Below are 53998 nucleotides of genomic sequence, written 5' to 3'. Positions count from 1 at the left end.
GGTATCCTCAATTTCTTTTATAATGAGAATTGAAGAAACATGGGAGGTATGGATATTGACGCGCGTGCAGCTTCAACCAATGGCGTGAAGGCTTTTTGATTCCTTCTCATTCTCCTACACAAATTTTTCTACATCCCAATTGAGTGTAAGAGGAAATACAACAGAAATGAATTATGTAATGGGTGTGCGTCGCTACCAGGCAATGCTTTATGCATCATCTCTTCTACGTGATACACATGGTGGGAAGGGCCAACTTTTGTCTTAGTTTGTTTTCTTTTATCCACACTTCTCATCATTTATTGTAGAAGTGTTGAACTGTTTGTTTTGTGCTTTGAAATAAGGGGTGTCAATTGTATTGGATTTGGTCTAATTCAATCCAATCCAATGTGAGTCCATTATAAATGGATCAGGTCCACTCCAATTCAATGAATGTTCGGTTCAATTCAATGTTTGGACCGTTCAATCTGTTCAAATTCATTTTGATTTAAATTGGTTTCAATCTAAACCTGGTCCATTGATACATATATTCTTATCTTATATCAATAGATCAGATATTGGCTTAATCCAACCCAATCCAAAATAAATTTATTACGGATGGATCAGATCCAATCCAATCTAATAAATATTTTGGACCAGATTGGTCCAATTCAATATGTCTTGTCGGTCCATCCAATCAGTCCAAAATATATTTTGGATTGGATGGGGTCCAATCCAAAACCGGTCCATTGACACCCTTACTTTGAATTCTTATATGCGGTTGCAGCCCAACCCGACTTTTATGGAGTGAGGTCTCTTGTGGATGTAAAGAGGGTTGGGGCTGTTGAGGTGTCTTGCCTGCTAAGGTTTGTGTGAGGCTAAACAGTGTCTCTTGTGTGTAATAAGATTAATCTGAAGGAGGATAAAATAGTAAATGTAAGAGTTAGAGGATTTATTGACCGAGACATATTTGAAACAGTCTTTAAGTAGGATTTCGCCTCATCTAGATCTAATTTAGTATAGTATAATATAGAAAACTGGTATGTGTTAGTCAATACCAGACATACCAGTTTTTGAAACACTATCTTGATGCATATTACAAGTTTTCTATATTATACCATTTTAGCCATAAAAATCCATTATAAAAAATGGTATTTTTGTCCCATTCAAGTAGTGGCAACTTTCCCTCTAGGTGGGAAAGTTATTTACCAACCTAGGAGATGGTTATCACTTACCGGAAATAAACTTTCCCTACTCCCCATATAAACCTGAAAAAAGAACATGTGATTCTTGGTCAATGGGAACCAAAATTCCATTGACCAACTTTTTTTCCTCTCAAAATCTAAAAAAAAGAACGCCCCCTAAAATTAAAATGAAAAGTCACCTTTAAATGAAAAATTATAAAAAGTTGAATTTAAAATGGAATGGTTATAAAAAAAAATATGCGGATAATCCACCAATGCCCCAACCTGATCCGGATTGGCGCACACATGTGATAAATCACTCCTAAGCCTGTGATAAAGCATCCCTAACTAACCACCATTCAAACCAAGAGAATCTATATATTAAAACTGGTCCTGCCATGTCAGCAGCTCTCTCCTTGCTTCAAACCCCCTTCTTAATTTTCTGTTTTTTGAATTTTTTATTTTTTAATTCTACATAATTACCCATTAAACCAATAAGGAAATCACATATACCTAAGTATTTCTAACAACCATTAAGCTTTTCTAATGTTTAGCTAAATGACACCACTTTCCCCCACTTCCTCCTAAATTGTCTCTAATTCCTATTTTTCTCCTAAATTATCTCTAATTCCTATTTATCTCTAATTTAGTAGAGAGATTCTCTCCTAAACTATATCTAATTCCTATTTATCCTCTCCCCCACTTTTTATCTATATGTATCTAAAGAAAGTTTTAATTAAAAAAAATCAGAACTATTTAAATGTTATAACGAAATTATATACTAAATTTAAAATATTTATTCAAAACACAAAAAACTAATAGATTTAATAATATTCATATTATTAATGATTCAATGTTTTTACAAAATTCATCTTCAAAATATGTAATAATAATATAAATTATAATTTTATGAATTATTCAAATTAAATGTTATTCAAATAATAAAAAATTATTTAAATATTTCAATAACTAAAATCTTAAAAAACATTAAAAATAGATAAATAATATAAAAAATTAATATTACGTAATAACATTAAAATAAATAAAAATCAAATATTGAATATATTTTAATATTTAAATAACAAAATATTTATCATGAAAAGTTTTTAAATAGTTAAAAATAATGAAATTATGTAATAAATTAAAAAAAATCTTAAAAGTAGAAAAATAATTATAATATAATTCATAATATTCATATTAATAATAATTTAGTATTTTACAAAATTAATAACGAACTATGTAATAATAGTACAATTACAATTTTATTATTAAATTCAATAAATAATTAATATTTTAAGAATTTAAATAACAATATTATTTCAAGAACTAAATAATATTGCAAATAACCAATTTCACTTATATCAATTAATAATTATCGAAAATAACTATCAAAAAATTATATTTATTAGTAATAATTTTACAATAATAGTGTATATTCATTATATATTTATATATACTATAATTAATATTTACTTTATTTTCAGTAATTATTTATTGTTTTTTATAAATATGTTACCATTAATTATTTATAAATATTTTTTTATTTAATATAAAATTATCAATAATTATTGGAGATTAAACAACTATTATTTAACTTTTGAAATTTAATTTATATATTTTTTATAATTTATAGATTAATACTTATTAGAGATTAAACTATTATTTAAGATTTCACTATTTATTGACTAATTTAGTATATTTTCATTATTTATTATACTTTTATTATATATCTATTATATTTTCATTTTAAACTTATTTTCAATAATTATTGGAGATTAAACTATTGTTATTTATGAGATAATAGACTATAAATTTAGTTGAAATTTAGAGTGTTCAATGATTGGTCCAGTTCAATTGCAGGTTGTTTCTCCAATCAAATCGATCCGGTCAAGTCCATAGTTTGTCACTTGAAACCGATTGACCATTTGCGAAAACCCACCAACTCAGGTTGTATTGATTTGGGATTTTCCGCTTTGTTTATTTGTTCAAAAGATTTAAACTAAAAATTTGACTTTAAATTTCATAAATTACAATGAAATAATAAAAAAATAAATTACAAAAATTAAATCTATGCTATAAAATATTTTAGACTAACAAATATGGGAATTATCCTACTTTCCCATATTAAAAAAATTAAATATAAAATATAAAATATTAATATATATTTATTAAACCAAAGTCGATCTGAAATACTAGAAAGCCGATCAACTCATGTTGAGTTTGAACAAATTGTTTATTAAAAAGTTAAAATATAAAACAATTATGTACTCTTATATATTTCTATTGTTTAACTTCCTCTTACAAAGCACGGGTCCTCGTCACCATGCTTCTCCTTGCTCCATTATCCCCATTCCCCACCCTGCATTCTCTTTGACTTTCTCCCCTCTCCCCTTCCCACCACTCCCATTAAGCCATGTCACCCAATTACCTAAAAATATTCCTATAATCTCTCTCCTAAGGTATCTCATTTAAACTAATAGGAAAGTATCATGTTGCCCCACTCCCTAATCAATTCCTAAAATGCATCAACTACTCTCTCTCATTTAAAATATTCATATGATTTAATAAATAGTTAAATACGATTAATATTTAATCCCACCCATATTCAATGAGTATTAAATAGTGTTATTACCAAAAGTTAATAAATATAGTTAGTAAATTACCAAAAATTAAATATTCTTATTAGTAGGTTAGTAAATTACCAAAAAATAATAAAGAAAAATGACAATGGGAAATAGAAAACTATAATTTCAACAAATAATTACATAAATTATTAAGATAAATTAGTATAATATTGGAGAAAGAAAATTATTGGTTAGTTTATATTAGAAATTATAAGTTAAATTAACATACTTCTGTAAATAAACCATTTAAAAAGAAAATAAATTATTTAATAAAAATTTAAATAAATTTGAATTGATTTTCAAAATTACGCAAGTACAACAAATTTTCCAAAATTTTCATAAAAGTACATTTTTGAATATTAAAGACAATTTAGTGTACTCTTAGAAATTTACCATGTGGTTGATACTCAATATATCCTTATGATCATTTCTATCATCAAATTGAATATTGGGTTGATGGGGACAATATTTTCAAAACTGGATCAAACCAGATGGTTAGACCGGAAAAATTTGGAACTGGACACCGTTTTACCTCAAAACCACTATTTTTTTCCCAAAACCATATATTTGGTTAGCGAATCGCTGACCTAGGCGATCGAACCGTCAACTCGAACAATAATTTTTGGCTTTTTTTTTGTTTTTCTTTTTTTTTTTTTTTGTCAGAGTGGGTCGTTCGTTCGTACCGAATAATCAAACCTATCTGATCCAATTTTAAAAACCTTGGATGGGGAGTGGGTGCCTTGCCTTGAGCTTGGCTTGGTGTGCGGCATGGCCTGGCCCAAGGCCCAACCCATGGACCAGCTTGACCCACGGCATGGCACCAACCCGTGCAGGCTCGAGCTGTGGGTCGTGCCGAACCGACCCCCCAAATTATCCTAGAGGAGAGAGAGGCACGGCCCAGGATGCCTCGTGGGCCAGCACGTCACAACTCACACTTTGTGCAGGCCACATGCGGTCGTGTCGCGCCGACCCAGCATGACCCAATTTACACCTCTACTTGAACCCGCCCAATATTGGGGACGGGGCAGGAAAATTCGAGGATTCTTCATCCTTGATGAGGAGTAGGGGTGCCTTGCTCCTGAACTCGCCCAACATTGAGGAGTGGTTACCTTGCCCTAACCCCGCGTGACACTAGGGACGGGGCAAGGATGGGGTAGAGTGTCTTAACTATGGGGCAGGAAAAGGGATGGGGTGCCTTGCCCTGAACCCACCCCGTTGTCATTCCTATATTATTGTTGATTATTAGTGGAATTAATAAAAATGTTAGCTTTTATAATTATTTTTATTTATTTAAAATTAATCAAATTTTCATTTAAAAATAAAAATTATTAAAATTATAACAAATTGTTAATAAAACTAAATTTTTAAAAAATATTTATTCATATTCAATTAACAATAATTATTTTTTATAAATCAACATTAAATAAAAAATAAAATTATTAAATCTTTTAGATTTTCGTGTGCATCGCACTGGTTAGTGTATGTATATATACACACACCCCATTTGGGTTCCTATAAAAGTAAAGGCGAACTCCTAATAATAAATTGAAAAACTTCTTGTTATTATCTCACGCGGAATTCAAGCAAAACATTAGATAAAAGTACTTTGGGTAAAGGAAAAAATTAAAATTTAATTAAAAGTACTTTGAGTGGTGGACGTTTGGTACATTAACTGGGTAGTCTTAGTGGATTCGAATCCCACTATTACCACTTATCTCCAAGTGTTATTAAAATGTTGTGTTAAATACCAAAAAAAAAAAAAAGAAAAGAAAATGTGTGTACATAAAACATATAAATGTGGATAAGTTTTTTAAAATTGACCTGGAAAATGAACCGTCAGGGGTTCAGTTCCTGGGTTGAACTGTTTGACGGTTCGGACTGAATGACCGGCCTGTTTTGACAAAAATAAATAAAAACAGTCAAAACCGTTGAGCAGTTCGAATGCCCGGGTCAATAGTTTGCTGACCAAATTAACATTTTTTTTTTTGTAAATATCTAGTTTTGGGGAAAAACGGAACCAATCACCTAACCAGTTCCTGGTTTTTCCGGTCCGATTGTCCGATCCGGCCTGATTTTAAAAACCATGAATGTGGATATAAAAGACGGAAACAGTTAAAATAATAAAAATACCCTTACTAAACTTTTGAATGACAGTTAATGTTAACTAATCAAAATACCACATCCTTATATTCCAATGAATTTTGGTTTAAGTTGTGTTCGCTTTTTTGGATTTTGAGAGGGGAAAGTTGATTAATGTGATTTTGGTTCTTATTGACTAAGAAATTCATTTTTTTTTTCTTAGATTTATGTGGGAATGAGAAAAAATTTATTTATTTTTGGATAAATTTATTTACCTAAATAAATAAATTACCAAAAAACAAACGAAACCTGAATAGAATTGTTTTTTTAGGCCAATAACCTTAAATGGAATTCTGCTTTTCCTTTTCTATTGCCCGTGTACATATATACCAAAGGCCGAACTACACTAAATTTCTGTGTGCTCTTAATTTGCTATGTTTTTCATTCATTTCTCTCCGTTTTTTCTATTTGCCAAACGTTTTAGATTTTGAGTTTGTCGTTACATAAACTTATGCCATAAAAGGATTATTCGGGACCAACCACGTATACGTAAATATTGAATTAAATATCTATTAAAAACCACGTAGATAATTAAATATCCATTTCCTTCACATATAAGGACCCAAAAATCAATTATCACCATCTCTGATGGACCCATTCTGTTTCAAACCCAGTTATATATATATATATATATTGCATGTCACATGATCCCCCACCAATTCTCTTCTTTCAGAACTCTTAACGCATTGCAATCACTTGTCAATTAATTTGTCATCCAGGCGAAGGATGGATTATTGCTTTGTTTGTATATATTGAATAATTATAGCCGCAAGGGTTCACGATATATTGGGTGGTACTGTTATCACCGTGTACAAGGAAATTCTGTCTGAATTTGGAAAACGACAAGCGGGTAAAATGGTAATTTAAAATACAGGGGTAATTTTATAATTTTAGAGCGGAATTTCATAGATGCTTACGAAGAAGGGGAAGAGGAAAGCTCGTGAAGTGGCGTACTGGAGTGTAGTGGAGCCACAGCCACGGGCCACCTCACAGGTCACAATTCACAAGGCAAGAAGAGGAAATGAAAGCTCTGCAGCCTCTGCTTTTCATAAAAGCAGAAAGAAAGATAGAGAGGGGTGCTTCGCGGCCGTGTGCCGTGTGCCGTGTGGGTCAATTTTGTATGTTGAATCAGACTCAGACTTTCCTTTTTTTTTCTTTTTTAAATTCTTTCTTTCCTTTTTCCCTCTCTAACCTAATCTAATAATTTCGTTTACATTTCTTTCACTTTAATCAGACTACAAAAATGCCCCTGGATTTCTATAAAACGGCTAACAATTAACAAATCAAACGCCCATGGTTTTCACTTTTCGGTGTCTCTGTCCCGTTACGTTTTCACCAATGTTTCTGCAACGCCCCCGCCGCGTTGGAGATTCATTCAATGACTAGCGAGTTGCTCACCAGAGGCAGTCACCAGTCTCCACACGCTGAATTCAAAACGAAAGAAAAATACCGTACTTCACCCTTACTCAACAAAAATTAATTTATCATATCCACACAGTGTAGCGATAAGAATCTGACCAACAAACTTCTTAATAAGTCTTAAGTAAGCAATGAGTTTGATGGTAACTCCCTATCTAAATGAACTGTTAAACCTACAAGTTTAAGTTATTAGATGTGATTTCTAAATAGGTTTTTATTCTTTAACATATTCTTCATATGAAAGCTCAATAACATGAACAAATATACGTTGAAACTTAATTAATATTATAATGGGTAAGAAGGATCAAACAGGCTTGCTTTGGCACCATTTCAAGGAACTGTTTCATCTAAAAACTTAAATTGCTAGGTGAGATCCTGGTTTTTATTCTCTAACACTGTCAAAAGAATGTAAACCAATAGCAGCTTAGGTGGATCTATTGAGAGTCTCCATGTATTTTATTCATCATATCACCTTCTACTATATTCTTGATTATGGGCCAAACTTCAACCCCATTACATAGGTGGATCTATTGTCCTCTTTCTTTCTCTCTGCCTCTCATTTGCTAGATCAAATATGGAGAGGTCATTAATTATAAGAATGTGATCGTAACTGAGCTGGAAATAATCTGTGTGAGGAATTGTATCAGTTGGACAAAGCATTCAATTCTACTAAAGCTGGGGAAGAAACTCTCCAACTACCAAGTGCCATGGGTGAGTAGGTGATTCAAATGAGCCCCAACCAACCCACATATACAGCCTTAGTTATAAGCTCAATTAAGCCCGGATTCAATGCTCTACGGATGTAGTAAATGGATCTGAATCCAGTAGTTTATAAGCTGTATGTACAGAAGGGCGTGCCTTCTACACATAGCTCCTGTAAAACTGACCTCGAATCTAGAATGAAAGAATTTCTTTTTTTTTGTTTTTTTTCTTCTTTCGGATGGAAGAATCTAAGCCCTTGGATTAGCCAATAACGATCTCATACACACTCATCATGATGTCAACTCCCCACGACCCCCCACCCACAATTCCACAGAGCTAATGACTTCAATCCTAGTCCAACATGTAAAGAAGACAAGGGCTGTAGTTAGCTGTGGTTGAGGGTGGACGGAGAGGTTATCAATTCTATTTATATTTGCTTTAAATAAAGAACAAAACCCCATGTTCTTCACAGAAGGAAAATCAGGATAGTTTTAAAGTAACTTGTTTATTTATTTATCTATTTTGCAGAGTAGTTAGTTTGGTTGTTTCAAAAGTCTGAATCTCTTTCTCTGTTTCCTTGGGTTGAGAGAGGTCTAAAATTTGACCACACGCTGTTGAAAAAAGGGTCTTTTTGGTAATTACAAAAAAGGCAGGTGATATTAGAATCTTCTACTAAATGACAGGGACAGAAATGTAGTTTTGGATAAAATATAGGGGCACTTGTTAATCATGGCTTGTTAAAGTTGTTATAAAACTACTGCTGCAGTTACTCTGTCTTCTTGGAAGCCTTGGAACTCTAAACTCTTTTCTTTAGAGATCTTGGTGAAGGTGAAGCTACTAAATACACCAAAAACCTGAGGATCCTCAAACAGGTATGTCCAACTACCAAATGATTTGATACTGAAACCCATATAATTGCTTGAAGGAAGTTTCAATTTTGTTTTTCTGCTTTTTTCCTTCCTTGATGAAGTTTGATTTTGTTTGAGCTGAAAATACAGGGTTTCTGTGGTAGTTTTGGTTCTTAAGTTGTTTTGGTAGGAGTCTGAAGGCTTAAGTTTCTGATTTCTTAGAGAAATCATGACTTGTAGAAATAGGTTGGCTGGGATTGTTTGAAAGGTGGAGTTTTGCTTCGGAAGCGGAAATTCCAGCTGATTTTTTATTTTTTTTCTTTCTTCCTCTTTCTTTTTGAATTTTCTTCCTTGTGACATCTTTCACCAGAGTTTGGTGGTCAGGCTGATGACTCCGGCTGTAGTCTTCAGCTTTCGTAAAAGTAGAACTTTTAACGTTTTTGTTTATTTATATTTTTATTTAGTTCTTGAATTTTCTTAAGTCCGAGGTTCAATTCTGGGGATTTTCAGAGCTTTATTTTTTTGTTAAATGGGCTTTTTTTGTTTGTCCAGGTACTTGTTGATTTCAAATTGGAAGCCTTTTATACTCTACTCTTCCGGAATTGCTGTGTTCCCAGTCCTGAAGTGGTTTTAATTAACAAATGAATTTTATCTGTTTATGTTGAAACTTGAAAGTGATCTCTTCTTGTGCATATATCGTGCTAGGGGAGGGGATGGTTTAATCTTTCACAGAAGAATTGGCTTCTTGTCATTTCTGAGTCATGGTGCTTGAGGAGATTCTCCTTCCAGAATGACCTTGATTTTCTTTTCTTCTTTTTTGGGTTTCTTTGGAATTTATAGTGCTCTCTGGGTTGTTGTCCCTTCTAACTTGTTTAATTTTTCCGTATGAAAACGAAGAGTATGGACACTGCCTAAGCCATTGCTGTAAATTACTCTGTTTTTTTATTGGTATAAATCACCAGTTTTGTTCACTAAATCACTTTCAAGAAAGTGTTGTCTCATAAGCAATGATGACAGATTACGAGTATTTTGGAAATATCTTGTTCATATTTGAATTAGAGCTAAAAAGATTCTACTATTTCGTTCATAAAGAAGTGAATCATGGTGACAGTTTGGGTTAATTTTTTAGCATCCTGTTGAGTGTTTACAGTGAGTTTTTCTTTCACCCCTAATTGAGAGACTCACTTCAGGGAAGAAAGCTGTTAAACTCTACCTGCCTTGTACTTGTCATACACGCAGGTGCTTTAGAATTATTTGGTGGGCCCCGACCTCAAAGGTTCTTCAATCTCATAGAAGGACTTAATGAGATGATTGTTTGATAATTAAAAAGAACATGCCAGACTGCATGGCTAGGATCAGTTGATGAGGTCAGTAGTTTTTTGCTTGAGAGAGATCTTGCCACTCCCAGTATCACCAAGTGAGCCAGCCAACACAAGACAGTGTTCCTCTGATTTGTCCCCTCTAGATATTGAACTACAAAGGAAACTGAGCTCTGCACTTGTGTCGAGAATGCAGGAGAATGGAAATGATAATGAGAACTCCAAATCTTGTAGTTATCAAGTATGGTTGCAGTGTCAAATATAGTCTATTTAATGAATGTCTTATAATACTGAATTCCTACTTATTGTCAGTAAACCTACTGCTAATATATCATACTCTGACTTTGCATTTATCTTCATTCTCTCATGTTCTGACCATTTTCAATATCAAAGTTGGTCTGATCTTGTTTATCTTTCCTGCAGATTACACTGAGCCATTAATTTTTCATTTCAAGAAGCAGAAATGATCTGGGAGTAGGAGATTCGCTGTTGAGTTGTTGGGCTCAGTTTAATTGCGGTCCAGTGTTGTTAGTAAGCTCATTTGGCTTTTCATGAAGGAAAACCTTTTGCTCCTTATGTGACATGCATGAGTACTGAATTCAACCAATAGTACGTGACATTTTAACAAATGAGTTCTCAGTTAAGGGCTGAGAACGTTTCTTCCCAAAAAAATTACCAATATTATTCTGGATTTCCGGTGGCTGGGATGAGTCCATTAGTAGGCTACTCTTCAATGCAAGCCTCTCAGAAATATGGGAATTCAAATGGGTCCCATAGACCGTATTATCAGCCTGTGCAAGAGGTTGAATCCTATTGTTTGTCTCAGGGCTTCCAAAATTTGGACCAGCAATGCTCCAAAGATAGCAACCAAGAGAGCAACTTCCACGTTCAAACCTCTCATGAAGAGTACTGCACCCTGGAGTCATCCTCGGCAACTGGCAGTTACACAGTCTACAGTTCCCCATCCAGCCTTAGTTTCTCTCCTAATGGGAGTCCCATATCACAGCAAGATTCTCTCTCCTACCCATCAGATCCACATCATTCCCCTGATTATGCCCATGGATCTCCAATAAGTAGTTCTTGCATAACAGATGAGGTTAATGATCTAAGACACAAGCTGAGAGAACTTGAAACTGCAATGTTGGAGCCAGATTCATATGTTGTGGACAGCTTCCATGTAACCTTTGATGGTGGAGCTGACCAAACCTCATTGGAGACAGATAAATTGAGTCAAGTGTTGGAGATGATCTCCAGAGGAGATTTGAAACAGTTGCTTATTGTTTGTGCACAAACTGTAGCAGATAACAATCTAACAACAGCAGATTGGTTGATGACTGAGTTAAGGCAACTGGTGTCAGTCTCAGGGGAACCAATCCAGCGTTTGGGTGCCTACATGTTGGAAGGTCTCGTTGCAAGGCTGGCATCTTCCGGAAGTTCAATCTACAAAGCACTAAGGTGCAAAGAACCTGCGAGTGCTGAGCTCCTATCATACATGCACATCCTCTATGAGGTCTGCCCATACTTCAAGTTTGGATACATGTCTGCCAATGGTGCCATTGCAGAAGCTTTGAAGGGTGAAAACAAAGTCCACATCATTGACTTTCAGATTGCACAAGGCAGTCAGTGGATCACTCTCATCCAGGCTCTTGCAGCCCGCCATGGTGGGCCCCCACACATCCGCATCACGGGTATCGATGATGCCACCTCAGCTTATGCCCGAGGAGGAGGACTCGATATCGTGGGGCAGAGGCTATCAAGGCTTGCTGAGTCATGCCATGTGCCCTTCGAGTTTCATGCAGCAGCCATGTCTGGTTGTGAGGTTGAGCTTGAAGATCTCCGTATCCGACCTGGGGAGGCACTTGCAGTGAACTTTGCATTCATGCTGCACCATATGCCAGATGAAAGTGTGAGCACTCAGAACCACAGGGACCGGCTACTGAGATTGGTTAAGAGCTTGTCGCCAAAGGTGGTGACCCTTGTAGAGCAAGAGTCGAACACCAACACTGCACCTTTTGTCCCACGATTTATCGAGACACTGAACTATTATACAGCCATGTTCGAGTCAATTGATTTGGCACTACCGAGAGACGACAAGGAAAGGATTAATGTGGAGCAGCACTGCCTAGCACGGGATGTGGTCAACATCATAGCATGTGAGGGTGCTGAAAGAGTTGAACGGCATGAGCTTTTTGGCAAGTGGAGGTCACGATTCACTATGGCTGGGTTCACTTCATACCCATTGAGCTCCTTGGTAAATGCCACCATCAAAACTCTATTGGAGAAGTACTCTCCTAACTACAGACTCGAGGAGAGAGATGGTGCTCTATATCTCGGCTGGATGAACAGATCTTTAGTCACCACTTGCGCTTGGAAGTAAATATTTAGCATTTCATAGGCTCCTCCTCTCCCGTGTCCCGTCCTTTTGTAGCACACTGAGATTAAAAAAAAAAAAAACATGTAATCTTTTACAGCTAGCTGAAAGCCTGAACTGAAAGTGTTGTTGACTTGTTATTAGTTTCCAACTTAGGTATGGTAGCACTCAACTCTGTTATTGGTTGCAATGCAAATTTATTTGTACTGATGCAAAGCATTGTAGTGCAAATGATTTCAATGCAAATTATGATGTATTTTTATTTTAAAATTTAAGATTGTAGTACAAATAAAATAAAATAAGACCTGAAATAAAATATGGTAAAACCCAAAACAAAATTAACCCAGAATTTACATTATTTTCATTTGCACATCCTAGCATTTTTAACCAAACACGGCATAGCAACTATATCTATATGTTCAGCTTTTAAAATAAGCTCATTTGTTAATCATCTGTAAACGGAGATTAAGTTTGTTGAATGGAACTCACCTTGAAGGTCCGTTCACATGATATGTATCGACTTATACGATATGTATTGGTATTTTGAAACTTGGTCCTGTGTAGTTACTCGGGTCTTAGGAGTGCAAATTCTTTTATCAAGTCAGAAATCTGATAAACACGCACCAAGAGCTAAAGACTACTGCCAGATATGATATGATTTCAAACTTTCTGGGCGAGAATGGTTCGATTTCTGTTGGATTCTGAATCAAAATTTTTGGAGCAAAAGCAAGGTAAAAAGAAATGGTTTGAAACATTTAGGTGGTGTTTGGCATGGCTTTCATTTATTTGATAAATGGTGCCATGTTATCCCATCATGCCACTTGTATGCATAGGTATTGATAAAAGTTGATCTTGATTTATGTGTGTACCAACAGTTGGAGGAAGTTTCATTTTAATGCTTCTCCCAATAATTAAGCATTTATTCATTGTTCTTCTGATGTAATGCCTATTTGTCAATAAATAGTTTATCAAGTACATTTCTCGGTTTTAAAGACAAATCAAGTACTAGCGTTTATTTAATAAGCGAAAGCTTTACAAAATACATAGTTAATTCAAGTAGAACTTGGTTTTCATCTGTTGTCCCCTACATACATATTTCATACCATTACATCAAAGCAGAGCCCTCACTATCTCCTCTTGGATTCATTAAAAAAAAACAAACCAAACCCTCAGACTACAGTGTCACCCCTTGAAACACATAGCTAGCCTCCAACTCGGAATTAGGGTGAAATAAATTTTTAAATTAACTCATCCTAGTACCAAACCAAATCTAATTTAGCCTTCCAACTCATTAAAAAACCCAACAGAGGCTTTTCAATGCATTGGTGTGGGTCACATTCTTTTATATTACTAATTACAAATCAAACCTAAGTTTCCTAAATCAAATATAAAACCCAACTTAAATTTAACATGTACATAGTGGGTCCCAAACAGTATAGTTGGCCCATATTCAGTACAGGGTGGACAAGTCGGCTTCCCCTTCAATAGAATGGCAAACCCTTCACTCAAAAAAAAAGGAATAAATAAATTTTAATTCAAAATAAAATGTTGAAGTGGTTTTGAACCGCTTTAGCTCTAAAACTATGTTCTTTCGCTTAAGCTGTTGCAAAACTAACCCAACTTTGCAATTTATATGAACCGATTTACACTACATATTTGCATTCACACTTATTTGCATCGCTTCCAAACGCAGCCTTAATAACAATTCAAAGGCCCAGCACAAAGGCATTCAAGATGTTAAATTTGTATAGATCCCATCAATCTAGATGAAGTGCATTGTTTGTTACAAACCAAACCTAATTTAGTCCCCTAAATCAAATAAATAAAAAAAAAAAAAACTCAGCCTAAATACATCAACACTTTAATAGTAGGTCTCAAGTTACCCGAGTATGGTCATTAACTAGTTTCTCAAAAGAAAGGTAGGCATGGAAAACTCAATCTCACCAACTTACTAATTTTTAAAAGTTTATATTAGAATACAGAGCAGACAGCTTCAACTGCCACTTCCATTTACCACCTAAGGCGCATGGATGCAAAGCATATTCCCTTCCCACTTATTAAAACCATAAATTACAGTATTTGCACTCTGCAATTTTAGGAACAGAAACTAAGAATTTTTTTAGCTGCAAATAAGAGCTTGTTAAAAAGAACTAATAGATACTTTTTTTTCTAAAATCCCCTAGAATAAACAAATTTTTAGTTGTAAACTTTTTTCCTGTATTGGTTTCATATTTGTACACATTCAGTTTACAAAGGTTAATGACATATACAACAAGAGGCAGTACTCTGGGGGAAAACAAAGTTTCAAGAAACAGTTGATGAAATACAGGAATAGAGGATTAGTGAGTCAATATATATATTTTAACAAGACATTTGCCTTTTCGCGTGAAGTAGCCACAGTTTTATTGTTGTTGGATACATTGCAATAATCTTTTATGGGCCCATTAGTAATCTTCCTGTGTTCTGCTGGTAGGGGTTAGAGGAATGACTTGAAGGATAAGTCTCAAAACTAAAGCTTTCACCTCCATTTTCTCTTGATCCATACCGATCCACACCATCATTTATGCCAACATAATATGAAACTGGGGTTGCCTCAATTACCTTATTACAACCAAGAGCAGTAACATTGGTTTCAATTTGTGCAGGTTTAGCATCCAGTCTTTGCTGCTTCTCGTTTGATCTATTTTCAGGACTTGAGCTGATGCCAACCCCAAGATCAAGGCTAACTGTATCATTTTCTTCCAACCTAGAACTTAACATACCATTTAATGCTGTACTATAATCAATATTTCCTGTTGTGTCATGAGCACTAGTCCTTGCAGCAGGTACATCATGGTTGTGTTTTCCTTCGTATGTTGTAATAACTGCTTTTGGATCATGCGATGCCCTCTCCACATGTTTTCTGACTGGGCATCCAGCATTTGTGCACTTGTAATAACTCCTAGACAACATGAGCAGGAAATTACCATTATTGATCTAAAATACTTGAATGAATGCATGCCCACCCAAAATGTGGTATATTTCTATCTTACAAGATATATACCGTCTTCAACTATAAGCCATAATTTCTGTAAACCGAAATATCATTAGTGAAGCACATACAGGGTGCTTTACAATATATCATACATATCAAAGTGGCTTCAAAAAGGACTAGGTAAGGAGAAACAAATTATCCTATGTTCATTAACTTCTTTTTGGATTTAGAAATGGAAAGTCAGACCAATTACTTGATACGAGAACAAAGTTCCCACAGGTCTTGATATCACTGGAAAATCAAAAATATGGTAGAGATGTCCTATAGCAAGCTAGGGTCTTCATTGAACTATTAAAAGGAACATGGAACCAATCAAAATGGGATAGAACTGTTTGAAGGAATAATATTATTACCCAAGCAAGAGAGCAGATTAATGCTGCAAACACCACCAAAAAAGCAGGCTCAAATGGTTTTATCTTGACTATTAAATCAAGATCAATAATTGAATAGAGGAAATGAACAGCTAAGATGGAATAAGATTCTGACATGGATGAGGAATCAGGAATTGAGGCAACCTTCTCATTCAAGAAAACAAAAGGGAAAATCTTATAAGACAGTAATAACCATGCTTCATAAGATAAATTATTTTGACTTTAAGACATTTGCATCCATGGAATAGCGTAGTTAAAATGAAGATGTTGAGGTGGAAGAAAGGTAAGAAAACATAAAATTAGAAACAAAGTCACTCTCATTGACATCTAGTGCATATCAAAGACCACAAATCCACAATGGAAATAGCTATAAGCTTTTGTGTTGAAACAGTGAGGAAAAGCTAAAAGAATTTATGATTTAACAAAAGTTAGGCCCTAGATAGAGTAGATGGAGCACCAGAATTCATATAACCAACTAAAAATAGTTGGAATTAGGCTCATTTTAGCTGACTAGACTATCTTAGCATCTGAAGCAAACTATTAAAGCTCACAAAAACCAATCTTCTTTCCCACTGTACACCTGTTTCTCCAAAATCATATTCATGACAATTCCAGTGATGATTGTAGAGTTCAATTTTTTCATCTGTTTTGGTAATTATTTAATGCATGGAGACTAGTACATATTTGAAAAGAAAAAAGCAAAGATAAAAATGTAAAATGTTGAATATAATTTTGGCTCTTGCTCAAAATGTTTGTGTGTGTGAGAGAGAGAGAGAAAGAGTGAGAGAGAGAGAGAGAGAGAGAGAGAGAGAGAGAGAGAGAGTTTTCTCTAAGACATTTAAAATGGCTGTTTGGTTAGCCTAAGAAAGTCGGTGGGCTTACTATGGAATTTTCTCGATTCCAATATCTTTTTGAAAAATCTTGATTCCAATAATTTTCTTATAAGTGGTGATTATATTTTCCTTACAAAGCTATAGTGGAATGTTAAGTCCAAAATAGCCGAGTGGGACCAACTACCTCCAGCTAATGTTTTGAAAATTGTTCTCTTTTCTTTCCCACCAAACATGTTTAAGAAAAAAATCCTTTCATTTTCTTTGCTTCTTTTTCTTGGCAACCACACAGAACCATTATGACAGAATATTCAAATGCTATGAGGCATATATACCAGAAGTATCAATTAATCAATTCCATGCATATGATAACAAACTCAGTCACCCAATTTCATATATATGACTTGCAAAAAAAAGAAAAAAAAAATGGAAGTCCATACATATGGTAGCAAACTCAACTAGCTTCTCTTTAATTAAAATGAAAATATAACGAAGGTTAAGGAGGTGATTAGGAAAGAAGTGGCTGATGACAAGTCACAGTTGTTGTTAGGAACTGCCTAACTCAGGGTTCTGATAAGAAACCACCTCCTTGAATGAGACGAGAAGGAGAGAGTTAAGAGAGGGAGAGAGAGAGAGAGATTCGAGGTTTGTCCTGAGTAATCTTGCTGTCTTCTTTATTTGCTCTGTTTGCATTTATTGATGAGGTTTGTTACATTCTTGGAAGTCATATCCCAGTTCTTGTTACATTTGGTATTGTGGTTATGCCACTCTGTTATCAGTTGCATCTGAGAGCTGACGTGGACTTCTTCTTTTGAAAGTCTTTAGTTTCAGCTGGCTACTTCCATACACAGGTCTGGGTTCAGTATAACTTGTTCTAACATTACCCCCCCCCCCCCCCGTGTTAAGCTGGACCTTGGCCTCAAGGTCAAGATTCGGGAAATTGGTGGTGGAGCTGGATATAAGACTCCCATGTTGCATCTTCCTTGGGTAATTGAGACCATACTACCAGAGCTTCCGGTTCCACATGATGTCCTTTCTTCACCCAACGAAAATCAATGATGGACTGTGTTCCGTGACTAATGCCATGTGGCCCATGTCTTCAGTAAACTTGGGTAGAGCGGGCTGGCTTACCACATCTGACTTGAGGCATTTCTTCAGAACTGAAATGTGGAAGACAGGATGAATACTAGTGTTCAGGTAGCTCCAAGCGGTAGGCAAGCTTGCCAATCTTCTCAATGATCTTGAAAGGCCCAAAGTAGCGTGGAGCCAGCTTGTTCCAGCATTGCTGCCTTACTGATAGGGAGCGGTAGGGAAGTAGTTCAAGTATACGAAGTCACCCACTTGATACTCCACTTCCTGCTGGTGCTTGTCATATGAGTGTTCATCCACTGCTATGCTTGGTTCAAGTTATGTTTGAGCTCTTGTAGAGTAGCATCCCGTTGTGTCAGGCTTCTTCTTGCAATGATGCAACTGGAGAGAAACCCTTTTCATAGGGTAGTAGATTAGGAGGGTTTCAACCATATATGGTACGGAAGGGTGTCATCCCAGCAGCCACATGATAGGTGGTATTGTACTACCACTCAGCCCAGTAGAGCCATTGGGCCCAAAATTTGGGTTTGGAGCCGGAAAAACAACACAGGCATGTCTCCAAGCACCTGTTGACTACCTCTGTTTGCCCATCCGACTGTGGATGGTAGCTAGTGGACTGGACTTCCTTAGCTGAACTCCCTGCACCTGAAATAGTTCTCTCCAAAAGGTACTGAGGAAGATATGGTCTCTATCAAACAGAATTGATCTGGGAAATCCATGGAGAAGGGCTACTTGGTGAGGTGGTCTACCACGACTAAGATCACTGATTTACCTGCTGATAGCAGAAGCCCAGTAATGAAATCCATAGAATTGTCTTCCCAAATTTGGGTGGGGACTGGAAGTGGCTGGAGCAGGTCTGCTGGAGATTGGGCCTTGTATTTACACTGTTGACAAGTCTTGCAGTTGGCAATGTAGTTCCGAATAGTTTCCATCATTCCCTTCCAATAGAACTAAGATGCAACATGCTTGTATGTGTGGAGCACCAATGACCCCCTATGGGTGAAGCATGAAAGTAATCTAACAATGGGCCAATATGGGCCAAGATGGTTGGTAGCGCTAACCTGTGTTTATGGTAGAGTAAGGGCCCCTTGAGCAAGTAATTGTTTCTAGAACCAGATTGCCATGAAAGACAGTCTTTTGTCTGCTATAGTTCTGGACTTGTAGCTGCCTCCTCTCGAATTTGGTCCCAAAGTTTTGTTGTGGGCTGAGAGAAACCTGCAGCCGCTGCAGTTCTAGGTGTCTCGACAGTGCATCAGCCACTTTGTTGGTTGCCCCGGGCTGATATTCAATTCAATAATCAAAACCCATGAATTTTGAGACCCAGCATTGCTGATCTGGGAAGAGAGTCCACTGTCCTAGTAAGAATCTAAGACTTTGGTGATCAGTTCTGATTATGAATTTGCACCCAAGTAGATAGGAGCGCCAATGTAAGACAGACAAGACTAATACCAGCTCCATTGTGTAAACCGAGTTAGATCCTCGTTGTACTGAAAATGCCTTACTAAAGAAGGCAAGGGGTTTCCCTTCCTGCATCAATATGGCTCTGATCCCTTGACCAGATGCATTGCATTCTACAACAAATGTTTTGTTGAAGTTAGGTAATGTCAATGCTGGTGGTGAGGACAAAGCTGCTTTGAGATTTTCAAAGGCCTGTTGGGCTTCTAGAGTCCATGTGAAGGCATCTTTTCTTAGTAAATTTGTCAATGGGCCAGCAATGAGGCCATAGCCTCTAATGAAGCAACGGTAGTATCCTGTCAAGCCCAGGAAGGCTCAAAGTTCCTTCACATTTGTAGGCACAAGCCATTGTTGAATGCGCCCTTCTACTATGTGGCCCAGGTAGTGTACTTGGGATTGGCCAAAAGCACACTTAGATTCTTTAGCATATAACTGATTGTACAAGATAATCTTCTAAGTAACTCCTAACTCCTCCAAGTGTTGGGACCATGTGGGGCTGTAGACTAAGATATCATAAAAAAAAACAGTATAAACCGGTGTAAGGATGGAATAGATGATTCATGAGAGCTTGGAAGGTTGCCGGGGCATTTGTGATCCCAAATGGCATGGCCCGGAACTCACAATGTCCATCGTGAGTGTGAAATGCTGTTTTGGGTATGTCATCTATGTGCACTCTAATTTGATGATAACCCACGCGTAAATCCAGCTTATGTCTCCTGATACAAGATGGAGCTCTACTTCAACTTGGTGGACTCAGGCATCCATTGAAGTTGCTCATGTGTTCAGCATCTTAGCTCTGATACCAAATTGTTAGGAACTGCCTAACTCAGGGTTCTGATGAGGAACCACCTCCTTGAATCAGACAAGGAGAGAGAGACAGAGAGAGAGAGATTCGAGGTTTGTCTGAGTAATCTTGCTATCTTCTTTATTTGCTCTATTTGTTATTGATGAGGTTCGTTACATTCTGTTACATTCTTAGAAGTCATATCCCAGTTCTTGTTACATTCGATTATGTCACTCTGTTATCAGTTGCATCTGAGAGCTGACGTGGATTTCTTCTTTTGTAAGTCTTTAGTTTTGGCTGGCTACTTCCATACACAAGTCTGGGTTCAGTATAACTTGTTCTAACAGTTGTCAATGAAGAGGAGAGTTTAGGATGTCTCTCATTACGCTTACTTTTCTTGGAAAACATGTTTTGTCCATCAATGAATTTTGTATGCAATTGGAGGGATAGGATGTTCATTTTTGTAGAGTCACACAGTATATGGATTTTATGATGCTTTCTTTAGATCCTGAATCTTGATCAATCCCTTTCAGATTTAATACAAGCAATACATTACTTTTTTTTTTCAAAAAGGAAAGAGTTGGTGTCAGTAAGGAAAAGAGGAAAAATCATGTGGAGATGCATTAGAGCAGCTGTTGTTTGAACAATTTGGGAAGAGAGGATGCTTTCAAAGAGCAAGAAGTAAGGAAGCCTCAATCAAATGCATTGCAGTAAGGATAGCATATTGCAAAAAATCATTGGACGTATTCTCATCATTTTTTTACCTTAATGACATCATGAGGAAGTGGGGGAAAGTGGTTGTCATCTACTAAAAAGGTAGATAATTAATAAACAGTCGAACTTAAAATCTGCAGTTTGATGAGCATAATGGATTGGATCCATGTCTTATCTTCTTTGTACTGTTGAGGGCAAAGGAGTGAGATGACTTGACTGGAAGTGGCGGTTCCGGTGACGGCGGCGGATTGCGGTGACGGAGAAACACGCAAAGGTAACCAAGTGGAGACGAGTGTTGCATATTGAAGCTAAAAAAATTGTCTTAGAAGAACAAAGAATCAAAGGACAATGGTCTCTGAAGACAAGGGAGGAGAGAAGGGCTACGGTTTTCCTGGTTGGAGAAGCCTTGCAATGGCTACAAGGTTTTGTTGATGGAGCTATACTATCAGTGAAGAAACAAGGATGGAGAAGTTCGATGTCATCCTTGGACCGGAAATATGAAGCAGTCCTCAAATGGAACCAGAAGGGGTGGTTCGTTACAGTTATAGAAGAGTTTTAAGGAGGGAGAATAGCAGGGGGTGGAAGTTGTTCACAAAGTCCCTACAAAACTTTTTGATGCTCATCGCAGAGGGTGTTAAGGATGGTGGTAAAGTGGAGACAGTGGAAGAAGAACAAGGCCAAACCATCGAAACTTGGATCCCAGACCCCTTCGAAAAAGAGAATATTTCTCCGGTAGTCGCGAACTCACAGTCTGCAACCAAACTTGCGATGGAGGTAGAGAAAGGAATATGGGCCAACAAATATGTTATTAATCTTCAGAAAAAGGTGAACGACTGGCAAGGGGTTCTAGAGTCAGTGAAGAAAGAGGTTCACATTAAAGCAACTGCTGTGCTACTTCCTTTCTACGAAAACAGGGCTATACTAGACGTCGGAGAAGAGAAGATGGAACTGACAACGGTTAAGAAAGTTTTGATGGCTGACAAAAAGGAAGAAGACAGGATAGAAAGTATTGTGGAGAAGTTGGGCTGTAAGGTGAAGAATCCCAATGACCTAAAAACCTACTTAAGGAGCAAGGTGAACGACTGGCAGGGGGTTCTAGAGTCAGTGAAGAAAGAGCTTCACATTAAAGCAATGGTTGTGTTACTTCCTTTCTGCGAAAACAAAGCTATACTAGACGTCGGAGAAGAGAAGATGGAACTGGTAGTAAATTTGTTTTTGGGTAATAAAGTGGATTCGCTGTCTCGTGCCAATTCTCCAGGTTTCCAGCCTCTCTTTTTGCCGCCGGCCGTGGATGCAAAAAAGATTAACACTGAAATTGGGGGTGAGATTGTAGTTGTTGAAGAGATGGGAGAAAGAATTTGGGGTTTAATTGAACAACATTTGGAAGAAATGACGAGAAAGGAGATAGAGGAAAATAAACACACAGAGAGTAAGGAAGATATGAACAGGGGGGAAGTTTTGATGGCTAACAAAAAGGAAGAAGACAGGACAGAAAGTATTGTGGAGAAGTTGGGTTGTAAGGTGAAGAATCCCAATGACCTAAAAACCTACTTAAGGACCAAGAAAACTGAGGTGAAGGTGAGAAAAAGGAAGATGAGTGAGGTGGAGAGGTTAAAGCTTGATGTGGAGGGAGATAGAGAGTTTAGTGAGAGGAAGGGTAGGAGAAGAGGGGGCAAGTAATTCAAGGGGCTGAGGTAAGGGATATAAAATCAAAGTGACTTTATGAAAACGATCAGTTGGAATGTTCGAGGTTTAGGGAGCGCATGGAAGAGAACTTTAATAAAGGAATTGCTGAAAAAGGAGAAGCCGGATGTTGTTTTGTTGCAAGAGACTAAGCTTTCGACATTTGATGACAGATGGGCCAGAAGTATATGGAGGTCTAGGGGCATAGGTTGAGCAATGTCACCGTCATGGGGTTCCTCAGGTCGTATGGTGGTACTATGGAAGAACATGTTGCTGGAAAAGTGGAATTGATGGGGAAGTTTACAGTGTCTCTTAAATTTCAAAATGAAGAGGATGGTTTTGAATGGGTGTTAACATGCATTTATAGACCTAATGGGTATAGGGAGAGGAATGAAATGTGGGAAGGGCTTGAAGATATACGGGGATTGTGGTATGGACCATGTTATATTGGAGGGGACTTCAATGTGATAAGATTTGTTGAGGAGTCTAATAAGATGAGACAAAGGGAAACCACAAGTATGAAGAAGTTTAATGAATTCATAAACAATTGTGAATTGAAGGAGTTGCCCCTTGTGAGTAGTAACTTCACTTGGTCTAATATGCAATCAAACCCAATTTGCTCTAAACTTGATAAATTCTTATTTACAGTGGATTGGGAAGCCCACTAGGGAGGGTTGGTCTCTACGGCTTTACCTAGGTTAACCTCTGATCACTGGCCTATCTCTTTACCCAAGGTTGAGCTAAGAGGAAATGGCCCAGCCCCTTTTCGGTTTGAGAACATGCAAATTAGTCACCAAGGGTTTAGAGAAAAGGTAAAGGACTAGTGGATGGAGATTAATACTAGTGATAAGTGGGAGGGTATGAAATTTCAGCATAAGCTTAAAGAGTTGAAAGCAAGGATCAGGATTTGGAATGCTCAACAATTTGGCAGATTAGAAAAGAAAAAACAAGAGGTAATTAACAATATTGAGATATTGGATAATAAAGAAAAAGATGAAATTTTTGGAGAAAGAGAAAAGCAAGAGAGAGGGAGGCTGAGAAAGGAATTGGAGGATATTATTTTTAAAGAGGAGATCTCGTGGAGGCAGAAATCTAGGCAAACCTGGTTAAAGGAAGGGGATAGAAACACAAAATTCTTCCTCAACTTAGCCAATGACAGGAGGGAAATTTTCATATCCAAATTGGAAGTTGAAAGGGAGACAACTGATCAACAATTTGAAATTGCTAGTGCCATTGTTAACCATTTCAAGTCGATATTCAGAAAACCTCTCTCTAGAAGACTTGGTGTGGAAGGGTTGGAGTGGCCAAGAATTGAGGATGATCAAAAAAGATGGTTAGAAAGAAGGTTTGATTTGGAGGAAATAAAGGAAGCAGTTTTTTGAATAGATATATCTAAAGCACCATGTCCAAATGGCTTTACTATGGCTTTCTACCAAGACTGTTGGGACATTTTGAAGGAGGATATCCAAAAGGTGTTTGATGAATTTTTTAACGGAGGAGTAATTAATCCAAGCTTAAATTCTACCTTCATTGCTTTGATCCCAAAGAAAGCAGGAGCATTACAACCTAAGGACTTTAGGCCCATTAGTCTTGTTCATAGTCTTTATAAAATCATTGCCAAGGTGCTATCAAGAAGAATTGGATCAGTGCTACCTTCTATTATTTCCTTAAATCAAGGGGCCTTTGTAAAGGATAGGCAGATCTTGGACCAAATCCTTATTGCCAATGAGTGTGGAGGAGCTAAAGAGATCTAGAAAGAAAGGCTTGATTTGCAAGCTTGATTTAGAGAAATCTTATGATTTGGTAGACTAGGATTTCTTAGTGGAAGTAATGAGGAATTTTGGTTTTGGAGATAGGTGGTGTAAGTGGATTAAAGGTTGCATTAGTACCTGTCATTACTCACTCTTGGTTAATGGCATAGTGGTTGACCACTTTCCAGCCATCAGAGGCATTCGACAGGGGGACCCTCTTTCTCCTTTCTTGTTCACTCTAGTAGCAGAAGTGCTAGGTATTCTTTTTCAAAGAGCAGATTTGAGGGGTTTGGTGAGAGGTTGGAGAGTGGGAAGAGAAAGAGTACCTATCACTCATTTGCAATCTGCTGATGATACTGTTCTATTATGTGAGGGAGGTGATCTAAGTTGGGTGAGGAATATGAAGGAGGTGATACAAGTATTTGAGAAAATGACAAATCTAAAAGTCAACTTCAATAAGACTTGTGTAGCAGGTATCAACATGGAAGATGAAGAAGTATTGGAATGTGCAACAATATTGGGGTGTGAGGTATGTCAGTGGCCTGTGACTTATTTGGACCTTTGGGAGGCAACCCTAGAAGCGTGAATTTTTGGAACCCAGTGGTGAATAGATTCTCAAAAAGGCTTGCCTCCTAGAAAAGGAATTACATATCGATGGGTGGAAGAATTACTTTGATCAAATCGACACTAGCAAATCTGCCAGTTTATTTCCTTTCGGTATTTAGGATGCCTGTGGGGATTTATAGAAGGCTAGAGAAGGTAATGAAGGATTTTTTATGGGAACCAGGTGAGGAGAGGAGGGATCATAAGGTGAGATGGGAAATGGTGATTAGAAGTAAGAAGTTAGGGGGTCTAGAAATTGGGAACATTTAGAAGAGGAATACAGCCTTGCTGGGTAGGTGGTTATGGAGATTTCTGGTGGACCAAGACACTATGGACAAAAGCGATCAAGAGCATTCACGGGCTGATGGCAGATGGTTGGGATAACAGAATTTCGGCTAGAGCTTCAACAATAGCACCTTGGAAAGCCATCCATGCCATTCTTCCTCGTTTTCTACCCTTTGTTAGGTACAATTTGTGTTCTGGAAATATTGTAAGGTTCTGGGAGCATGTGTGGATGGGGGAGACACCACTTAAAAATCAATTCCCTTCCCTTTTCTCCCTTTCTAGGTACAAAAACTTAACTGCCTCATCTTTAGTTTCTTCTGTTGGCCCAAGACTTCAAATTAATTGGGATTTGGGATTCAAACGAGGTCTCAGAGATTCTGAGATGGAATTGGTGTGGTCCCTAATTCAGGTACTTCAAAAGGTTTTTTTAGATCCGACAAAGGGGGATTCCCGACCCTTTCTTCTTCTGGCTCTTTCAGCTGTGTCTCCTTTTTCAATGCCCTAGCCCACTCTTCTGTTACTCCTGCCTTTCCCTTCCCTTCTAAAGAAGTGTGGGGAAGACCGGTCCCACCTAGGGTCGGAGCACTTTGTTGGGAAATAGCTTTGGAAAGAATTAATACCTGCGATCACCTTCAAAAAAAAAAAGCCTTTTTGGTGCTTGTCCCCGCACTGGTGTACCCTTTGTAAAGCTGATGGTGAGTCTTGCTCTCATTTACTTATATCCTACCCTTTTATTTCTTCTATTTGGGAGTGGTTTCTCTCTTTATTTGGTTGCAGGTGGACTCCTCCATCAAGCATTCATAGCCTCTTCACCTATGTAGTTGGTAGCCGGATCAAAAAGAGGGGAAAAATCTTGTGGAGATGCACTAAGGCAGAAGTTTATTGGACGATTTCGGAGGAAAGGAACCAAAGGATATTTGCTGAAAAGGAAAGTAGGGACTCAATTATAGAAGTAATCTCATTGAGGGTAGCACAATGGGTAAAAGCAATGAATCTTTTTGAGGATGCTTCAATAGAGACCATCATGAATAATTGGCAGGAAATAGCAGTCTCAGCTACTAGCAGAATTAATGTCCATCCAATGTGGCTACCTCCGATGGAAGGCTTTATCAAACTCAACTTTGATGGGAGTAGTGAAGGAAACCCTGGGCCATCAGGAGTTGGTGGTGTGTTCAAAACAGAGACAGGTTCAGTTATAGCTCTTTTTTTCAGGACCAATTGGACTTGGAGATTCTTTGAGAGCAGAAGTTCAGGCCCTCCTAGAGGGGGTAAAAAGGGCTAAGGAGTTGAATATAAATAAGTTGATTACTAAAGGAGATTCGCAAGTGGTAATTGGCTGGATAGAGAAGGCAAACGATGGGTTATGGGCATACATTAATGAAAAAATGCATTTCAAGTGGCTAACCCAAGGAATGGATGTGCATGTCCGGTGGGTTAAAAGATGTGCTAATTCATTTGCAGATGCTTTGACCAAACAGGGGGTGGGAAGAAGCCATTTGCTTTGGGCTACTATGTAATTCTATTGTATTTTAACCTTCTTTATAATTTAATGAAAGTTTTCTGTTACTGATAAAAAAAAAAAAAAAAGAGTGGGTGTCAATAGTCTAGCTGATAGACAGGTTGAAATTGGGAAAGTCTCTTGGATTGTTCTTTGGGGGGGGGGGGGGGGGAGAAGTGGTTAGGAAAGCAATTGAACGAAACAAAGGGAAGAGGCAAACTAACTGAAAGTCTGGGAGGATTGATGGGGGGGGGGGGGGAACGGAGGAAGGAATAGTGGATGAAGAATGACAGAGGAGCTGCAAAGCAGTGGTTGGTAAGAGAGGAAGCTTTTGAGGAGTTGCAGAAGTCTTGGTTTTGACAGGGGGAGTTCTGTTTCTGCTGCCTTCAAGGTTGCACTACATGCCAGCATTTTTCCCGGTTCTGTAAGTTTATGAAAGAAAAGATCAGAAGAGGTTCAGATGTCAAATGTTGGAATCTGATCAAAATGGTGGTAGCCGTTAGTATCTTGGTTACAGTTTGTGATGGAGGTAGATTTGGCCCGACCCCTCGGCTGTGCGACACGTGGAAAAAAACGAGATGACCTGGCAGGAACGCCAACTCGGCACGATGACATAGCACGGCCGTCCCAAAGAGAGGCCCGAGCTCCCCAAGAAGAGGCCCCAGCTTCCCAAAAGGGACCCACGCTTCCTGGGAGGAAAAACCCGAACTCTCCCTAAAGAATCCCGAGGCTAACGGCGAAGCCCACGAAGGGCAAGGCCGAAACTAGCCCACCTCGGGTCAGTTCGGACCATATGCCAGCACTATGGGACAAGACCAACTCATCCGAACTCAAGACTTCATCTCGCGCACCACTCCGGCACCTCGGCTCCAGGTCGCGCGACTGTGAAACCATATCTGACAGATCCGTACTCTGGGGCAGCACGCCTGACTGGTCTGGGTCTGACAGACGGCAATCATGCCGTAACGGTCACCTGCCACCGCCATCTCAATTGTGGCAGAGACGGCCCTGGCAGAAAGGACAGTGGTGGTTGTGCCTGCCCCCCACAGAGGCGGTTATACCTGACTTGGCAAAAATTTGGGAGTAAGTGTACGAGGTGGTTATAAAAGGCCTCCCTCCCCCAGAGAAAGAGGTATGTGATGTTTTGTGCTTTCTGGTCTTGAAATCCATCATTTTCCCTTGCCTTCTCAAGAGCATTAACTTGAGTCAGAGTGTTCCTACCGGGTTCCTCCCCGAAAGTCTCCATTTTCTTCCTTGTTTCAGGCATCTTCAGCTCAGTCAAAGGCAAGGTAACCGGCAGCTAAAGACCGACCGGATCGCGCATCATCAGTTTGGTTTTTGGTCTCTCCAGCTTTTTCCTAGTCTTAAGAGAGGATTGGGATGTCAGATTAGGGGATATTTTGGAGTTTAAACTTTGTAACTTGGATGGTTTTTAGTTTTGTTTTTTCTATCAGTTTTTTGAGGTTGGGTGTATACGGGTGATTCTTTATCACCTATCAGGATGTAATCTTTTTCTTCTTTTAATGAATTTTCATTTTATCTTCAAAAAAAACATTTGTTAAACAGATATTATTGCCCAAATATTTAATATAAATGGCCAAAATTTTCTATCCTAACATGATTCTGGCAAGGAGTACAAGAGCATCTCCTTGGAAAGTTATTCAAGCTATTCTACCTTTGTTCTCTCCATGGATCAAGTATAACTTGCACTCAGGCAATCTCATTAATTTTTGGGAACATGTTTGGATTGGGGACTCCTCCCTAAAAGACAATTCCCAAGCCTTTTTGCCCTTTCCACTTTTAAAAATGAACCGGTGTCTTCATTCATTGTTCCTTCTAATTCTATTTCTGGGGTCGGTTGGAACTTGGGCCTGCGAAGAGATATCGGGGACACAGAGCTTGATGGTATCTCATCACTGCTATCCATTCTTGAAGGGGTGTTCCTAGAGCCAACAAAGGCAGATAGTAGAATTTGGACTCTCACCCCCTCTGGTTCTTTCACTTGTGCCTCTTTCTTTAGCGCTCTCACACATTCTTCTTCTACGGGCTTGCCTTTCCCTGTTAAAGAGGTGTGGTGTCATCCTATACCTCCTAAGGTTGGGAGCTTCTGTTGGGAAGCCTTTCTAGAAAGAGTTAACACAGTAGATTTACTTCAAAGAAAAAGACCCAATAGTTGTTTTTGTCCTCACTGGTGTGTCCTCTGTAAAGCTGATGGTGAGTCTGGATATCACTTACTAATCTCCTGTCAGTTCACTAACATCATTTGGGAGTGGTGCACATATTTGTTTGGGTGCAGGTGGACCCCCCCTTCAAATGTGTGAAACCTATTCACATGTATGTCGTTTCGGCCAACAAAAAGGGCCAAGTTTATGTGGAGGTGTATGAGGGCTGCAGTTTGTTGGACTATTTGGGAGGAGAGAAATTCACGAATATTTACAGATAAGGAGAGAAGTTTGGAAGCAATGCTGGAGGTCATCCACATTAGGGTTATACACTGGCTGAAAACCTTGGCTCTGTTCGTAGAATTCTCAGTTGATGAACTGCAAAGAAAGTGGAAGGTGATAGCAGAACTTGTTCCAATGAGGAAGGCCTCAAATGTTTGTTGGATCCCCCCACCCCATGACTTTGTTAAACTGAACTTTGATGGCAGCAGCTTAGGCAATCCAGGGCCATCCGGGATAGGAGGAGTAATAAGAGATGAACAAGGGAAGCTGTTACCTATGTATTCTAGACCAGTTGGGGTGGGAGATTCTTTGAGAGCTGAGATTCTTGCAGCTCTTGAAGGGGTACAAAGAATCAAAGATATGCATATTAACAAGTTGATCATAGAAGGAGATTCCGAAGTGGTGGTAAACTAGCTGAAAGAGGATAGTCTTAGACTTTGGAATTACAGTAATGAAAAGAGGAAATTCAAGTCGTTGACTAAGGACATGGAAATCCAATACAAATGGGTAAAAAGAAGTGCGAACTCTTTGGCAGATGGTCTAGCTAGACAAGGGATGAATAGACATTCTATTTTTTGGGCTGCCTTGTAATTTTTGTTCTTTTGATGCTTAATGGTTGTTCTTGGGAGCTAAGATTGTTTAGCCCCCTTGCCCTGTAATTTTCTCATATTTTTAATATTAATTCAATCCACAGTTATTGATAAAAAAAAAATTCTATCCTAACATTACAAAATCTGGAAATATAGTAGAAAATTACCAAGGAAACAACCCAAAAATTTTAAGTTTCGGACACTTTTCTGGTTGAAGGTATATTCTGGAGTAGGAATGCAACTACACATTTTCAGTGGATAATGTTACAAAGTATTTAACATAAATAGACAACAGAAATATGTATTGAAAGATCTGGAAAAAAGAAAAAAGAAAAAACCCAAAATACAAAAGGAAAAAGCCCAAAACTTTGAAAGTAAGAACTTTTGGGTTGAAGGTAGGAATGCTACTTAATCAATTATGAGATATTTCCTTTGGGAAACAAAAGAAACAAGAAAAGACCACTTAATCAATTGGGGTATTGTGTGCAAAAGTAAGGAAGAGGGTGGAGGTCTTGGGAATTTGAGAAAGAAAAACACACCTCTTTTAGGAAAATGGTTATGGAGGTGGTCACTTGAGCAAGAAAATTTGTGGGCTGAAGTAGTGGATAGTATTCATGGGAGATTGGAGAGTGGCTGGGATGCTGGTGTATCACGTCTAGCTACTTTGACAACACCTTGGAAAGCAATCCACAACGTGCTTCCTCAGTTCCTCTGTTTTATCGGGTATGATACTTGTTCAAGGAACCTAATCCATTTTTGAGAAGATATTTGGCTTGATGACCAACCCCTAAAGGACTTGTTTCCTTCCTTGTACTCCATTTTCTTATACAAAAATAAGGTGATTCCGAGATTTTTAGTCCTTTCTACTTCACCTTTGAATCTTAATTGGGATTTTGGGTTTCAAAGGGAGATGAGGGATGAAGAAGCCTCCTATTTGAAAGAGCTTCTCTTACATTTGGATAAAGTTTGCCTAGAACCTGTTATGGGCCCGAGAATAGGATCTCGTCACGGGTCGGTCCACGGGGAAAACCTCATGTTTTCCCTTGTTCCTCCCTGCTCTTGATGAACCTATCTTAGCGCCCTAATGATGATTTGTCCAAGAGATCACCTAACTCTCCTTTCTCTTTCTTGACTAAAATTTTCGATGCCTTTATTCAATATTCTCAGCTCCTTAAATAGGAGATTACAAGAGATAAGAGTCCTACTTTTAGGAAGACTCCTTGCTAATTAGGAAGACTCCCTACTAATCTATCCTACTAAACTAATAAGATAAGATAAGATAAGACTCCCTTAATCTATCCTACTAAACTGATAAGATAAGATAAGACTCCCTACAAATCCATACTACTAAACTGATAAGATAAGAACACTGAATAGATAAGACTCCTACTAATCCCTGCTACTGAAAGCAGATAAGGTAAGAATACTGAATAGATAAGATAGGATGAGAACACTAAATTGTTGATGCTGAGAACACTAAATTACTGCTGCTGCCGCACTAAATTACTACTGCTACTGACGGCGCCCACATCATTACTCCCCTCCTGGACAACGAGCTTGTCCTCAAGCTCGAATTCAGGATGGGTGTCTTGAAACACAGTCAAAGGAATCCCGAATAGGTGGAATGATTTTGCCCTCCTGGATCAGGTTCCAATGAAGAGGGTTCATCCTCAGATAGCTGTAGTGAGATACCAAGATTTGACCATGCGTAGCTGCATTCTTTGTCGCGGCCAACTGCAGCCTTAAGGTACTTCTGAGATGTCTTGAACTGTAGAGTACAAAGATTGTGAAGGCCAAGCTAGTGCCACTGAACCGCATCATATGGATCCTCTTCTATTGCCTGCTTTAGTGTGTACAGAGCTCGCTCTTCCACTTCCGTCAAATCATTATGTCCAGTTCCAAACGTTGCTACAATTTCATGCTGAGCCTTATGAACCATGGCAAGTCCTGCCCATGCTATCCGAAGCTCAATTGTTGCAGAGTCCCCTTCTCTGAGTATTGAAGCCATTTCATTCGCAGCCCATGAAAGTTGTTCCCTAGGATCTTGAGACCTTTCTGCATCCTTGATACGATGAAGCGCAACAGTATATCGAGTTGACATGCAATTAGGCTACAGTTTTGCTGCCTTCTCCAAGCACCTTCCAGCACTTCTATGATCACCAGCCAAAATAGTATGCATTAGCAAGATTCACCCAGATATGTGCAGCCCTACGATCTGATCTGACTGTAGCTAACAAACACTCTTTTGCAACATTTGCAGCCGCAACATGAGGCATACAAGCTCCTTCACCAGCACTTGCCCCAGCACCTGCAACCACTTGAAGAAATGCAATCCCAAGATTCTGCGACACCTCGGCGACACCGGATTCCTGTTTAATCGGGACATTCTGGGTGTTGCTAACCTGTGCTAGTGCAACGACCTGCTGCTCACCCGACGATTCTGCCACGTCTGGTCGGCGGCCAGTTGTGGTTGCAGCCCCTTCCGGGTTCCTTTCCTTGCTGGAAAAGTACAACTCCATCAAGCGCCTTAATTCTCGGATGTTGTCCTTGATCTCGCGCACCTCCGTGCTGTTTTCCACGATCTTGAGCTCCAGATCCTAAACCCTAGTCTTCTACTACTCAAGGTCACCCATGACGCCTTGCTCTGATACCAAGTTGTTATAGGCCTAGGAATAGGATCTCGTCACGGGGTCGGTCCACGGGGAAAACCTCATGTTTTCCCTTGTTCCTCCCTACTCTTGATGAACTTATCTTGGCGCCCTAATGGTTATTTGTCCAAGAGATCACCTAACTCTCCTTGCTCTCTTTCTTGACTGAAATTTTCAATGCCTTTATTCAATATTCTCAACTCCTTAAATAGGAGATTACAAGAGATAAGAGTCCTACTTTTAGGAAGACTCCTTGCTAATTAGGAAGACTCCCTACTAATCTATCCTACTGAACTGATAAGATAAGATAAGATAAGACTCCCTTAATCTATCCTACTGAACTAATAAGATAAGATAAGACTCCCTACTAATCCATACTACTGAACTGATAAGATAAGAACACTGAATAGATAAGACTCCTACTAATCCCTGCTACTGAAAGCAGATAAGGTAAGAATACTGAATAGATAAGATAGGATGAGAACACTAAATTGTTGCTGCTGAGAACACTAAATTACTGCTTGCTGCCGCACAAAATTCTGCTGCTGCTGCCGGCGCCCACATCAGAACCCTCTAAACTAGACAGGAGAGTTTGGTTACCAAATCCTAAAGGTTTCTTCTGTTGTGCCTCTTTCTTTAAAGCTCTTTGCCAGTCCTCTTCCTCTCCATTGTTTCCTTGGAAGGAAGTTTGGTTTCAGCCAATCCCCCCTAAAATCAAGGCTTTCTGTTGGGAAGTAGTATATGGGAAAATTAACACTTTGGACTATTTGCAAAAGAAGAGGCCTTTTTTTGAGTATTTCCCCAAATTGGTGCACTCTGCGTCAGTCCGATGGTGAATCTTGTTTTCATTTATTTATTTCCTGTTCTTTAAATGTAGAAATTTGGTGTGGAATTTCTCTTTATTTGGGTGCAGGTGGAATATGCCATTGGAGATTAAACTGCTATTTGATCCATCTACATTTACTTGGTCGAAGAAAGGGGAAGAACGATGTGGAGATGTGCTAGAGCAGCAGTGGTTTGGACTTTGTGGGAAGGAAGAAATGCCAGAACCTTCCAAGAGAAGGAGAGAAGCAAGCAGAAAATTATGGATTGTGTTTTGGCTAGAACTATACATTGGCTACAAACTGTGGAACTGTTCAAAAGTTTCTCCTTCGATGACATTTGGAGGAATTGATTTTCAGTAGCTTCTAGTTCAATACAAAAGGCTAAAACACGATTGATTTGGACACCACCCATGGAAGGCTTCATGAAACTAAAGTTTGATGGGGGTAGTCAAGGCAACCCAGGACTATCTGGGATTGGAGGAACTATCAGAGATAAGGATGGGAATCTGAGAGCACTACTCAAGACCAATGGGGGATGGGGACTCTTTAAGGGCTGAACTGTATGCAGTCCTACAAGGTGTACAGATTGCGAGAGATAGGGGTGGAGTGCTTCGTGATAGAAGGGGACTCCAAGGTGGAGGTGGGTTGGCTTAGAGATACAGATTCAGTGATATGGTGCTACAAAAATGAATTGAAGAAATTCAAATGGGCAACACAACATATGAATTTAATCATACAATGGGTGGGGAGGGAGGCTAATTCATTTGTTGATTTCTTAGCCAAACAAGGAGTAACTAGGGTTCAGTTGTATTGGGACCAATTGTGATTTTTGTGCTGTTTCTTTTCTTTTAAAGGGTGAGGCTGCACCTCGCGCCTCCCGTTGGGATGCTTGTAACAGTTTATTTTGTTGATAATGAATTCTTAATGAAATTTTATTTATCAAAAAAAAAAGAAGGTAGGAATGCTACTATGTTGAATAACACATTACTTTTTGGTTGAAATGTATGATGTATCACACAGTACATGTTAAAAAATCACTAACGGTTGAATTAAAAAACAAATAAAAAATCCTCAAAAGGAACTTGTCCAGAAATTGGAGCTTGCTTGATAAGCTAAGTCACTAGGCTTTGCATGATCTGGGTTTGAGAGCAAGTATAATGCTTAAGTACTAAAGGGCTGTTTGATAATAGTTGAATTGACTGAAGTGAATGACTTATTGCTTTGTATTTTACTGGACAAAATAGTCATATAAATAAAATATTTGGGTATAGTGATCAACCCAACATGCAATTCAGTGGTTGAGCTTACAACCTACTTGATGACTTATTAAAAGACAAAACAATGTCATTCAGTTCAGCCACCTTCGCCATTATCAAACAGCCCCTAGCACATGTACCACGATGCATCTAAAGAAATCACAAAGGACCAAAAATTGAGCCAAAAAGACAATGTTGATGTGCCTAAAAGCATTGAATGGGAATAGAAGACCAAATCTACCTTCACCAATTAATGTAAGGGTGCTAAAAGAGCTAAGGAAGGCCTAAAAGGGCACAGATTAAGGTGGTAAAAATGACCTGAAGACCCAGAATTTAATGCTGGATGTGGCCCTTAACAAAGCAGAATGGTAATAGTATCCAAGATGCATCTAAAGGAGTGTTTTAAAAGGCGTACGCCTGGAGGCGCGCCTCCGAGTGAGGCACTCCCAAAACGCCCTGAGGCGTATGCCAGCAGCGCTGACACCTCTGAGGTGAACGCCTCTTGCGCTTTTTTCATGAGGCGTGCTAGAGGTGTACGCCTCATGCACATCTGATATAAAAAGACAGAAAAAAAAAAGAAAAAAAAAAAGGAAAGGAAAAGAAAGGGAAGGGAAAGAAAAAGAAAGATAAGAAAAAAAGAGAAAAGGAAAGGGGAGGGAAGGGAAGAAAAGATAAGGGGAAAGAAAGTGGTTTGCCCCTTTCCCCTTCGGCTGGGGGGGCAAGCTGCCCCCTTTTCGGTGCAGCCCTTTTTTTTTTTTTGAGTTAGTGGGGTCTTACTCCGCTTCGACAAGACCCCCCCCCCTTTGAACTAATGTTATGCATCTTTATTCTTCTTAATATAAAAGACTTTTATCAAAAATAAAGAAAAAATGAGATCCCCCTTTGAACTAACCCCCCTCCTCTTAAGGAGCCTTGTGTTCGGGACACTTACACCTCACGCCTCTAGGTAGTGGAATGCCTCGCGTCACGCCTCCACGTTTTAAAACATTGATCTAAAGAAGCCTATTAAAATGACCAAAAAATTGAAGCAAGGTAACATTATTGATGAAATTAAAAGCATCGAATGTTCCTAAATAACAACCTCCATCTCCTGACCAGTAAGAATGATTTTATGAAAGTTGGCGGTACTAAAAGAGCTATGTAAGACCCAAATGGACATGGATTGAAGTAGTGGGCAAGACTAGAAAACTCAGATTTAATGCTGGACATGATCCTTGATAAAATAGGGCTGCAACAGGATCCATGTACTGCACCTCAAATAGTTGGAAAAAGGCTTTAAAGAGTTGAGTTAAATGCATTGAATCAAGAATATTTTCTGTGCAATATGCAATGTACCCCACATATTTTCACTTCCATAGTAATAGATAATTCATATATTGAGATTTTTCTATGTTCTTTCCCAATAAAAGCTACTTTTGGGTCCATTATTTACTTTATTGACTTGTTTACAAAACAATAATGCAATGTAGGACTGCATCTTGCAGATTTCCTCAAGGTTAAAGTTGAAAAGGGACTTGACAGCACTGATTTAACTCAAAGTTTCTGACCATGATCACTGTAAATTTTAGATACCCTGGATTACTTGCATCAAAACTACAAGAGAAGACCAGAAAGCAGGAAGATAGATGTTAATCGATATGCATGGCTAGTGGTTGCAACTTTAAGAACCAGTCTCTGGAGTGAGAAAAGAAAGAACAAAACAAAAGTGGTTTTCTAAATTTCATAAGATGAATTGGCAGATCATATAGAGAATAAAAGTGGGAACAGGTTAACCTATCACTCTTATCAGGTAGATCATTTCTCCCCAGTATGTCTGACAGATAGGAACTGTACCTTGGATTAGGATTTCCTTTCACCACTTTCTGTCCATATTTGCGCCAGCGATACCCATCATCCAGTATATCTACCTCACTCAAAGTTTGCACTACCACACGTGGTTCCCGGATTGGTTTACCCATTGGAGTAACATCTACACAATCAATTTCCTTCTTCCTGCATGAAATATTTTGTTGGTTCACTGATGGGTAGAATATGGATCATAGTCTTATAAGAAAACTCAAAAAGCCTCTACATTGAACTAAAGGCACCTGCGCTTTGACTCTGGATCCTCATCATCATTAACATCATCTCCAATTCTATTAGAATATCCAACCGCACCTTCTATATCATCATCACTTGCTGTAACAGGAGAAAGCTCAGGAGTACCATTTGGCTCAATATGATGAGTTGTCTGGCCATGCACATTGGACAGCTTGTCTTCAATCATGACCATGTAAATAAAGGTAAACTATCAAACACTTGATTAATAAAAAGTATCAGAATTTCAAATTATCAGTAAAGATTTTGGGTTACCTTCCAATTTGGTTAAGGAAGAAAACCTATCAGATTTTTCTTCTTGGATGGACAAAATTGTACCAGCTGCTAACCGACGGCTAGGTTGAGGCTTAGGATGATCATGGCTACCTTTGTATATAATCTCCGTAATTTGCCCATCATGAGAGCGTTCCAATTGCTTTTTTACTTGGCAATTAGGATGTGTGCATTTGTAATAACTTCGTGGATATTCGCTTCCTTTCACATGTTTCTGCCCATATTTTCGCCAGTTATACCCATCATCTGCAGTTTTCTCAGCTACAATAGAAGGATTACTTCCTTTCTGATCAGATTGTGATGGCTGGAACCCACTATCAGAACCTTGTCTCTGATGCAATTCATCAGAAGAAATTTCAGGAGGTACACCATCCCCTGGAGTAACCAACTGTACTGGAGGGTCCGGTGCAGTTACAGATAGTGTCAATTCATGGGAGGAAGCTGCAATATTTTCACTTTTAGCTGAGGATGAGACTGCAAATGAGTGAGACTGGTATTGACCTTGGAGTTGCACAAGTGGATCAGGCTGCTTATAGTTCAAACCTGTGGAAGCCTTTAAAGCAAAAACAGAGTTAGGCATACACAAGAACATGCAGAAATTTAAATAAAGAAGAAGAAGCTTCTGGGGGACCAAAAGAAAAAATATTAAATTCAATAGGAAAGCTATATTATTTCCACCCAATTGCATCCTTTAGCATTTAACTGTAAATAACTTTACAGTGAAAGTAAAATTACCAACTTTTGCCAAGTCACTGTATGGCTCAAATAATCACATTTTTCATCAGCAATCACAATTTATCAATGACGAAGGGGACAGAAAACAAAGATAACGAACAAAACCGTTGAAGGGCAATGCCTAAAACTGGCTCCACTAAGGCCAGAATGAAAGGAGAGTACACCATCTGGTCATAACCAAAAGGCTAGCCCAGTAGAGTTAGGCCCAGAAACAGCTCACTCCTCCAGACATTCCCTGACATCTCTTCATGTTTCTACTTTCACATTGATTCCACTTAGCTTTATCAATTAGAACTATATTATTGTTAGGGACATATAAAGTAGAATATCATTATTAAATTCAATAATCAATTCATCCAAAACCAATGGAAAAAAATGGCAAGTAATCAAACGATTTTATTAAAAAAGAAAATGGCTCAACATTGCCCCTGGTGTAGACCTACAGTGATGAATCATCATTTACCTCAACATTTCACACTTTTAGGCTATCTCCCATATATCATGTCAAAATATCTACTTGAATCATGCATCTCTCTCAAAATCATATTAGTTTTTCTTTTATGGATCTTATGTTTGATTTGAATATGTTATCTTAGATAAATTTGTGGATGGGTATTGTAGTTAAGACCCAACCATTATCTGGATTTAGGTTTCTGAGCTCTTTTTGCCAATTACATAAGAAACTTTCGCAACTAAAATTGGTTACCCAGTTTCAGCATTTTAATTCTTTAGGCCCAAGGAGTAAGTAACCAAGTCATCCAAAACCAATGGAAAAAATGGACCAGATTATGCTGCAAACCTGTAACCACCTCTCCCATAAGGTCTCTAAATGCATCTTCAATGCCCAATGCCCCTGGGCTTCCAAGAGAGAAAGCCACCAATGTTGAACTTTTCTCAACCTCAAAGCTGGGACCGGTTCCCTTTATACTAATTGCCTTGACAGAACAAATGATGGCACTGCAGGCAATGTTGTTTGATTTTTTTTAGCAGCATATAACTTTTATTAGTCATTACAAACTAAAGGGCAGATGATAAGAAACAGTATAATAGAACCCAGAAATTATATTACCTGGATTCAGCAAAGACAGCTGGAGCTGCTGGACATGGTACTGAATGTGAAGTTTATACTAAAAATTGAAGTATCTGACACAATGCAGCATCCTTGTACAGGTATCCAGTATCATAGCCCAGAAAATTGTCCCAAAACCCATTCTTCATTGAAGATTATCCTAAATTAAGCTGTCCAATAAAAAATTATTTTCTAAGGAAAAGAGACTCACCGGTAAAGTTATCTCCTTTTTCATCCATAATCTTACTACACCATTAGCGAAACTGAAATCATTACCCAACTGCCTGACCTATGTGAATGAAATGTTCACCCTGGATGCAAGAGCTTTAGCTTCTCTAATGAAATGCCACATCTACCAAGGTCCCTCCTCCTAGCTTTTTTAACCATCCAATAACCACTGTAGAATCTCCTTCCATTTCCAATCTTTAGATGTCCAATGAACACATTAGTCTTAAACCTTGCTCTAAGGCAAAGATTTTAGCTCCAATCACTGTTCACCTGCCAGGCCTGAACATACATCAAGTCTCTCTCCATTTTAGTTCTTAAAGACACCCTCAACTCCTGAATTCCCTAAATTTCCCAAGTAGCAGTCGTTGAAATTTAGTTTGATGTCTTCCATGGGAATGAAGGGACCAAATCTCCACACAATCCTGTCTTCTAGTGGAGTAATACCTAGAGACCCCATTCCATCCTATCATAAATCATAACATCATCCATCAAAAAATCTGCAAGTTCTTCTCTTGTAAGAAGCCAATGTGCCACAGTTGACTACATTCAATAGTTGATCCTCACATAGCTTCAGCAACATCTTGACACCCATTATCAAGTGCTTCATCTGATCTACTCAATTTCACATAAGATGAAGATAATACCATCTGCTGTAGACAATACCTACAATCTACCTTAATAAGAAGTTGAAGCAAATCCAAAGAGTAAATTTTCATGGGCAATGACGAAGTTCAAAACTAGTATACTGTGTTGCCAATTTATGTGCAACTTACCACTACAACAAAGTATCAAATGCTTGAAATATTGTCCCAATTTAATTAGGTGTACTACAATCCCAGGATGGTAATGTTTATCTATGTATTATATTAGTTTGACCCTCCTTGTTGAGTAGGATTTTAGGTCAGATCCTGCCTTTACAGGGTAGGCTAAGAAGAAGCCTATAATTTACAGGCCTATAATTGCCTATTTCAGAAGAAGCCAAAAAATGTGTGGAATAATTTTCCAATATAAGAGGTAGAATTTAATGCTGTGGTCTAATCATTGAAACATTTGTGGAACATTTTTTACCACAAATCCTTGGAGTATTTGAACTTGCAAAAGAATAAATTCCCAGGATTTGCAAAATGGAGTTCTTTTGTCCAATCTTTTCTTTGATCTGAAAGTATGAATCTGAATTCACAGAAGAATCAGAGCTGAAATTTTACAAAAATGGAGTGCTTCCATTCCACAAGGCAGAAGATGGAGTGCAAGAAAATTAAGGACATAATACCATCACTGTGAAAGACAGATTTCATCCATCCAGCCTTAAATAATTTCAACAATGTTGTAGAAAAAGCATTCTTTATCAAACCAATAAAGAAAATGAAATAAACAAATTTGCATTGATCATTCTTCATAAATTTCCTCGATCAGGGCATAAAGCACCTGCAGTGGATTTAACGATACACCCTCACATATCCTGTGTATAAAACACCCTATTTGCATTAAGAACAGGAAGGGAAAAACCTTTTGCTTGCTAATTGGACAAGAGAACGAATTTCCTTTATCAGTCTAAACTTTATTTGAATGGCTCGAGCACGAATTTCTTTTTTTTATTTTCCAAGATGTAGCAAAATTTTGAACCCTTTTATGAGGGCAAGGATTTTGCTTGGTTAGCCCCAAACTAGCCAGATTTTATCTCCACCTTCAATACTTGTGGACACCCTGGATCTAGATTACCAAGAAAAGAGTTAGATCGCTGCTTTCAACATTAAATTTTACGAATTTGTTTTGGCATGGGGCACATTAAAACCTAGTATCCATTCTACCTTCAGTGAACCATCATGTTTATATACTAATTCTTGTTACTTTGTCGTATCATGTTGAAGAACAACCGAAGCATTCATACAAGAAGTTCAGATTTCCACTACATCCAACCAAGTGTATAAACAGTAGTCGAATAGGACTGCAATCAGTCCTAGGTTCAATGTGAAATAAACAAAGGAAAGATTGAGAAGAGAGAAGAAGACGAAGAGAAGAGAAGAAGAACTCAGATGTTTGTCATTCCCAACTTGCATAGATCTGCTTCTAACTTCTTCTTTGAAACAGCCTTGGTGAGAAGATCTGCAAGCTGCATGTTGGAGGTGATATATGGAAGACACACCTCTTGAGAGGCAACCCTTTCTCTAATAAAGTGTCGGTTTACTTCAATATGCTTAGTTCTGTCATGTTGTACCGGATTATGGGCTATATTAATAGCAGCTTGATTATCACAGTACAGCATTAGGGGTTTTGTCATAAGCAATACCCAACTCCTCAAATAGTGATTTCAACTATAGTATTTCAGCCACACCATTTTCCATGGACCTATATTCAGCTTCATCACCGGAGCGAGCAACAACATTTTGTTTCTTACTCCTCTGAGAGACAAGATTACCTCCTACAAAAGCACAATATCCAAAGGTAGACCTCCTATCATCAACACACCCATCCCAATCAGCATCTGTGTAAACTTCTATTTTCATGTGACCATCCTTGAATAGTACACCTCTGCCTGGACGCCTCTTCAAATATGCCAATATCCTCTCAACTACAAGTAGGTGAGTAGTTCTAGGAGAGCGCATGTATTGACTAACAATACTGACTGCATAACTGATGTCCAGTCGCGTGAGACAAAGATAGAGATGTTTTCCAACTAACGTTGGAACATAGCTTTATCTTCAAGGGGTTCTCCACCTTCTGCACTGATCTTGTGATTTTGTTCAATAGGTGTGCCAGCAGGTTTAACGCCCAGCTTCCCTGTTTCTTCCAACAAATCAAGAACATACTTTCTTTGGGAAACAAAAATCCCATGTTTAGACCAAACTACCTCAATACCCAAGAATTATCGTAGCTCTCCCAAGTCTTTTACCTCAAAATTCTTGATGAAGGAGTTTCTTAAGAGACTTAATCTCACGGATATCACTCTGTGCCACTACAATATCATCCACATATACAGCAAACAATGTTAAGGAAGAGTCCACTTTCTTAATAAACAGAGTGTGATCTGATTGGGCTTGCACATAGCCAAACTTCTCAAGAGCTTGTCTACATCTATCAAACCAGGCTCTAGGAAACGGTTTTAGTCCATATAGAGATTTATTCAGTCGACAAAACTTTTTTCCTGTTTCTGCACTATAAAATCTAGGAGGCAACTACATGTAAACTTCTTCTTGCAAGTCTCCATTGAGGAAGGCATTTTTAACATCCATCTGAAACAAAGGTCATGAGAACCTAACTGCAAGAGATAATAAAACTCTGATAGTGGTCATCTTTGCTACTGGTGCAAAAGTTTCCAAGTAGTCTATGCCATATGTCTGAGTTAATCCCTTTGCAATTAATATGGCCTTGCACCTTTCAATGGAACCATCAGCATTATGCTTCACAATAAACACCCATCTACATCCAACCAGTTTCTTCCCTTCAGGTCATAGAGGCCAGTGCCTAGGCGACTAGGCGGTTTTTCATGGTCACCTTGCCCAAACACCCCAGGTTTTGCATACTAGGCACCCACCCAAAGACTTAAGCGGGCGCCTACATACATATATAAAACTATTTTTTTTTAATTTATTGTTTTGATATTTTATTGATTGTTGTATTCTTTTAAAATAAATCTACTACATGGTATCATTTTATAAGACAAGTAATCTAATCTCCATTTCTTCGTTCAATTGGAGAGGGAGGAGAACCGAACACTTCAAAGCTCAAGCCCCAGCCCAACACATTGCACCTCAGCTCCGGTAGCGACAGGTAAGTTTTTCTTCTTCTTCCAGATTTCAAAAATTTTGTCCTTTTTTTTCGAAAAAACAGCCCGCCAGCCCTCCTTTTCTCTTCTCTAAATTTCATTCGAAAAAACAGGGGCTCCGCCCCTATACTCCTCAGTCCTCCCTTTCCCCACTCATCATCATCATCTCCGCAACCCTCCCTTTTCCAAATTTCCATCACCTAGGCGCCTGGGCACCCCATAGTCGCCTAGTCGCCTTGACAACTATGCTTTAGGTTGACCAACTAGCTCCTGGGTATTGTTCTTCAGAAAGGCATCCATTTCTACTTTCATTGCATCCTTCCACTCAAGTACTGACAAGGCTTCCTACGATGTTCTGAGAATGGGAATATCATCAATGGATGCAAGAAAGGACTTGTAAGAAGGAGACAGATGATCATAAGATAGGAACCGGGAAATACAAAGGATTGTAGATGAGGTGCAATGGTGTTTGCCTTTACAAACTGCAATGGGGAGGTCAAGATCATCCAATGAAGGTGAAGGCTCAACAATGGAAGGTATCTCATCTGTAATGGAAGATAAAGGAACTGTGGTACCTGGATCTAGATCCGTAGAAGGAATTGGGGCTGGCCTGGGCTATTGATGACCGAAATCAACCTGCCTCCACCGTCTGTGATAAACTCTCAAATCTCGGCACCTCTGATAACCCTCCCTATTACACCCCTCTTCACTGATTGGAACAGGTAATGGAACTTCTAATGAGTGAACCTCAACCTCACTACTCTCCCCCTGAGAAGAAACCCTAGGATAATAAGGTACATCCTCAAAGAAAGTGACATCCATAGAGACAAACCTCCTCCCAAAAGTAGGTTCATAGCAATCCCTTTTGAGTTTGTGCATAACCAAGGAAAATACATTTTGAGGCTTTATGATCAAATTTGGGACAAGGGCCAGGAGTCTGAACAAAGCAAATACAACCAAAGGTTTTAAGGGGAACGGTGAACAACTCTTTATCAGGATATAAAAGAGTGAATGGAGCTTTCATGTCAAGAACCTATGAAGGAATTTAGTTGATGAGATATACAATTGTATGAATGGCATCTCCCCATAAATGTATAGGCACATTGGAGTTAAACATAATGCTTCTAGCCACCTCCAATATGTGTCTATTCTTTCTCTCAACAACCCCATTCTACTGAGGTGTATGAGGACAGGTACTCTGATGGATAATCCCATGATCAAGGAAATATGAGGCTAATGGTTTTGTGAAGTACTCTTTCACATTATTGGATCTGAAAATTTTGATTTTGGCCCCAAACTGGGTTAAAATCATCTAGTGAAAGATACGAGTCAAGGTAGGAAGCTCATCTCGAGAACGCATAAAGTAAACCCAAGAAAAGCAAGTATGGTCATCAACAAACAACAAGAAATATCTGCCCCCCCCCCCCCGTAGCAATAATGTGATAAGGTCTCCAAACATCGGTATCCCCAATTTCAAAAGGAATACTACTTTTATTATTCAATGAATAGGTTGTTCTACAATGCTTTGCAAGCTCACAACTTTCACATTTCAAATTGGACATCTGGATAGACTCAAAAAAAAGTTTCAAAGACTTAAAAGATAAATGACCCAACCGGTCATGCCAAAGCATAACCTAACTAACAGATTGAGAAACAAAAGATCTCCTAACTTCACTATCTTCCCAATGTGAGCTCCCTCCAAGCAGATAGATTCCATTTGTCTCGCGGCCAATCCCAATCACCTTCCTTGTCTCCAAAACCTAAAAAACACATCGATCAAGGAAAAAAGTTACTGAACAATTCTGGGTTTTAGTAATGCTACTAACTGAAAGCAAATAAGTACTAAGCTTAGGAACATGCAAAACTGAAGTTAAAGAAATAGCATTAGACAACTTGATATCTCCCTCACCAGAAATGGGAACAAGAGAGCCATATAGCATTAGACAACTTGATATCTCCCTCGCCAGAAATGGGAACAAGAGAGCCATCAGCAAACAGTGAGGAGAAGCCAGTCATATGATCAGATGCACCTGAGTTTATCACCCAAAAGTGTTCAGTGTTACCTAGGGCTAAAGCATGATAAGCTGAGGCCCATGTACCTACCTGAATGAGCAAAAGCTGAAGTGGATGGAGCTGATGTTGTGACTGACGGCTGAGATGATGGTGTCGAATTTACCAACTTCACTCTCCAACTGAGTCAGAGCAGCCCAGACAGCAGCTAAGGTGTCTAGGGATGTGGCTCTTGTGCCCAATGAGGTAGCACAATCAGTAGTAACAGCCACATTGGCATTTCCCCTTTTGTTTTTGAGTTTTGCTGGAACTAGATGGGGGTGTAACTTCCAACGGGTGTCTTTAGTATGCTTAGGTTTCTTGCAATGTTCACATACTAGGTCCCTCTTGTCTTCCTTCTTCACATCCCTCTCCTTTATCACCCCCAAACTTAGGTTTAACTGTTGCCAATGTTGATTCAAAAGGCTGATGCTGCAACATAACCTTTCTCCTACCCTCTTCACTATGCACTAAGGAGTAGGCTTGTGATAGGGTCACATTGTCTCTCATGAGTAGTTGTTGTCTCACAATATCATATTCAAAATTTGGACCGGCTAAGAACTTAAGCACCCTATTAGTTTCAACTTGCTTTTTGTAAGTTTGTGCATCCTTTTGACTTTTCCACTCATTTGTTTCTAGGTAGTCGGTTTCATGCCATAAGGATTTCAAGGTTGAGAAGTAAACTGAGACTGGTTTCTCTCCTTGCTTAAGATTATTAACCTCACATTTAAGCTCATAAGCCCTATCAACATTAAGGGGTTGGGCGTGGGTCTCTTTCATGATGTCCCAAATTTCCTTAGTTGTTTTTGCCCACAAGTAGTTTCGGCTGATATGTGGTTGCATGGAGTTGCACAGCCATGTCATAACCAAATAGTTCTCCTGAACCCATTTGGCATAGGTTTGGTCCTCCTTAGTTGGTTCCTTCACATCCCCCAACAAATAATTCAGTTTTCCTCTACCCCCAATGGCCATCATGGCATATTGAGCCCATTCTAAGTAATTTGATCCGTCAAACTTGACAGTTGTAATCTGAAAGGTGTTCTCAGACATGTTACCAGAACCACCAACCCCCAAAACACCTTCCCCTTGATTCTTAAACTCCATTCTTGTTAAGATATTAATCAAAAAAGCACACTTTTCAGCACTGAGATAAGTGAAACTGCACCCAGAAATTGTTAACAGTCGACCTAGGAGGGTGAATTAGGTTCGGAAACTAACCAAAAATAATAAAACAGTTCTACTAGATCTCTAGAGAACCAAAAACACTCAATCTGGAATGGAAACAGGTCCAACTACTACCCCAAAATTAGCAACAGTCTTGAGTTTTAAGGTTTTCTCTTAAAACCCTAAAATACTCAGGAGAAGAGAGGAGATTTCCCAACTGCACCTCTCAGAATAAACAGAAGGAACCTTTTTTTAGATCGATCTCAAGGAAATCAACTTACTTCAGGAAAAAACTCTGGCCGCCACCTTCCAACTGATGTCTGAACCCTAATCTTGAGGATTCTAACCTTCTTCCGATTCTTCCTGATCGTTGGATCTCTCCCAAGGCTCTACAGTCCCTTGAGTAGCAGCCGCACACTACCAGTAACCTCCAAGAATCAGCTGATGACCTTCTTTCTGCTAGAACTTCCAACCCTAGGAAGTTCTCATGTAGTCGGCCTGATTAGACTAGCATAAGAACTCCTAGGTTGGTTCTGATACCAAGTAGTCGAATAGGACTGCAATCAGTCCTAGGTTCAATGTGAAATAAACAAAGGAAAGATTGAGAAGAGAGAAGAAGACAAAGAGAAGAGAAAGGAGAAGAAGAACTCAAAGAGGAGAATTCAGAATAGGACTGCAACCACTCTACAATTTATATTAATACTCAAATAAAAGTAAAAGGGCTGAATTATCCTTACTGCTTACATGGCAAAACAATAAAAGAACTAATAACTATAAACTGAAATAAACTACCAACTAAAACAACTAACTGCTAACCGCAATCACACGAACACAGTGGGGACCACATCACTGTTCTCTACATAAACTGAAGCTAGTCGCACTAAATGCTAATAGTAGCTTTTAACTTCAAAACTATCTGCTAAGGAACCAAATAATAAGCCAAATAGAAAGTTACCGAATTTCCAAACGAGGATGGACCTGAAGATGGGATTGACTTAATGCTGGGTTTAAATTCAAAGTCACTAGAACCTTTCTCATCATAAGCATTTTTGGGTGCATCTGTTGCAGAAGAGAATTTGGCAGAACCATCACGGTCATGCATGATTTGAAGCTTGGAGAAGGTACCAGTAGTTGGAGAGGGCTCCACCTGCAAAACCAAGAGGTAATCTCGCAAAAGTTAAGACTGAGAAGATTGTTTTTTTCCTAATCACCTGATTCCTGATAAGAGGAGGCAATAATGGTTTTCTTGGGAAGCAACCAAGAAATTTACAACCAGTATCAGGATACTCAGTGAACCATTAGTAATGATTGCTCAATTTTTTTCGATAGAATGACTGCTCAAAACTTTCATTAAGCATTCTTCAATTGGAAAGAGAGAGAGAACATAATAATACATGTAATAAAACTTTCAGTATTTTTTTCAGCTGACAACAAGAAAAATAAGTTTAAAACCAGACCAAAAATCTAGAACGAGTTGCCATCCAAGATAAGCCATAAAAGGCAGAGCTAAAGTCTAAACGGAACCCAACAGAATATTTCTGTCATGGAGTCCTGAAAGATCGCAAAGAAATTATCTATTCAATCAATTCGTCAATCTTTTTAAACATCACAAAAATCTGTTACCAATATACCTTACTGCTCCGATTGCAAAAACCAAATTTCACATGTTTAATACCAGACTTGGCAAAGAAAAATAGGAAAGCCAGACATCACAACAAAGAAGACGCATTCTGCGAAAAACCTACTAGAAACAAAAGAAGTTTGAAGATTTAAGAGAAAGGCATATTCTCAATAGAAGTCAATACCGAAGGCAGATATTTTAAAATATCAGACCACACTATACCCGCATAAAGGAGCCAAAATAGAATAGCGTAAAGTGAGTATTAGAATCTAGCTAACGGCCTCAAGCTAAAATCACTGAACTTTTGTATTCACACAAACCCCCAAAAAAATTATAAATGTAAAATCAAGTCTTCTAACATACAACCACGAGAAGGAAAAGGAGCAAAAAAGCTCGAAATTTTTTTATGAAACAACAATGCTAAAAGGAGAAGATTCGACACAATTATCACTTAAAAGCTTATAAATCCTTATTATATGCTAGCGAAAAGGAAGACTTATTTGTGTGTGTGTGGAGAGAGATAAAGATAGAGATAAAAGAGTGATAACTCGAAATTCATCAATTACGTCACAAAAGCTGCAAGGCTCCGATTAATTGAAACCTTAGAAGTTACTGTTAAGAAATCTCAGCAAAAAACCCTAACCTTGATGTTGGAGAGAAGAACCGGAGAATCAAGCAAGGTTGTAGGGCTCAAACCAGGAGGGATCGTTAAACACGGCGACCGCGTGATCGGAAGTCTGGCAGGCGACATCAATTTATACTTGGCAGCGTTCGATCCGGCACAAGACACTATCCTGGAGTCTGGCTTAACAGAAAAATCGTTCATTTTCGGGTATTCGGCGCTAAAAATGTTGTCAGAGCCAGAAATCAAACCGTTCGGACCATTAGATCCCTCTAATCGAAGCTCAGAACGTCTGGTTTCTTGTTCATGAACTCTTAGTTGAGAATCTCCGAGGTCATAATTAACATTTTCCTCCATTGCAGTCTACAGAGCAAGAAAGGGAAGCGGATACGAGAGAGAGAGAGAGGGGCCTGTGTTGTTTCAGTTTTAAAGGGGTAGTTTGGGTAATTGGATGTCTGATAGAGTGCTTGGGGAGCTTGTCAGATACTCAGAGCCGGACGTGGTTGACTTGCTTGCTTTTAATTAAGGTTCGGAGGCGCATTTGACGGAATTGGCCTCAGAGCGTTGTATGAGTTTGAAATTACAAAGATACCCTCATGGTCGGTGGATTTAACAGATCGTACCGTCCGTCGTATTTTTGATAGAGCCGCGGCGTGACAGTGGCGAGTGCCAACCACGGATTCGGCCTTGGCCCGCCGTGGTGTTACGGTTCAAAACAGGCTTAGCCTTGCCTACGCTTGGCAGGCTTACGTTGGGGACATGCCCGTCATTTTCGCCTGTAAGACTTTTGGGAGAACTGATGTCATCTTCAGGCAGACCACCGAAAGCTTAACGTACTCCTTGAGGAGGGGTGGTCGACCTCCTTGGGGGCCTAACCTTGGCACTCTTAGACCATCATCCCCTTGCGGGGCGGCCCTGGTTAATGGCTAGCATGGCTACCAGGGTTCCTCATGGGCGCACACTAGCTCATGGGGACAGTGTTGGACCGGCACTGCGCTGCCGACACTCAAGGGAGGCTCGGCACGCGGGCCTGGCTCAAGCATGTCCCTACACCTCGCCAGCCCCTTGCCCAAGCTGATTGAGCTATCCCGTTGCCCCTAGCGCACGGGTGGGTTCCGGCCCAAGCGGTTGCCTATCATCATGGCACACAGGTGCCTGTCATCATCGGCATACAGGAGACCCTACACATCGGTGCCAAGTCACCTCATCGGCGCATAGTCGCCTTCCATGATGGTTGTCCCCCTTTAGCACGTAAGCGGCGCCTCCCATGGACCGGTCTGAGCCAGAAGAGTGCCCCGGCCATTGGACTTGAGGTCATGATCCAGTGCTACTGACTTTGGTGAAGCCATCCCAGCGGGCAACTCCTAGCCTCTAAGCGCACAAAGGCTTGTCCTGGCCTGCCTTGGCCAGGACGCCGCACGGGTTTCTTCCGCTGTAGAATTACCCCCGTGACAGTGGGGCATCCACGGCACCGCATCAATTCTCTGTAAAACAACCTAGTTGGGAGTTGGGACCTTTGTTGTACGATTGATTGCATTTACAAACATACCTCTGAATTCGAAAATTTCACTCTCACCTGTGAGCTGAGAGAGCTGCCTCACTCAAGTTGCCCATCATTTGATTTATCGAACCTCAGGCTATAATCCAAGTACCCGTACCCGTGTGGGAGAGTTGATGGGCAGCGGCTCACTTTTTTAGAACAGCTGAATCTGCTTCGTTACTAGAAAGTTCAAAGCAATAAACATTTTCAGTTCAGCCACCTCAATTGCTATCAAATGGCCCCTTAAATTTTTAGAGTTTGTCTCATCTCTCCGAATAAATTCAGTAGTAAATTGAATAATATCGTCCTTTGATAATCCCAAATAACCAAATAATATAGTATAATAAATGTTTATAATATTATATTACACAAAATTATATATTGTATAATATGATTCTTCGGAATATAAAAATATAATACTTACATGATATAAAATATAATAATATAGTACATATTATATATTATACATTAAATAATATATTGGTTAATTGCTGAACAACGTTATATCCACTGGTTAAACATATATATAGCTTGTTATAATGCAATAAATTGACTTTTAAGAAGAAAAAATAGAGAAAAAATAGCAAAAGATTATGAACGATTTAGGTACGTGCGTACCTTTTCTCTGTTTCTTTTAACTGAATTTGGGGATATCACCTGAAAACATAAATAAGAACTTTCTCTCAACTTCTCAGTCTCTTTTATTTTCGATCAAACCAAACACAGCCTGAAAGTGACTTAGGTTATCATAGGTTCCATGGGTACCCAGGCATTTGAAAATGATTTCATGGATATTCAAATCTTATCTTTAGTTTGGATTGTTGTAGGCTGCTTTCTAGCTTGTTCTCAGCCATAATTGTGTTCATTAATTTTAAGGGATTGCGTAATTAATGAGGTAACCCAACTTATGTAGTTGTTAGGGTTTTGATCTTGGTTAGTTGAGACTACCAGGAACCTGGCCACGGGATTACTGAATGCTTACTATTGTTTATGTTCTATTTAATTTGTTTTCTTAATGCAGTATCATATGCTTACGAAAAGAATTAATAATTGGTAACTTGTAGTACTTGAAGAAGGTTTTAAAATGATTCGATCTACTATAAACGAGATCAGTAAGGTGCATGTATGGTTACTTCTGATTGAGTGTTATCATCCCATGTCACAGTATTGTTTCTTTCAAATTGGACATCAACTAAGAAAAGGCTGAGTTTGTGGTGGATTGGATGATTTAAGTCATTCAACCAGGTAGTTGGCCTCCTAAAATAATCAAATCCATGAAAACAAATGTAGGGCTAATCAATTGTCCTGGTCATTAGTTCAAATATTCATCAGGTCAAGACAGGTTTGAAATGCGGGTTCAACTATATATGATTCAGGAAGAAACATGACACCCGAAAATAAAATTTGTAATCAACCAGCATCATAAAACAGTTTTCTCAAAAAACAGTGTTGCTAATGTGTGGGTTAGAAGTACAATTTTTTGAGAAATTTGTGTCTTTTTTTGTTTGAAAACATTGCTGCCAAGTAGGACATTTGTCAGAGCAACAGTAACATTTTCTGTTTGGTACTAATGCTACAGGAAACATTTTCATCACTGATACTTATTATCTAGTACTATGGCACATCCCTATCACTGCTACCTCATGCCCCTGTTGGCAGCAACGAGCTGCAGCTCCAAGAAATGCCAAATTCGATGTTGTTTCAAACCACACCTTCCCATTTTCTAAAATGCGGCTTAAAACACATTTTTTATAAAAAAATAATTTCAAACAAACAAATGTTTCTTGGAACACCGTTTTTTACAACAAAACGTTGATGCATCACCGTTCTCTCGAGCAACGACACCAATGCCAAAGATGCTTAAAAGCACTCTACAACAAACAAACAAACAAACAAAGGTTTTTACCCATACCCTACTCTTTTTGAAATCTTTATTTCTAGTTAAATGCTAATGAATAGAGCTTTTTGCTTCTTGTTTAGCTTCGAGGGTCAGGTTATATCCCCCTCCCCTTTTGTCCTTTTTTCATGATCATTCAATAAAATTTGTCTTTTTCTTAAAGAAAATATTAATACTCTATTATTTTATAAAATATTCGATTAATGATTCCCATTACACTTATTTCATATATTATTTTAATTGAAAAAAAATAAAAAATATATATATGAAAAGTTGCTGACATACCGTCTGGTGCCTAACCTATTATATATGATTGGCCTTCTTTTTATCACTCTTAGATTTTGTAGCATTTTGTCACAAAAGAGGTTTTAAGGCTTCTGGTCAGTGTTGAGTTGCAGCATTTTTTTATGGCTGCAGTTTGTTTTAGGTAGACAGTTGTAGTTGCAGGTTATAGCATTTTCTTGCAACCCGACAATAAACACCAGCATGATATTCCTTTCTTTGATTTAATATCTAATACGAGGCTGCAACACGGACAGACCAGCAAAGGGAGCTCTGAAGTCTGAACATAATGTGTCCTTGGTTCATGTAATGTACTCTCCTTTTGTTTTAGTTCCTTGTAATCTCCTTTTGGTTCTCGCTTGGTTGAGGGTGGGCAGTATCAAGATATTGCTGTAACCGTGGTCGCAACATCGCAACAGATGCAATCCAGGGTCATCAAATCATGACTTGTCTCTTTTAGTGGAGACAAAATGATGTTTATTTAATCTTTTAATCTCATTTTGTAAAACATAAATTTCTTTATTTATTATTGTAGAGTTTTAAGGGTGGGAGGGAATCTAGTCTCCGGGGACAGTTGGCTCCAATCAATCGGTGGCATATCATGGCTGGCCCAGCCTCTAAATTCCTCATGTAGATGATTAGAAATTGAAACATGAAAGGGAGTACCTACATATCATTTTTTAAGGGGAGGGGGAGACTCATCTACAACGCAACTCAGACCAATCTCACAACGATTTCAGTCGCATTAAGAATATCTCCTATGTTTGATTAATTAGGAGCACTAATCGATTGGTTTTGGGTTAGATCACGTCTAAATCAAAATTAATTTGGACAGATTGAATGGACCAATAAAACATATTGAATTAGATGAGTCTAAACTTAATAATCTAAAGCATCAATTTGATTGGATTGAACGTGATCCATCTAAAATAGATTTATATTGGATTGGGTCAGATTAAATCAATATCCAGTCCATTATAGAAAATAATATAATTTAATTTTGTCATTTATGATAAATGTTTTCAATGCAAGGCTACAATGTGTTGTGAGATTGGTGTAAAGTGCACCTGTGAGAGGACTAAATCTGATTTCTATTAAAACATGAAACCAATTTATTTAATTAATCATTACCATTTATATTACTGTCTGAAAACGTTCAGGGAACCACCTAAACCAATGGAAAATAATTTAAGGACATGTGCCTATCATAGGCCACCTATGAATGCTTATTTCCGAAGAACCTCTAGCATTTTATTTCAAGTTTTTAGAAGAAAATAATGTTTATAAATAGGGGCCGCAAACGGATTGATCGGTGCACTTTACACCAATAAGAATCTCTCAAATTTTTCAAGAGGATGATTCGAAATTGAAATCAAATATCTTATTATATTTTTCAAGATTTGTAATAAAAAACACGATGATATAATATAAATAATAAATTATATTATTCATATAATATAATAATATGTTATAATATATAAAATATATAATATTTCATAAATAACGTATTGGATTGGATTCGGGTATATCCAAATTCAATTCATTAACTAAACAAATCAACTTTTCCGATCCATCTGATCCAATTTGTTATGACTAAGAAAAATTTCTAAATTCGGCTCTTACCTGATTGAATTCGGATTCAAATAGTATCAGATACGACTTCTTTGAAGCCTTATTTACAAAGAAAGTAAAAGAGAGAACAATGTGTATAGGTTCTTTGATTGTAATATGGAAGGTATCTTCATTCTTTAAACAAAACGCATTTTACTAGAGGCAAGGATGATACATATTTCTATTTTTATTTTGATTAAATTTGTTCCAATCAACGATAGGATCAAAACCGCCATTTCTTTTTTTGGGTAAATTATATATAAAGACCACAAGTATTATGGAGTCATTAACAAAGACCCCTGTACGTTTTTTGCGACAAAGATCTTCTAAACTTTGGCCCTTAGACAAAATCCCTCTCCCTTAACATTATGTACATTAACTTTTAAATGGTTCTCATTTGAACATTCAAAAGTTTTTAAATACCCAAACTATCATTCTCTAATTTATTTTGCCAGGCGTATCCAACACGGCTGAGAGATACTTCTGGTGAGTAAGTAGGTTGGCACTGTTCTAGGTGGTGGTAATGGAGATGAGATACTTTTGGTAAGTAGGTAGGCATCATTCCAGGTGGTGGTAATGGAGCTGGTGTGTTGTCTTGCCAAAAGG

The 53998-nt window shown here is 38.4% G+C and overlaps 2 protein-coding genes across 5 annotated transcripts; one reads left to right on the top strand and one right to left on the bottom strand.

Moving 5' to 3' along the window:
• Nucleotides 1-8354: 8354 nt before the first annotated feature.
• On the top strand, nt 8355-12852 carry LOC148878454 (scarecrow-like protein 21). 3 transcript variants are annotated; one of them, XM_088954795.1, is made up of 3 exons: nt 8818-8916; nt 9445-10452; nt 10635-12852. In XM_088954795.1, the coding sequence occupies exon 3, from the start codon at nt 10840-10842 to the stop codon at nt 12586-12588; it is 1749 nt and encodes a 582-aa protein (XP_088810921.1). In that variant the 5' UTR covers nt 8818-8916; nt 9445-10452; nt 10635-10839; the 3' UTR covers nt 12589-12852. The 3 variants fall into 3 exon arrangements, with proteins under 3 accessions (XP_088810914.1, XP_088810921.1, XP_088810929.1); XM_088954803.1 differs by having other exon boundaries at nt 8821-8916; nt 10132-10452; XM_088954788.1 differs by lacking the exon at nt 9445-10452 and having other exon boundaries at nt 8355-8916.
• A 1923-nt stretch (nt 12853-14775) lies between these two features.
• On the bottom strand, nt 14776-48763 carry LOC148878453 (putative WRKY transcription factor 20). 2 transcript variants are annotated; one of them, XM_088954765.1, is made up of 6 exons: nt 48084-48763; nt 46775-46966; nt 36794-37364; nt 36529-36697; nt 36275-36433; nt 14776-15523 (listed from the first exon to the last, which is right to left on the bottom strand). In XM_088954765.1, the coding sequence occupies exons 1-6, from the start codon at nt 48417-48419 to the stop codon at nt 15016-15018; spliced, it is 1935 nt and encodes a 644-aa protein (XP_088810891.1). In that variant the 5' UTR covers nt 48420-48763; the 3' UTR covers nt 14776-15015. The 2 variants fall into 2 exon arrangements, with proteins under 2 accessions (XP_088810891.1, XP_088810900.1); XM_088954774.1 differs by lacking the exon at nt 48084-48763 and adding an exon at nt 47451-47567.
• Nucleotides 48764-53998: the final 5235 nt, after the last annotated feature.

Source organism: Nelumbo lutea, chromosome 1, assembly GCF_056320005.1.
Source record: "Nelumbo lutea isolate HS-2025 chromosome 1, American lotus-T2T, whole genome shotgun sequence".
Classification (NCBI taxonomy): Eukaryota; Viridiplantae; Streptophyta; class Magnoliopsida; order Proteales; family Nelumbonaceae; genus Nelumbo; species Nelumbo lutea.
Note: the sequence above shows the minus strand (reverse complement) of the source record. Positions and strands in the feature narration are given on the sequence as shown.

Coding starts and splice junctions, on each gene's coding strand:
- LOC148878454 (XM_088954788.1), top strand. CDS start 10,840: ATGAGTTCTCAGTTAAGGGCTGAGAACGTTTCTTCCCAAAAAAATTAC.
- LOC148878453 (XM_088954765.1), bottom strand. CDS start 48,419: ATGGAGGAAAATGTTAATTATGACCTCGGAGATTCTCAACTAAGAGTT. Junction 46,967..48,083: donor TTCTTCTCTCCAACATCAAG/GTTAGGGTTTTT, acceptor TTGGTTTTGCAG/GTGGAGCCCTCTCCAACTAC. Junction 36,698..36,793: donor TTCCTTAACCAAATTGGAAG/GTAACCCAAAAT, acceptor TCATGATTGAAG/ACAAGCTGTCCAATGTGCAT.